This window comes from Strix uralensis, chromosome 1 (genome assembly GCF_047716275.1).
Source record: "Strix uralensis isolate ZFMK-TIS-50842 chromosome 1, bStrUra1, whole genome shotgun sequence".
NCBI classification, from domain to species: Eukaryota; Metazoa; Chordata; class Aves; order Strigiformes; family Strigidae; genus Strix; species Strix uralensis.
The window spans coordinates 174,384,437-174,452,083 of record NC_133972.1 but is presented as its reverse complement, the minus strand read 5'-3'; the positions used below and the strand labels follow the sequence as shown (position 1 = coordinate 174,452,083).

Below are 67,647 nucleotides of genomic sequence, written 5' to 3'. Positions count from 1 at the left end.
TGAGGCTGGGGGCAGAGCGTGCTGGGAGGGACGGGGCAGGTGGGTGAGGAGAAGGAGGGGAAGTGGGTTCAGGCTGACCTTGTTGAGTGCGGAGCAGAAGGCGTCAGGAGAAGTGTGTGAGGGAGAGAGGCGCTGGGCCGGCTTTTATGCTGGTCCCCAAGGGGCGGGACAGCCTTTGCGCATGACGGCATTTTTCAGTAAGCAGTTTTTTTTGCGTGCCACAGCCTGGCCAGTAATGAGGTGGGGTGTGTTTTCCTTCCCATTATGTTCTCTTATTTGATGTCCTTGTGTTGCCAACCAGTCCATCTGACCCTGGCGGCAGCTTTTAAGGGAGAGTAGGTATTTGGGGCGATTTACATGGAAGGTGAGTGTCAGAGCGTTTAGCAGAGGTGGCCAAATCATAGGAGCGGTGGGTTGTCATCAGTGACGTCATCCCGTGGCACTCGCGTGGTGTGGTTTGCGGGTGCGCTGTGAAGAGGAGACCCCATTCATTTTCAGGCCTTGCAGGCTGGTCTGGGCTTTGGATGTGTTGTGGGTGTGAGAGGCTGCCCCTTCCATCACGTTTGGTCCCTCCCTGCCTTGATGCCAGCTCACTAAGCCTGCCTGTAGGCCTGGCTTTGCTCTTGGTTATTCTCTGTGGGTATCTGGGGTTCCCTCTGTCTTGTAATATTGTAGCTGTGTAGACTGGATTTTGGTGGCAAGTTTTTTGCTATGGAGAGGGTAGTAGGGGTCGCGTCTGTGAGAAGGTGTGTCATGTTGTAAGCCCAGGGGGCAACTGAGCACCTTGCAATGGCCTGCTCACTCCTTTGCCCTGAGGGATGGAGAGGAGAAAAAACAAAAGGCTTGGAGGTCAAGACAAGGAGAGAGAGGGATGTGTCACCCGTTTTGGTCACAGGCAAAAGACCGTCCCCGTTGAGGAAGAACATCAATGTAATTTGAACACCACCACCACTAATTTCCCAATCCAATCCAAGTGGGGCAGTGAGAAATACAACCGCATCTTAAAAGCACCTTTCCCCACCCTTCCTTCTTCATGGAGTCGGGTTTGCTCCCGATTTCTCTACCTCTTCCCTCCCGGGGGCCCTGGGGGCAGGGGATGGGAGTTGCGTGCTGTCATCGGCCCTTGTTTCTGCTGCTTCTTTAATAGTTGTATTTATTTCTCCTTCTCCTACCCTGGGTTTTGCCTGATAGGAAGTTCAATTAATTTGCCTGAGTCAAGTCAGTTTTGCCCATGACAGCAACTGGTGAGTGATCTCGCTGTGCTTATGTCAACCCAGGAGCCTTTCATGCTCTTTTTCTGCCCCTGTGCAGTTGAGGAGAGGGAGTGCGAGAGCGTCTTGGTGGGCACTTGGTGTCTGTCCAGGCAAGGTGAAGCCAGCACAGAGCCCCATCTTCTGAGCAGAGCAGGGTCCTGGCAGGTTGGTGCCCCTGGTCCTCAGTGCCCCATGCTGTGCCTCAGGGACCCGACAGTGAGGGGGATGGTGACCTCAGAGCGGGGGCTTGCTGTGTGCCCTCAGAGCAGAGGGATGGTGGCTTGGGGTCCCGTGCCCAGGTGGTGCAGGGACCCCACAGCAGGGAGGATGGTGGTGCCGAGACCCTCTGCATGGGTCGCCGTGGGCCCTGCAGGGAAGAGGAGCTGGTGGCCTGGGGACATCCCCCAAATGATCAGTTGTGGACCACTTTTTGTTGCCGGTGGTGGTGAACAAGTTGACTACAAGACCCCAATGCAACCTTGCGGCAAAAGAGGCCAAGTGTCCCCAGGGTGGTGTTGGGAAGAGCTTTGCCAGCAGGCTGGGGGAGGTGATCGTGCTCTCTTCTCAGCGCTGGGGAGGCCTCGTGTGGAGTCCTGTGTCCAGCTGAGGGCTCCCGCATGGAAGAAGGACATGGACTTAGTGGAATGAGTCGAGTGCAGGGAAGTGAACATGCTGAAGGGACTGGAGCATCCTTGCTGTGAGGAGAAGCTGAGCGAGCTGGGAGGTTTTTCAGACAGGAGGCAAGGCCACAGAGGGAAGAATTCATCAGTGTGTCTAAATCGCGGATGGGAGGGCATGAAGACAGGGAAAGGAGATTCTTGTCATGGGTGTCCACTGCCAGGGCAAGGGAGAATGGAGAAACCTGAAAAGACGTGCCATTTCCTGAGGAAAGAATAGCAAGCCTTTTTTACTGTGAGGGTGGTCAAACAGCGGAAGCGGTTGTGCAGAGATGCGTTGGAGTCTGCATCCTTGGAGATAGTGAAAATGTCACTGGAAATGGTCGTGGAGAGCCTGCTTGCGCTGACCCCACTTGAGTAGGTTGGGTTGAACTAGAGGATCTGCAGAGGTTCCTTGTGCACTCAATGATTCTGTTTGCTGTAATTCTCTTGCTGTGATGGGCAGAGAGTCTCACTGAGGAAGGGTTGGTCAACAGGGAGCGATATGAAGCCCTCATAACCCAAGAGACGTGGTTAGTGATCCGCTACGCCACTGAGACACAGAAAAGTGCCTAATGGGGTCAAATGGGATCCACCCAAGGGTATTGAGGGAGCTGCAGAAGTGCTCACCAAGCTCCTTTCAAGAGTTTCTCAGCACTCCTGGCTAACCGGGGAGGTCCCAGTTGACTGGAGATTAACCAGTGCGATGCACATCGACAAGGAAGGCTGGAAGAAGGATGTGGGAGCTAGAGGTGTGTCAGTCTGACCTCGGTGGAGGGGAAGGTTATGGAGCAGATCATCTGGAGTGCCTTCCCTTGGCACGCACAGGACAAGCAGGTGATCAGGACCAGTCAACATGGGTTTGGGAAGGGCAGGTCCTGCTTGACTCTTGGGATCTTCTTCTGGGACAGGAGAGGCTTTGGATGTTTCTGACCTGGACTTGAGTAAAGCCTTTGATGCTGTTTCCCCCATCATTCTCCTGGAGAAACTGGCTGCTTAGTGCTTGCACTGGCATCGTGGTTTTTTGGTAAACAACTGTCTGGCTGTCCGGGCCCAGAGTGTTGTGGTGAATGGAGTCAAACGGAGTTGGTGGCCGGTCACAAGTGGTGTTCTCCAGGGCTGCGTATTGGGGCCAGTTCTGTTCAATATGTTTATCAACGATCTGGGCGAGGGGATCAAGCGCACCCCCAGTAAGTTTGCAGCTGACACCAAGTTGGGTGGGAGTGTTGATGTGCTAGAAGGCTCTACAGAGGGATCTAGAGAGGCTGGACTGATGGGCCGAGGCCGATTGTATGAGGTTCGACAAGGCTGAGTGCCAGGTCCTGCACTTGGGTCACACCAACCCCCTGCAATGCTCTGGGCTTGGGGCAGAGTGGCTGGAAAGCTGCCTGTGGGAAAAGGACGTGGGGGTGTTGGATGACGACCGTCTGAATATGAGTTGGCAGCGTGCCCAGGTGGCCAAGGCGGCCAGTGGCATCCTGGCTTGTAGCAGGAACAGTGTGGCCAGCAGGTGTAGGGCAGGGATTGTCTGCCTGTACTTGGTGATGGTGAGGCCGTACCTCGAATAGTGTGTTCGGTTTTGCGTGCCGCGGTGCCGGAAAACATTGAGGTGCTGGAGCGTATCCAGAGAAGGGCAATGAAGCTGGTGAAGGGTCTAGAGCACAAGTCCTGTGAAGAGCCGCTGAGGGAACTGGGGCTGTTGAGTGTGGAGAAAAGGAGGCTGAGGGCAACCTTATGGCTGTCTACAATGACCTGAAAGGAGGTTGTAGCAAGGTGGGTGTTGGTTTCTTCTCGCAAGTAACAAATGCTAGGATGAAAGGAAATGGCCTCCAGTTGTTCCAGGACAGGTTTAGATTGGATATTATGAAAAGTTTCTTCCACCGAAAGGGTTGTCGAGCATTGGAACAGGCTGCCCAGGGAAGTGGTTGAGTCACCATCCTGGGAGGTATTTAAAGGTTGTGCAGATGTGACGCTTAGGGACAGGGTTTAGTGGTGGCCTGGGCAGTGTTAGGTGAACGGTTGGAAGCAATGATCTTAAGGGCCTCTTCCAGCCTTAGTTTTTCCATGAATCGAAGTGTGTGATGCCACGGGGACGTTGCGTCAGAGGTGTTGGTAGAAGTGCATGAGTGTGTCCAACCCTTTGTTTGGGCAAGTGAAGGGCTTGTGTCACGGGCTGTGTTGTTGTTGCTGGGGACATCCTGCCTAAGAGAGGTCCTGGAGCCCCTTTTCCACCCACCTGAGTGGCCTGTTGAGCCCTGGCTTGTGGCGGGTGAAGTTGGAAGAGCCTTGGGAAAAGAAAGGAAGTGGAGGCGTCTAAGGATTGGATGCAGAGGAACTTTATTGAGGGGAAAAAAAATAGTGAAAAGGCAGGAGCGCCATCTGGAAGGGACCGTCTCTGAGGTGCAAGTAGAGCGACCATCAGCAGACCTCCCTTTGCGTGCAGGAGGTTTTGCCAGAGCACCGAGGTCTTCCTGCCCTGCAGTGGGAACAGCGCAGTGAAGGTCCCCGGTGGCGTTGGGCTTGTGAGAAGGTGTTTGCAGTGGAGAGTAGTGGCCATAGCAGAAGGGGTGATGCACGTAAGTAGGAGGTACCTGGGCCATATTTCCAGCAAGCCTGGGCTGTCCCTTTCCCTGCTTCCTTGCATAGTGCCTTGAGAGGAAGAGCCACTGATGGCAGGTCTAGGTGCCAGAAAGAGCGTGAGGTGCGTCCTTAATCCATGCCGTTTCTTCCACGGTGTGGGGGGCTGGTGTCAGGGGTGGTGGGGAGGGCCCTTAGCAGGGGTAGCAGCCTCTTCTGCCACCGAAGCAGCCCAGGCCTCCCAAGCCGTAGCCGTAGCCAAAGCCAAAGCCGCCGGAGGAGACGGGCACTCCCTGGGCGCTGAGGGCGCTGCCCACGGCAGCCGAGGAGGAGGATCCGACGGCGGTGCTCTGGGGGAAGGAGCTGAGGATGGGTCCTGGCAGGGTGACCACCACGGTGGAAGGCTGGATGACGACACGGGAGTCCTCGCACTGCCTGACACAGGGCTCGTTGCAGCTGTTAGCCAGCGGGGTGGGTCCGCAGGGGCGGCAGAGATCGTTGCAGGCCATGTGTGTGGTGTGGAGGGTCCCTGGAAGAGAGGGTGTTGAGCAAGCGGAGGGGCGTGGGGGTGCAAGGGGCGTTGCTGCGGGAGGGCGAGGGAGTGGGGAGGTCTGTTGTGGGTGTGTGGGGAGCGTGGCGGTGGGGAGGCGTCACGGGTGCTGAGGCTGGGGGCAGAGCGTGCTGGGAGGGACGGGGCAGGTGGGTGAGGAGAAGGAGGGGAAGTGGGTTCAGGCTGACCTTGTTGAGTGCGGAGCAGAAGGCGTCAGGAGAAGTGTGTGAGGGAGAGAGGCGCTGGGCCGGCTTTTATGCTGGTCCCCAAGGGGCGGGACAGCCTTTGAGCATGACGGCATTTTTCAGTAAGCAGTTTTTTTTGCGTGCCACAGCCTGGCCAGTAATGAGGTGGGGTGTGTTTTCCTTCCCATTATGTTCTCTTATTTGATGTCCTTGTGTTGCCAACCAGTCCATCTGACCCTGGTGGCAGCTTTTAAGGGAGAGTAGGTATTTGGGGCGATTTACATGGAAGGTGAGTGTCAGAGCGTTTAGCAGAGGTGGCCAAATCATAGGAGCAGTGGGTTGTCATCAGTGACGTCATCCCGTGGCACTCGCGTGGTGTGGTTTGCGGGTGCGCTGTGAAGAGGAGACCCCATTCATTGTCAGGCCTTGCAGGCTGGTCTGGGCTTTGGATGTGTTGTGGGTGTGAGAGGCTGCCCCTTCCATCACGTTTGGTCCCTCCGTGCCTTGATGCCAGCTCACTTAAGCCTGCCTGTAGGCCTGGCTTTGCTCTTGGTTGTTCTCTGTGGGTATCTGGGGTTCCCTCTGTCTTGTAATATTGTAGCTGTGTAGACTGGATTTTGGTGGCAAGTTTTTTGCTATGGAGAGGGTAGTAGGGGTCGCGTCTGTGAGAAGGTGTGTCATGTTGTAAGCCCAGGGGGCAACTGAGCACCTTGCAACGGCCTGCTCACTCCTTTGCCCTGAGGGATGGAGAGGAGAAAAAACAAAAGGCTTTGGAGGTCAAGACAAGGAGAGAGAGGGATGTGTCACCCGTTTTGGTCACAGGCAAAAGACCGTCCCCGTTGAGGAAGAACATCAATGTAATTTGAACACCACCACCACTAATTTCCCAATCCAATCCAAGTGGGGCAGTGAGAAATACAACCGCATCTTAAAAGCACCTTTCCCCACCCTTCCTTCTTCATGGAGTCGGGTTTGCTCCCGATTTCTCTACCTCTTCCCTCCCGGGGGCCCTGGGGGCAGGGGATGGGAGTTGCGTGCTGTCATCGGCCGTTGTTTCTGCTGCTTCTTTAATAGTTGTATTTATTTCTCCTTCTCCTACCCTGGGTTTTGCCTGATAGGAAGTTCAATTAATTTGCCTGAGTCAAGTCAGTTTTGCCCATGACAGCAACTGGTGAGTGATCTCGCTGTGCTTATGTCGACCCAGGAGCCTTTCATGCTCTTTTTCTGCCCCTGTGCAGTTGAGGAGAGGGAGTGCGAGAGCGTCTTGGTGGGCACTTGGTGTCTGTCCAGGCAAGGTGAAGCCAGCACAGAGCCCCATCTTCTGAGCAGAGCAGGGTCCTGGCAGGTTGGTGCCCCTGGTCCTCAGTGCCCCATGCTGTGCCTCAGGGACCCGACAGTGAGGGGGATGGTGACCTCAGAGCGGGGGCTTGCTGTGTGCCCTCAGAGCAGAGGGATGGTGGCTTGGGGTCCCGTGCCCAGGTGGTGCAGGGACCCCACAGCAGGGAGGATGGTGGTGCCGAGACCCTCTGCATGGGTCGCCGTGGGCCCTGCAGGGAAGAGGAGCTGGTGGCCTGGGGACATCCCCCAAATGATCAGTTGTGGACCACTTTTTGTTGCCGGTGGTGGTGAACAAGTTGACTACAAGACCCCAATGCAACCTTGCGGCAAAAGAGGCCAAGTGTCCCCAGGGTGGTGTTGGGAAGAGCTTTGCCAGCAGGCTGGGGGAGGTGATCGTGCTCTCTTCTCAGCGCTGGGGAGGCCTCGTGTGGAGTCCTGTGTCCAGCTGAGGGCTCCCGCATGGAAGAAGGACATGGACTTAGTGGAATGAGTTGAGTGCAGGGAAGTGAACATGCTGAAGGGACTGGAGCATCCTTGCTGTGAGGAGAAGCTGAGCGAGCTGGGAGGTTTTTCAGCCAGGAGGCAAGGCCACAGAGGGAAGAATTCATCAGTGTGTCTAAATCGCGGATGGGAGGGCATGAAGACAGGGAAAGGAGATTCTTGTCATGGGTGTCCACTGCCAGGGCAAGGGAGAATGGAGAAACCTGAAAAGACGTGCCATTTCCTGAGGAAAGAATAGCAAGCCTTTTTTACTGTGAGGGTGGTCAAACAGCGGAAGCGGTTGTGCAGAGATGCGTTGGAGTCTGCATCCTTGGAGATAGTGAAAATGTCACTGGAAATGGTCGTGGAGAGCCTGCTTGCGCTGACCCCACTTGAGTAGGTTGGGTTGAACTAGAGGATCTGCAGAGGTTCCTTGTGCACTCAATGATTCTGTTTGCTGTAATTCTCTTGCTGTGATGGGCAGAGAGTCTCACTGAGGAAGGGTTGGTCAACAGGGAGCGATATGAAGCCCTCATAATCCAAGAGACGTGGTTAGTGATCCGCTACGCCACTGAGACACAGAAAAGTGCCTAATGGGGTCAAATGGGATCCACCCAAGGGTATTGAGGGAGCTGCAGAAGTGCTCACCAAGCTCCTTTCAAGAGTTTCTCAGCACTCCTGGCTAACCGGGGAGGTCCCAGTTGACTGGAGATTAACCAGTGCGATGCACATCGACAAGGAAGGCTGGAAGAAGGATGTGGGAGCTAGAGGTGTGTCAGTCTGACCTCGGTGGAGGGGAAGGTTATGGAGCAGATCATCTGGAGTGCCTTCCCTTGGCACGCACAGGACAAGCAGGTGATCAGGACCAGTCAACATGGGTTTGGGAAGGGCAGGTCCTGCTTGACTCTTGGGATCTTCTTCTGGGACAGGAGAGGCTTTGGATGTTTCTGACCTGGACTTGAGTAAAGCCTTTGATGCTGTTTCCCCCATCATTCTCCTGGAGAAACTGGCTGCTTAGTGCTTGCACTGGCATCGTGTTTTTTTGGTAAACAACTGTCTGGCTGTCCGGGCCCAGAGTGTTGTGGTGAATGGAGTCAAACGGAGTTGGTGGCCGGTCACAAGTGGTGTTCTCCAGGGCTGCGTATTGGGGCCAGTTCTGTTCAATATGTTTATCAACGATCTGGGCGAGGGGATCAAGCGCACCCCCAGTAAGTTTGCAGCTGACACCAAGTTGGGTGGGAGTGTTGATGTGCTAGAAGGCTCTACAGAGGGATCTAGAGAGGCTGGACTGATGGGCCGAGGCCGATTGTATGAGGTTCGACAAGGCTGAGTGCCAGGTCCTGCACTTGGGTCACACCAACCCCCTGCAATGCTCTGGGCTTGGGGCAGAGTGGCTGGAAAGCTGCCTGTGGGAAAAGGACGTGGGGGTGTTGGATGACGACCGTCTGAATATGAGTTGGCAGCGTGCCCAGGTGGCCAAGGCGGCCAGTGGCATCCTGGCTTGTAGCAGGAACAGTGTGGCCAGCAGGTGTAGGGCAGGGATTGTCTGCCTGTACTTGGTGATGGTGAGGCCGTACCTCGAATAGTGTGTTCGGTTTTGCGTGCCGCGGTGCCGGAAAACATTGAGGTGCTGGAGCGTATCCAGAGAAGGGCAATGAAGCTGGTGAAGGGTCTAGAGCACAAGTCCTGTGAAGAGCCGCTGAGGGAACTGGGGCTGTTGAGTGTGGAGAAAAGGAGGCTGAGGGCAACCTTATGGCTGTCTACAATGACCTGAAAGGAGGTTGTAGCAAGGTGGGTGTTGGTTTCTTCTCGCAAGTAACAAATGCTAGGATGAAAGGAAATGGCCTCCAGTTGTTCCAGGACAGGTTTAGATTGGATATTATGAAAAGTTTCTTCCACCGAAAGGGTTGTCGAGCATTGGAACAGGCTGCCCAGGGAAGTGGTTGAGTCACCATCCTGGGAGGTATTTAAAGGTTGTGCAGATGTGACGCTTAGGGACAGGGTTTAGTGGTGGCCTGGGCAGTGTTAGGTGAACGGTTGGAAGCAATGATCTTAAGGGCCTCTTCCAGCCTTAGTTTTTCCATGAATCGAAGTGTGTGATGCCACGGGGACGTTGCGTCAGAGGTGTTGGTAGAAGTGCATGAGTGTGTCCAACCCTTTGTTTGGGCAAGTGAAGGGCTTGTGTCACGGGCTGTGTTGTTGTTGCTGGGGACATCCTGCCTAAGAGAGGTCCTGGAGCCCCTTTTCCACCCACCTGAGTGGCCTGTTGAGCCCTGGCTTGTGGCGGGTGAAGTTGGAAGAGCCTTGGGAAAAGAAAGGAAGTGGAGGCGTCTAAGGATTGGATGCAGAGGAACTTTATTGAGGGGAAAAAAAATAGTGAAAAGGCAGGAGCGCCATCTGGAAGGGACCGTCTCTGAGGTGCAAGTAGAGCGACCATCAGCAGACCTCCCTTTGCGTGCAGGAGGTTTTGCCAGAGCACCGAGGTCTTCCTGCCCTGCAGTGGGAACAGCGCAGTGAAGGTCCCCGGTGGCGTTGGGCTTGTGAGAAGGTGTTTGCAGTGGAGAGTAGTGGCCATAGCAGAAGGGGTGATGCACGTAAGTAGGAGGTACCTGGGCCATATTTCCAGCAAGCCTGGGCTGTCCCTTTCCCTGCTTCCTTGCATAGTGCCTTGAGAGGAAGAGCCACTGATGGCAGGTCTAGGTGCCAGAAAGAGCGTGAGGTGCGTCCTTAATCCATGCCGTTTCTTCCACGGTGTGGGGGGCTGGTGTCAGGGGTGGTGGGGAGGGCCCTTAGCAGGGGTAGCAGCCTCCTCTGCCACCGAAGCAGCCCAGGCCTCCCAAGCCGTAGCCGTAGCCGTAGCCAAAGCCAAAGCCGCCGGAGGAGACGGGCACTCCCTGGGCGCTGAGGGCGCTGCCCACGGCAGCCGAGGAGGAGGATCCGACGGCGGTGCTCTGGGGGAAGGAGCTGAGGATGGGTCCTGGCAGGGTGACCACCACGGTGGAAGGCTGGATGACGACACGGGAGTCCTCGCACTGCCTGACACAGGGCTCGTTGCAGCTGTTAGCCAGCGGGGTGGGTCCGCAGGGGCGGCAGAGATCGTTGCAGGCCATGTGTGTGGTGTGGAGGGTCCCTGGAAGAGAGGGTGTTGAGCAAGCGGAGGGGCGTGGGGGTGCAAGGGGCGTTGCTGCGGGAGGGCGAGGGAGTGGGGAGGCCTGTTGTGGGTGTGTGGGGAGCGTGGCGGTGGGGAGGCGTCACGGGTGCTGAGGCTGGGGGCAGAGCGTGCTGGGAGGGACGGGGCAGGTGGGTGAGGAGAAGGAGGGGAAGTGGGTTCAGGCTGACCTTGTTGAGTGCGGAGCAGAAGGCGTCAGGAGAAGTGTGTGAGGGAGAGAGGCGCTGGGCCGGCTTTTATGCTGGTCCCCAAGGGGCGGGACAGCCTTTGCGCATGACGGCATTTTTCAGTAAGCAGTTTTTTTTGCGTGCCACAGCCTGGCCAGTAATGAGGTGGGGTGTGTTTTCCTTCCCATTATGTTCTCTTATTTGATGTCCTTGTGTTGCCAACCAGTCCATCTGACCCTGGCGGCAGCTTTTAAGGGAGAGTAGGTATTTGGGGCGATTTACATGGAAGGTGAGTGTCAGAGCGTTTAGCAGAGGTGGCCAAATCATAGGAGCGGTGGGTTGTCATCAGTGACGTCATCCCGTGGCACTCGCGTGGTGTGGTTTGCGGGTGCGCTGTGAAGAGGAGACCCCATTCATTTTCAGGCCTTGCAGGCTGGTCTGGGCTTTGGATGTGTTGTGGGTGTGAGAGGCTGCCCCTTCCATCACGTTTGGTCCCTCCCTGCCTTGATGCCAGCTCACTAAGCCTGCCTGTAGGCCTGGCTTTGCTCTTGGTTGTTCTCTGTGGGTATCTGGGGTTCCCTCTGTCTTGTAATATTGTAGCTGTGTAGACTGGATTTTGGTGGCAAGTTTTTTGCTATGGAGAGGGTAGTAGGGGTCGCGTCTGTGAGAAGGTGTGTCATGTTGTAAGCCCAGGGGGCAACTGAGCACCTTGCAACGGCCTGCTCACTCCTTTGCCCTGAGGGATGGAGAGGAGAAAAAACAAAAGGCTTGGAGGTCAAGACAAGGAGAGAGAGGGATGTGTCACCCGTTTTGGTCACAGGCAAAAGACCGTCCCCGTTGAGGAAGAACATCAATGTAATTTGAACACCACCACCACTAATTTCCCAATCCAATCCAAGTGGGGCAGTGAGAAATACAACCGCATCTTAAAAGCACCTTTCCCCACCCTTCCTTCTTCATGGAGTCGGGTTTGCTCCCGATTTCTCTACCTCTTCCCTCCCGGGGGCCCTGGGGGCAGGGGATGGGAGTTGCGTGCTGTCATCGGCCGTTGTTTCTGCTGCTTCTTTAATAGTTGTATTTATTTCTCCTTCTCCTACCCTGGGTTTTGACTGATAGGAAGTTCAATTAATTTGCCTGAGTCAAGTCAGTTTTGCCCATGACAGCAACTGGTGAGTGATCTCGCTGTGCTTATGTCGACCCAGGATCCTTTCATGCTCTTTTTCTGCCCCTGTGCAGTTGAGGAGAGGGAGTGCGAGAGCGTCTTGGTGGGCACTTGGTGTCTGTCCAGGCAAGGTGAAGCCAGCACAGAGCCCCATCTTCTGAGCAGAGCAGGGTCCTGGCAGGTTGGTGCCCCTGGTCCTCAGTGCCCCATGCTGTGCCTCAGGGACCCGACAGTGAGGGGGATGGTGACCTCAGAGCGGGGGCTTGCTGTGTGCCCTCAGAGCAGAGGGATGGTGGCTTGGGGTCCCGTGCCCAGGTGGTGCAGGGACCCCACAGAAGGGAGGATGGTGGTGCCGAGACCCTCTGCATGGGTCGCCGTGGGCCCTGCAGGGAAGAGGAGCTGGTGGCCTGGGGACGTCCCCCAAGTGATCAGTTGTGCACCACTTTTTGTTGCCGGTGGTGGAGAACAAGTTGACTACAAGACCCCAATGCAACCTTGCGGCAAAAGAGGCCAAGTGTCCCCAGGGTGGTGTTGGGAAGAGCTTTGCCAGCAGGCTGGGGGAGGTGATCGTGCTCTCTTCTCAGCGCTGGGGAGGCCTCGTGTGGAGTCCTGTGTCCAGCTGAGGGCTCCCGCATGGAAGAAGGACATGGACTTAGTGGAATGAGTCGAGTGCAGGGAAGTGAACATGCTGAAGGGACTGGAGCATCCTTGCTGTGAGGAGAAGCTGAGCGAGCTGGGAGGTTTTTCAGCCAGGAGGCAAGGCCACAGAGGGAAGAATTCATCAGTGTGTCTAAATCGCGGATGGGAGGGCATGAAGACAGGGAAAGGAGATTCTTGTCATGGGTGTCCACTGCCAGGGCAAGGGAGAATGGAGAAACCTGAAAAGACGTGCCATTTCCTGAGGAAAGAATAGCAAGCCTTTTTTACTGTGAGGGTGGTCAAACAGCGGAAGCGGTTGTGCAGAGATGCGTTGGAGTCTGCATCCTTGGAGATAGTGAAAATGTCACTGGAAATGGTCGTGGAGAGCCTGCTCGCGCTGACCCCACTTGAGTAGGTTGGGTTGAACTAGAGGATCTGCAGAGGTTCCTTGTGCACTCAATGATTCTGTTTGCTGTAATTCTCTTGCTGTGATGGGCAGAGAGTCTCACTGAGGAAGGGTTGGTCAACAGGGAGCGATATGAAGCCCTCATAATCCAAGAGACGTGGTTAGTGATCCGCTACGCCACTGAGACACAGAAAAGTGCCTAATGGGGTCAAATGGGATCCACCCAAGGGTATTGAGGGAGCTGCAGAAGTGCTCACCAAGCTCCTTTCAAGAGTTTCTCAGCACTCCTGGCTAACCGGGGAGGTCCCAGTTGACTGGAGATTAACCAGTGCGATGCACATCGACAAGGAAGGCTGGAAGAAGGATGTGGGAGCTAGAGGTGTGTCAGTCTGACCTCGGTGGAGGGGAAGGTTATGGAGCAGATCATCTGGAGTGCCTTCCCTTGGCACGCACAGGACAAGCAGGTGATCAGGACCAGTCAACATGGGTTTGGGAAGGGCAGGTCCTGCTTGACTCTTGGGATCTTCTTCTGGGACAGGAGAGGCTTTGGATGTTTCTGACCTGGACTTGAGTAAAGCCTTTGATGCTGTTTCCCCCATCATTCTCCTGGAGAAACTGGCTGCTTAGTGCTTGCACTGGCATCGTGTTTTTTTGGTAAACAACTGTCTGGCTGTCCGGGCCCAGAGTGTTGTGGTGAATGGAGTCAAACGGAGTTGGTGGCCGGTCACAAGTGGTGTTCTCCAGGGCTGCGTATTGGGGCCAGTTCTGTTCAATATGTTTATCAACGATCTGGGCGAGGGGATCAAGCGCACCCCCAGTAAGTTTGCAGCTGACACCAAGTTGGGTGGGAGTGTTGATGTGCTAGAAGGCTCTACAGAGGGATCTAGAGAGGCTGGACTGATGGGCCGAGGCCGATTGTATGAGGTTCGACAAGGCTGAGTGCCAGGTCCTGCACTTGGGTCACACCAACCCCCTGCAATGCTCTGGGCTTGGGGCAGAGTGGCTGGAAAGCTGCCTGTGGGAAAAGGACGTGGGGGTGTTGGATGACGACCGTCTGAATATGAGTTGGCAGCGTGCCCAGGTGGCCAAGGCGGCCAGTGGCATCCTGGCTTGTAGCAGGAACAGTGTGGCCAGCAGGTGTAGGGCAGGGATTGTCTGCCTGTACTTGGTGATGGTGAGGCCGTACCTCGAATAGTGTGTTCGGTTTTGCGTGCCGCGGTGCCGGAAAACATTGAGGTGCTGGAGCGTATCCAGAGAAGGGCAATGAAGCTGGTGAAGGGTCTAGAGCACAAGTCCTGTGAAGAGCCGCTGAGGGAACTGGGGCTGTTGAGTGTGGAGAAAAGGAGGCTGAGGGCAACCTTATGGCTGTCTACAATGACCTGAAAGGAGGTTGTAGCAAGGTGGGTGTTGGTTTCTTCTCGCAAGTAACAAATGCTAGGATGAAAGGAAATGGCCTCCAGTTGTTCCAGGACAGGTTTAGATTGGATATTATGAAAAGTTTCTTCCACCGAAAGGGTTGTCGAGCATTGGAACAGGCTGCCCAGGGAAGTGGTTGAGTCACCATCCTGGGAGGTATTTAAAGGTTGTGCAGATGTGACGCTTAGGGACAGGGTTTAGTGGTGGCCTGGGCAGTGTTAGGTGAACGGTTGGAAGCAATGATCTTAAGGGCCTCTTCCAGCCTTAGTTTTTCCATGAATCGAAGTGTGTGATGCCACGGGGACGTTGCGTCAGAGGTGTTGGTAGAAGTGCATGAGTGTGTCCAACCCTTTGTTTGGGCAAGTGAAGGGCTTGTGTCACGGGCTGTGTTGTTGTTGCTGGGGACATCCTGCCTAAGAGAGGTCCTGGAGCCCCTTTTCCACCCACCTGAGTGGCCTGTTGAGCCCTGGCTTGTGGCGGGTGAAGTTGGAAGAGCCTTGGGAAAAGAAAGGAAGTGGAGGCGTCTAAGGATTGGATGCAGAGGAACTTTATTGAGGGGAAAAAAAATAGTGAAAAGGCAGGAGCGCCATCTGGAAGGGACCGTCTCTGAGGTGCAAGTAGAGCGACCATCAGCAGACCTCCCTTTGCGTGCAGGAGGTTTTGCCAGAGCACCGAGGTCTTCCTGCCCTGCAGTGGGAACAGCGCAGTGAAGGTCCCCGGTGGCGTTGGGCTTGTGAGAAGGTGTTTGCAGTGGAGAGTAGTGGCCATAGCAGAAGGGGTGATGCACGTAAGTAGGAGGTACCTGGGCCATATTTCCAGCAAGCCTGGGCTGTCCCTTTCCCTGCTTCCTTGCATAGTGCCTTGAGAGGAAGAGCCACTGATGGCAGGTCTAGGTGCCAGAAAGAGCGTGAGGTGCGTCCTTAATCCATGCCGTTTCTTCCACGGTGTGGGGGGCTGGTGTCAGGGGTGGTGGGGAGGGCCCTTAGCAGGGGTAGCAGCCTCTTCTGCCACCGAAGCAGCCCAGGCCTCCCAAGCCGTAGCCGTAGCCAAAGCCAAAGCCGCCGGAGGAGACGGGCACTCCCTGGGCGCTGAGGGCGCTGCCCACGGCAGCCGAGGAGGAGGATCCGACGGCGGTGCTCTGGGGGAAGGAGCTGAGGATGGGTCCTGGCAGGGTGACCACCACGGTGGAAGGCTGGATGACGACACGGGAGTCCTCGCACTGCCTGACACAGGGCTCGTTGCAGCTGTTAGCCAGCGGGGTGGGTCCGCAGGGGCGGCAGAGATCGTTGCAGGCCATGTGTGTGGTGTGGAGGGTCCCTGGAAGAGAGGGTGTTGAGCAAGCGGAGGGGCGTGGGGGTGCAAGGGGCGTTGCTGCGGGAGGGCGAGGGAGTGGGGAGGTCTGTTGTGGGTGTGTGGGGAGCGTGGCGGTGGGGAGGCGTCACGGGTGCTGAGGCTGGGGGCAGAGCGTGCTGGGAGGGACGGGGCAGGTGGGTGAGGAGAAGGAGGGGAAGTGGGTTCAGGCTGACCTTGTTGAGTGCGGAGCAGAAGGCGTCAGGAGAAGTGTGTGAGGGAGAGAGGCGCTGGGCCGGCTTTTATGCTGGTCCCCAAGGGGCGGGACAGCCTTTGCGCATGACGGCATTTTTCAGTAAGCAGTTTTTTTTGCGTGCCACAGCCTGGCCAGTAATGAGGTGGGGTGTGTTTTCCTTCCCATTATGTTCTCTTATTTGATGTCCTTGTGTTGCCAACCAGTCCATCTGACCCTGGCGGCAGCTTTTAAGGGAGAGTAGGTATTTGGGGCGATTTACATGGAAGGTGAGTGTCAGAGCGTTTAGCAGAGGTGGCCAAATCATAGGAGCGGTGGGTTGTCATCAGTGACGTCATCCCGTGGCACTCGCGTGGTGTGGTTTGCGGGTGCGCTGTGAAGAGGAGACCCCATTCATTTTCAGGCCTTGCAGGCTGGTCTGGGCTTTGGATGTGTTGTGGGTGTGAGAGGCTGCCCCTTCCATCACGTTTGGTCCCTCCCTGCCTTGATGCCAGCTCACTAAGCCTGCCTGTAGGCCTGGCTTTGCTCTTGGTTATTCTCTGTGGGTATCTGGGGTTCCCTCTGTCTTGTAATATTGTAGCTGTGTAGACTGGATTTTGGTGGCAAGTTTTTTGCTATGGAGAGGGTAGTAGGGGTCGCGTCTGTGAGAAGGTGTGTCATGTTGTAAGCCCAGGGGGCAACTGAGCACCTTGCAATGGCCTGCTCACTCCTTTGCCCTGAGGGATGGAGAGGAGAAAAAACAAAAGGCTTGGAGGTCAAGACAAGGAGAGAGAGGGATGTGTCACCCGTTTTGGTCACAGGCAAAAGACCGTCCCCGTTGAGGAAGAACATCAATGTAATTTGAACACCACCACCACTAATTTCCCAATCCAATCCAAGTGGGGCAGTGAGAAATACAACCGCATCTTAAAAGCACCTTTCCCCACCCTTCCTTCTTCATGGAGTCGGGTTTGCTCCCGATTTCTCTACCTCTTCCCTCCCGGGGGCCCTGGGGGCAGGGGATGGGAGTTGCGTGCTGTCATCGGCCCTTGTTTCTGCTGCTTCTTTAACAGTTGTATTTCTTTCTCCTTCTCCTACCCTGGGTTTTGCCTGATAGGAAGTTCAATTAATTTGCCTGAGTCAAGTCAGTTTTGCCCATGACAGCAACTGGTGAGTGATCTCGCTGTGCTTATGTCGACCCAGGAGCCTTTCATGCTCTTTTTCTGCCCCTGTGCAGTTGAGGAGAGGGAGTGCGAGAGCGTCTTGGTGGGCACTTGGTGTCTGTCCAGGCAAGGTGAAGCCAGCACAGAGCTCCATCTTCTGAGCAGAGCAGGGTCCTGGCAGGTTGGTGCCCCTGGTCCTCAGTGCCCCATGCTGTGCCTCAGGGACCTGACAGTGAGGGGGATGGTGACCTCAGAGCGGGGGCTTGCTGTGTGCCCTCAGAGCAGAGGGATGGTGGCTTGGGGTCCCGTGCCCAGGTGGTGCAGGGACCCCGCAGCAGGGAGGATGGTGGTGCCGAGACCCTCTGCATGGGTCGCCGTGGGCCCTGCAGGGAAGAGGAGCTGGTGGCCTGGGGACGTCCCCCAAGTGATCAGTTGTGCACCACTTTTTGTTGCCGGTGGTGGTGAACAAGTTGACTACAAGACCCCAATGCAACCTTGCGGCAAAAGAGGCCAAGTGTCCCCAGGGTGGTGTTGGGAAGAGCTTTGCCAGCAGGCTGGGGGAGGTGATCGTGCTCTCTTCTCAGCGCTGGGGAGGCCTCGTGTGGAGTCCTGTGTCCAGCTGAGGGCTCCCGCATGGAAGAAGGACATGGACTTAGTGGAATGAGTTGAGTGCAGGGAAGTGAACATGCTGAAGGGACTGGAGCATCCTTGCTGTGAGGAGAAGCTGAGCGAGCTGGGAGGTTTTTCAGCCAGGAGGCAAGGCCACAGAGGGAAGAATTCATCAGTGTGTCTAAATCGCGGATGGGAGGGCATGAAGACAGGGAAAGGAGATTCTTGTCATGGGTGTCCACTGCCAGGGCAAGGGAGAATGGAGAAACCTGAAAAGACGTGCCATTTCCTGAGGAAAGAATAGCAAGCCTTTTTTACTGTGAGGGTGGTCAAACAGCGGAAGCGGTTGTGCAGAGATGCGTTGGAGTCTGCATCCTTGGAGATAGTGAAAATGTCACTGGAAATGGTCGTGGAGAGCCTGCTTGCGCTGACCCCACTTGAGTAGGTTGGGTTGAACTAGAGGATCTGCAGAGGTTCCTTGTGCACTCAATGATTCTGTTTGCTGTAATTCTCTTGCTGTGATGGGCAGAGAGTCTCACTGAGGAAGGGTTGGTCAACAGGGAGCGATATGAAGCCCTCATAATCCAAGAGACATGGTTAGTGATCCGCTACGCCACTGAGACACAGAAAAGTGCCTAATGGGGTCAAATGGGATCCACCCAAGGGTATTGAGGGAGCTGCAGAAGTGCTCACCAAGCTCCTTTCAAGAGTTTCTCAGCACTCCTGGCTAACCGGGGAGGTCCCAGTTGACTGGAGATTAACCAGTGCGATGCACATCGACAAGGAAGGCTGGAAGAAGGATGTGGGAGCTAGAGGTGTGTCAGTCTGACCTCGGTGGAGGGGAAGGTTATGGAGCAGATCATCTGGAGTGCCTTCCCTTGGCACGCACAGGACAAGCAGGTGATCAGGACCAGTCAACATGGGTTTGGGAAGGGCAGGTCCTGCTTGACTCTTGGGATCTTCTTCTGGGACAGGAGAGGCTTTGGATGTTTCTGACCTGGACTTGAGTAAAGCCTTTGATGCTGTTTCCCCCATCATTCTCCTGGAGAAACTGGCTGCTTAGTGCTTGCACTGGCATCGTGGTTTTTTGGTAAACAACTGTCTGGCTGTCCGGGCCCAGAGTGTTGTGGTGAATGGAGTCAAACGGAGTTGGTGGCCGGTCACAAGTGGTGTTCTCCAGGGCTGCGTATTGGGGCCAGTTCTGTTCAATATGTTTATCAACGATCTGGGCGAGGGGATCAAGCGCACCCCCAGTAAGTTTGCAGCTGACACCAAGTTGGGTGGGAGTGTTGATGTGCTAGAAGGCTCTACAGAGGGATCTAGAGAGGCTGGACTGATGGGCCGAGGCCGATTGTATGAGGTTCGACAAGGCTGAGTGCCAGGTCCTGCACTTGGGTCACACCAACCCCCTGCAATGCTCTGGGCTTGGGGCAGAGTGGCTGGAAAGCTGCCTGTGGGAAAAGGACGTGGGGGTGTTGGATGACGACCGTCTGAATATGAGTTGGCAGCGTGCCCAGGTGGCCAAGGCGGCCAGTGGCATCCTGGCTTGTAGCAGGAACAGTGTGGCCAGCAGGTGTAGGGCAGGGATTGTCTGCCTGTACTTGGTGATGGTGAGGCCGTACCTCGAATAGTGTGTTCGGTTTTGCGTGCCGCGGTGCCGGAAAACATTGAGGTGCTGGAGCGTATCCAGAGAAGGGCAATGAAGCTGGTGAAGGGTCTAGAGCACAAGTCCTGTGAAGAGCCGCTGAGGGAACTGGGGCTGTTGAGTGTGGAGAAAAGGAGGCTGAGGGCAACCTTATGGCTGTCTACAATGACCTGAAAGGAGGTTGTAGCAAGGTGGGTGTTGGTTTCTTCTCGCAAGTAACAAATGCTAGGATGAAAGGAAATGGCCTCCAGTTGTTCCAGGACAGGTTTAGATTGGATATTATGAAAAGTTTCTTCCACCGAAAGGGTTGTCGAGCATTGGAACAGGCTGCCCAGGGAAGTGGTTGAGTCACCATCCTGGGAGGTATTTAAAGGTTGTGCAGATGTGACGCTTAGGGACAGGGTTTAGTGGTGGCCTGGGCAGTGTTAGGTGAACGGTTGGAAGCAATGATCTTAAGGGCCTCTTCCAGCCTTAGTTTTTCCATGAATCGAAGTGTGTGATGCCACGGGGACGTTGCGTCAGAGGTGTTGGTAGAAGTGCATGAGTGTGTCCAACCCTTTGTTTGGGCAAGTGAAGGGCTTGTGTCACGGGCTGTGTTGTTGTTGCTGGGGACATCCTGCCTAAGAGAGGTCCTGGAGCCCCTTTTCCACCCACCTGAGTGGCCTGTTGAGCCCTGGCTTGTGGCGGGTGAAGTTGGAAGAGCCTTGGGAAAAGAAAGGAAGTGGAGGCGTCTAAGGATTGGATGCAGAGGAACTTTATTGAGGGGAAAAAAAATAGTGAAAAGGCAGGAGCGCCATCTGGAAGGGACCGTCTCTGAGGTGCAAGTAGAGCGACCATCAGCAGACCTCCCTTTGCGTGCAGGAGGTTTTGCCAGAGCACCGAGGTCTTCCTGCCCTGCAGTGGGAACAGCGCAGTGAAGGTCCCCGGTGGCGTTGGGCTTGTGAGAAGGTGTTTGCAGTGGAGAGTAGTGGCCATAGCAGAAGGGGTGATGCACGTAAGTAGGAGGTACCTGGGCCATATTTCCAGCAAGCCTGGGCTGTCCCTTTCCCTGCTTCCTTGCATAGTGCCTTGAGAGGAAGAGCCACTGATGGCAGGTCTAGGTGCCAGAAAGAGCGTGAGGTGCGTCCTTAATCCATGCCGTTTCTTCCACGGTGTGGGGGGCTGGTGTCAGGGGTGGTGGGGAGGGCCCTTAGCAGGGGTAGCAGCCTCTTCTGCCACCGAAGCAGCCCAGGCCTCCCAAGCCGTAGCCGTAGCCAAAGCCAAAGCCGCCGGAGGAGACGGGCACTCCCTGGGCGCTGAGGGCGCTGCCCACGGCAGCCGAGGAGGAGGATCCGACGGCGGTGCTCTGGGGGAAGGAGCTGAGGATGGGTCCTGGCAGGGTGACCACCACGGTGGAAGGCTGGATGACGACACGGGAGTCCTCGCACTGCCTGACACAGGGCTCGTTGCAGCTGTTAGCCAGCGGGGTGGGTCCGCAGGGGCGGCAGAGATCGTTGCAGGCCATGTGTGTGGTGTGGAGGGTCCCTGGAAGAGAGGGTGTTGAGCAAGCGGAGGGGCGTGGGGGTGCAAGGGGCGTTGCTGCGGGAGGGCGAGGGAGTGGGGAGGTCTGTTGTGGGTGTGTGGGGAGCGTGGCGGTGGGGAGGCGTCACGGGTGCTGAGGCTGGGGGCAGAGCGTGCTGGGAGGGACGGGGCAGGTGGGTGAGGAGAAGGAGGGGAAGTGGGTTCAGGCTGACCTTGTTGAGTGCGGAGCAGAAGGCGTCAGGAGAAGTGTGTGAGGGAGAGAGGCGCTGGGCCGGCTTTTATGCTGGTCCCCAAGGGGCGGGACAGCCTTTGAGCATGACGGCATTTTTCAGTAAGCAGGTTTTTTTGCGTGCCACAGCCTGGCCAGTAATGAGGTGGGGTGTGTTTTCCTTCCCATTATGTTCTCTTATTTGATGTCCTTGTGTTGCCAACCAGTCCATCTGACCCTGGCGGCAGCTTTTAAGGGAGAGTAGGTATTTGGGGCGATTTACATGGAAGGTGAGTGTCAGAGCGTTTAGCAGAGGTGGCCAAATCATAGGAGCGGTGGGTTGTCATCAGTGACGTCATCCCGTGGCACTCGCGTGGTGTGGTTTGCGGGTGCGCTGTGAAGAGGAGACCCCATTCATTTTCAGGCCTTGCAGGCTGGTCTGGGCTTTGGATGTGTTGTGGGTGTGAGAGGCTGCCCCTTCCATCACGTTTGGTCCCTCCCTGCCTTGATGCCAGCTCACTAAGCCTGCCTGTAGGCCTGGCTTTGCTCTTGGTTGTTCTCTGTGGGTATCTGGGGTTCCCTCTGTCTTGTAATATTGTAGCTGTGTAGACTGGATTTTGGTGGCAAGTTTTTTGCTATGGAGAGGGTAGTAGGGGTCGCGTCTGTGAGAAGGTGTGTCATGTTGTAAGCCCAGGGGGCAACTGAGCACCTTGCAATGGCCTGCTCACTCCTTTGCCCTGAGGGATGGAGAGGAGAAAAAACAAAAGGCTTGGAGGTCAAGACAAGGAGAGAGAGGGATGTGTCACCCGTTTTGGTCACAGGCAAAAGACCGTCCCCGTTGAGGAAGAACATCAATGTAATTTGAACACCACCACCACTAATTTCCCAATCCAATCCAAGTGGGGCAGTGAGAAATACAACCGCATCTTAAAAGCACCTTTCCCCACCCTTCCTTCTTCATGGAGTCGGGTTTGCTCCCGATTTCTCTACCTCTTCCCTCCCGGGGGCCCTGGGGGCAGGGGATGGGAGTTGCGTGCTGTCATCGGCCCTTGTTTCTGCTGCTTCTTTAACAGTTGTATTTCTTTCTCCTTCTCCTACCCTGGGTTTTGACTGATAGGAAGTTCAATTAATTTGCCTGAGTCAAGTCAGTTTTGCCCATGACAGCAACTGGTGAGTGATCTCGCTGTGCTTATGTCGACCCAGGAGCCTTTCATGCTCTTTTTCTGCCCCTGTGCAGTTGAGGAGAGGGAGTGCGAGAGCGTCTTGGTGGGCACTTGGTGTCTGTCCAGGCAAGGTGAAGCCAGCACAGAGCTCCATCTTCTGAGCAGAGCAGGGTCCTGGCAGGTTGGTGCCCCTGGTCCTCAGTGCCCCATCTTGTGCCTCAGGGACCTGACAGTGAGGGGGATGGTGACCTCAGAGCGGGGGCTTGCTGTGTGCCCTCAGAGCAGAGGGATGGTGGCTTGGGGTCCCGTGCCCAGGTGGTGCAGGGACCCCGCAGCAGGGAGGATGGTGGTGCCGAGACCCTCTGCATGGGTCGCCGTGGGCCCTGCAGGGAAGAGGAGCTGGTGGCCTGGGGACGTCCCCCAAGTGATCAGTTGTGCACCACTTTTTGTTGCCGGTGGTGGTGAACAAGTTGACTACAAGACCCCAATGCAACCTTGCGGCAAAAGAGGCCAAGTGTCCCCAGGGTGGTGTTGGGAAGAGCTTTGCCAGCAGGCTGGGGGAGGTGATCGTGCTCTCTTCTCAGCGCTGGGGAGGCCTCGTGTGGAGTCCTGTGTCCAGCTGAGGGCTCCCGCATGGAAGAAGGACATGGACTTAGTGGAATGAGTTGAGTGCAGGGAAGTGAACATGCTGAAGGGACTGGAGCATCCTTGCTGTGAGGAGAAGCTGAGCGAGCTGGGAGGTTTTTCAGCCAGGAGGCAAGGCCACAGAGGGAAGAATTCATCAGTGTGTCTAAATCGCGGATGGGAGGGCATGAAGACAGGGAAAGGAGATTCTTGTCATGGGTGTCCACTGCCAGGGCAAGGGAGAATGGAGAAACCTGAAAAGACGTGCCATTTCCTGAGGAAAGAATAGCAAGCCTTTTTTACTGTGAGGGTGGTCAAACAGCGGAAGCGGTTGTGCAGAGATGCGTTGGAGTCTGCATCCTTGGAGATAGTGAAAATGTCACTGGAAATGGTCGTGGAGAGCCTGCTTGCGCTGACCCCACTTGAGTAGGTTGGGTTGAACTAGAGGATCTGCATAGGTTCCTTGTGCACTCAATGATTCTGTTTGCTGTAATTCTCTTGCTGTGATGGGCAGAGAGTCTCACTGAGGAAGGGTTGGTCAACAGGGAGCGATATGAAGCCCTCATAATCCAAGAGACATGGTTAGTGATCCGCTACGCCACTGAGACACAGAAAAGTGCCTAATGGGGTCAAATGGGATCCACCCAAGGGTATTGAGGGAGCTGCAGAAGTGCTCACCAAGCTCCTTTCAAGAGTTTCTCAGCACTCCTGGCTAACCGGGGAGGTCCCAGTTGACTGGAGATTAACCAGTGCGATGCACATCGACAAGGAAGGCTGGAAGAAGGATGTGGGAGCTAGAGGTGTGTCAGTCTGACCTCGGTGGAGGGGAAGGTTATGGAGCAGATCATCTGGAGTGCCTTCCCTTGGCACGCACAGGACAAGCAGGTGATCAGGACCAGTCAACATGGGTTTGGGAAGGGCAGGTCCTGCTTGACTCTTGGGATCTTCTTCTGGGACAGGAGAGGCTTTGGATGTTTCTGACCTGGACTTGAGTAAAGCCTTTGATGCTGTTTCCCCCATCATTCTCCTGGAGAAACTGGCTGCTTAGTGCTTGCACTGGCATCGTGGTTTTTTGGTAAACAACTGTCTGGCTGTCCGGGCCCAGAGTGTTGTGGTGAATGGAGTCAAACGGAGTTGGTGGCCGGTCACAAGTGGTGTTCTCCAGGGCTGCGTATTGGGGCCAGTTCTGTTCAATATGTTTATCAACGATCTGGGCGAGGGGATCAAGCGCACCCCCAGTAAGTTTGCAGCTGACACCAAGTTGGGTGGGAGTGTTGATGTGCTAGAAGGCTCTACAGAGGGATCTAGAGAGGCTGGACTGATGGGCCGAGGCCGATTGTATGAGGTTCGACAAGGCTGAGTGCCAGGTCCTGCACTTGGGTCACACCAACCCCCTGCAATGCTCTGGGCTTGGGGCAGAGTGGCTGGAAAGCTGCCTGTGGGAAAAGGACGTGGGGGTGTTGGATGACGACCGTCTGAATATGAGTTGGCAGCGTGCCCAGGTGGCCAAGGCGGCCAGTGGCATCCTGGCTTGTAGCAGGAACAGTGTGGCCAGCAGGTGTAGGGCAGGGATTGTCTGCCTGTACTTGGTGATGGTGAGGCCGTACCTCGAATAGTGTGTTCGGTTTTGCGTGCCGCGGTGCCGGAAAACATTGAGGTGCTGGAGCGTATCCAGAGAAGGGCAATGAAGCTGGTGAAGGGTCTAGAGCACAAGTCCTGTGAAGAGCCGCTGAGGGAACTGGGGCTGTTGAGTGTGGAGAAAAGGAGGCTGAGGGCAACCTTATGGCTGTCTACAATGACCTGAAAGGAGGTTGTAGCAAGGTGGGTGTTGGTTTCTTCTCGCAAGTAACAAATGCTAGGATGAAAGGAAATGGCCTCCAGTTGTTCCAGGACAGGTTTAGATTGGATATTATGAAAAGTTTCTTCCACCGAAAGGGTTGTCGAGCATTGGAACAGGCTGCCCAGGGAAGTGGTTGAGTCACCATCCTGGGAGGTATTTAAAGGTTGTGCAGATGTGACGCTTAGGGACAGGGTTTAGTGGTGGCCTGGGCAGTGTTAGGTGAACGGTTGGAAGCAATGATCTTAAGGGCCTCTTCCAGCCTTAGTTTTTCCATGAATCGAAGTGTGTGATGCCACGGGGACGTTGCGTCAGAGGTGTTGGTAGAAGTGCATGAGTGTGTCCAACCCTTTGTTTGGGCAAGTGAAGGGCTTGTGTCACGGGCTGTGTTGTTGTTGCTGGGGACATCCTGCCTAAGAGAGGTCCTGGAGCCCCTTTTCCACCCACCTGAGTGGCCTGTTGAGCCCTGGCTTGTGGCGGGTGAAGTTGGAAGAGCCTTGGGAAAAGAAAGGAAGTGGAGGCGTCTAAGGATTGGATGCAGAGGAACTTTATTGAGGGGAAAAAAATAGTGAAAAGGCAGGAGCGCCATCTGGAAGGGACCGTCTCTGAGGTGCAAGTAGAGCGACCATCAGCAGACCTCCCTTTGCGTGCAGGAGGTTTTGCCAGAGCACCGAGGTCTTCCTGCCCTGCAGTGGGAACAGCGCAGTGAAGGTCCCCGGTGGCGTTGGGCTTGTGAGAAGGTGTTTGCAGTGGAGAGTAGTGGCCATAGCAGAAGGGGTGATGCACGTAAGTAGGAGGTACCTGGGCCATATTTCCAGCAAGCCTGGGCTGTCCCTTTCCCTGCTTCCTTGCATAGTGCCTTGAGAGGAAGAGCCACTGATGGCAGGTCTAGGTGCCAGAAAGAGCGTGAGGTGCGTCCTTAATCCATGCCGTTTCTTCCACGGTGTGGGGGGCTGGTGTCAGGGGTGGTGGGGAGGGCCCTTAGCAGGGGTAGCAGCCTCTTCTGCCACCGAAGCAGCCCAGGCCTCCCAAGCCGTAGCCGTAGCCAAAGCCAAAGCCGCCGGAGGAGACGGGCACTCCCTGGGCGCTGAGGGCGCTGCCCACGGCAGCCGAGGAGGAGGATCCGACGGCGGTGCTCTGGGGGAAGGAGCTGAGGATGGGTCCTGGCAGGGTGACCACCACGGTGGAAGGCTGGATGACGACACGGGAGTCCTCGCACTGCCTGACACAGGGCTCGTTGCAGCTGTTAGCCAGCGGGGTGGGTCCGCAGGGGCGGCAGAGATCGTTGCAGGCCATGTGTGTGGTGTGGAGGGTCCCTGGAAGAGAGGGTGTTGAGCAAGCGGAGGGGCGTGGGGGTGCAAGGGGCGTTGCTGCGGGAGGGCGAGGGAGTGGGGAGGTCTGTTGTGGGTGTGTGGGGAGCGTGGCGGTGGGGAGGCGTCACGGGTGCTGAGGCTGGGGGCAGAGCGTGCTGGGAGGGACGGGGCAGGTGGGTGAGGAGAAGGAGGGGAAGTGGGTTCAGGCTGACCTTGTTGAGTGCGGAGCAGAAGGCGTCAGGAGAAGTGTGTGAGGGAGAGAGGCGCTGGGCCGGCTTTTATGCTGGTCCCCAAGGGGCGGGACAGCCTTTGAGCATGACGGCATTTTTCAGTAAGCAGGTTTTTTTGCGTGCCACAGCCTGGCCAGTAATGAGGTGGGGTGTGTTTTCCTTCCCATTATGTTCTCTTATTTGATGTCCTTGTGTTGCCAACCAGTCCATCTGACCCTGGCGGCAGCTTTTAAGGGAGAGTAGGTATTTGGGGCGATTTACATGGAAGGTGAGTGTCAGAGCGTTTAGCAGAGGTGGCCAAATCATAGGAGCGGTGGGTTGTCATCAGTGACGTCATCCCGTGGCACTCGCGTGGTGTGGTTTGCGGGTGCGCTGTGAAGAGGAGACCCCATTCATTTTCAGGCCTTGCAGGCTGGTCTGGGCTTTGGATGTGTTGTGGGTGTGAGAGGCTGCCCCTTCCATCACGTTTGGTCCCTCCCTGCCTTGATGCCAGCTCACTAAGCCTGCCTGTAGGCCTGGCTTTGCTCTTGGTTGTTCTCTGTGGGTATCTGGGGTTCCCTCTGTCTTGTAATATTGTAGCTGTGTAGACTGGATTTTGGTGGCAAGTTTTTTGCTATGGAGAGGGTAGTAGGGGTCGCGTCTGTGAGAAGGTGTGTCATGTTGTAAGCCCAGGGGGCAACTGAGCACCTTGCAATGGCCTGCTCACTCCTTTGCCCTGAGGGATGGAGAGGAGAAAAAACAAAAGGCTTGGAGGTCAAGACAAGGAGAGAGAGGGATGTGTCACCCGTTTTGGTCACAGGCAAAAGACCGTCCCCGTTGAGGAAGAACATCAATGTAATTTGAACACCACCACCACTAATTTCCCAATCCAATCCAAGTGGGGCAGTGAGAAATACAACCGCATCTTAAAAGCACCTTTCCCCACCCTTCCTTCTTCATGGAGTCGGGTTTGCTCCCGATTTCTCTACCTCTTCCCTCCCGGGGGCCCTGGGGGCAGGGGATGGGAGTTGCGTGCTGTCATCGGCCCTTGTTTCTGCTGCTTCTTTAACAGTTGTATTTCTTTCTCCTTCTCCTACCCTGGGTTTTGACTGATAGGAAGTTCAATTAATTTGCCTGAGTCAAGTCAGTTTTGCCCATGACAGCAACTGGTGAGTGATCTCGCTGTGCTTATGTCGACCCAGGAGCCTTTCATGCTCTTTTTCTGCCCCTGTGCAGTTGAGGAGAGGGAGTGCGAGAGCGTCTTGGTGGGCACTTGGTGTCTGTCCAGGCAAGGTGAAGCCAGCACAGAGCTCCATCTTCTGAGCAGAGCAGGGTCCTGGCAGGTTGGTGCCCCTGGTCCTCAGTGCCCCATCTTGTGCCTCAGGGACCTGACAGTGAGGGGGATGGTGACCTCAGAGCGGGGGCTTGCTGTGTGCCCTCAGAGCAGAGGGATGGTGGCTTGGGGTCCCGTGCCCAGGTGGTGCAGGGACCCCGCAGCAGGGAGGATGGTGGTGCCGAGACCCTCTGCATGGGTCGCCGTGGGCCCTGCAGGGAAGAGGAGCTGGTGGCCTGGGGACGTCCCCCAAGTGATCAGTTGTGCACCACTTTTTGTTGCCGGTGGTGGTGAACAAGTTGACTACAAGACCCCAATGCAACCTTGCGGCAAAAGAGGCCAAGTGTCCCCAGGGTGGTGTTGGGAAGAGCTTTGCCAGCAGGCTGGGGGAGGTGATCGTGCTCTCTTCTCAGCGCTGGGGAGGCCTCGTGTGGAGTCCTGTGTCCAGCTGAGGGCTCCCGCATGGAAGAAGGACATGGACTTAGTGGAATGAGTTGAGTGCAGGGAAGTGAACATGCTGAAGGGACTGGAGCATCCTTGCTGTGAGGAGAAGCTGAGCGAGCTGGGAGGTTTTTCAGCCAGGAGGCAAGGCCACAGAGGGAAGAATTCATCAGTGTGTCTAAATCGCGGATGGGAGGGCATGAAGACAGGGAAAGGAGATTCTTGTCATGGGTGTCCACTGCCAGGGCAAGGGAGAATGGAGAAACCTGAAAAGACGTGCCATTTCCTGAGGAAAGAATAGCAAGCCTTTTTTACTGTGAGGGTGGTCAAACAGCGGAAGCGGTTGTGCAGAGATGCGTTGGAGTCTGCATCCTTGGAGATAGTGAAAATGTCACTGGAAATGGTCGTGGAGAGCCTGCTTGCGCTGACCCCACTTGAGTAGGTTGGGTTGAACTAGAGGATCTGCATAGGTTCCTTGTGCACTCAATGATTCTGTTTGCTGTAATTCTCTTGCTGTGATGGGCAGAGAGTCTCACTGAGGAAGGGTTGGTCAACAGGGAGCGATATGAAGCCCTCATAATCCAAGAGACATGGTTAGTGATCCGCTACGCCACTGAGACACAGAAAAGTGCCTAATGGGGTCAAATGGGATCCACCCAAGGGTATTGAGGGAGCTGCAGAAGTGCTCACCAAGCTCCTTTCAAGAGTTTCTCAGCACTCCTGGCTAACCGGGGAGGTCCCAGTTGACTGGAGATTAACCAGTGCGATGCACATCGACAAGGAAGGCTGGAAGAAGGATGTGGGAGCTAGAGGTGTGTCAGTCTGACCTCGGTGGAGGGGAAGGTTATGGAGCAGATCATCTGGAGTGCCTTCCCTTGGCACGCACAGGACAAGCAGGTGATCAGGACCAGTCAACATGGGTTTGGGAAGGGCAGGTCCTGCTTGACTCTTGGGATCTTCTTCTGGGACAGGAGAGGCTTTGGATGTTTCTGACCTGGACTTGAGTAAAGCCTTTGATGCTGTTTCCCCCATCATTCTCCTGGAGAAACTGGCTGCTTAGTGCTTGCACTGGCATCGTGTTTTTTTGGTAAACAACTGTCTGGCTGTCCGGGCCCAGAGTGTTGTGGTGAATGGAGTCAAACGGAGTTGGTGGCCGGTCACAAGTGGTGTTCTCCAGGGCTGCGTATTGGGGCCAGTTCTGTTCAATATGTTTATCAACGATCTGGGCGAGGGGATCAAGCGCACCCCCAGTAAGTTTGCAGCTGACACTAAGTTGGGTGGGAGTGTTGATGTGCTAGAAGGCTCTACAGAGGGATCTAGAGAGGCTGGACTGATGGGCCGAGGCCGATTGTATGAGGTTCGACAAGGCTGAGTGCCAGGTCCTGCACTTGGGTCACACCAACCCCCTGCAATGCTCTGGGCTTGGGGCAGAGTGGCTGGAAAGCTGCCTGTGGGAAAAGGACGTGGGGGTGTTGGATGACGACCGTCTGAATATGAGTTGGCAGTGTGCCCAGGTGGCCAAGGCGGCCAGTGGCACCCTGGCTTGTAGCAGGAACAGTGTGGCCAGCAGGTGTAGGGCAGGGATTGTCTGCCTGTACTTGGTGATGGTGAGGCCGTACCTCGAATAGTGTGTTCGGTTTTGGGTGCCGCGGTGCCAGAAAACATTGAGGTGCTGGAGCGTATCCAGAGAAGGGCAATGAAGCTGGTGAAGGGTCTAGAGCACAAGTCCTGTGAAGAGCCGCTGAGGGAACTGGGGCTGTTGAGTGTGGAGAAAAGGAGGCTGAGGGCAACCTTATGGCTGTCTACAATGACCTGAAAGGAGGTTGTAGCAAGGTGGGTGTTGGTTTCTTCTCGCAAGTAACAAATGCTAGGATGAAAGGAAATGGCCTCCAGTTGTTCCAGGACAGGTTTAGATTGGATATTATGAAAAGTTTCTTCCACCGAAAGGGTTGTCGAGCATTGGAACAGGCTGCCCAGGGAAGTGGTTGAGTCACCATCCTGGGAGGTATTTAAAGGTTGTGCAGATGTGACGCTTAGGGACAGGGTTTAGTGGTGGCCTGGGCAGTGTTAGGTGAACGGTTGGAAGCAATGATCTTAAGGGCCTCTTCCAGCCTTAGTTTTTCCATGAATCGAAGTGTGTGATGCCACGGGGACGTTGCGTCAGAGGTGTTGGTAGAAGTGCATGAGTGTGTCCAACCCTTTGTTTGGGCAAGTGAAGGGCTTGTGTCACGGGCTGTGTTGTTGTTGCTGGGGACATCCTGCCTAAGAGAGGTCCTGGAGCCCCTTTTCCACCCACCTGAGTGGCCTGTTGAGCCCTGGCTTGTGGCGGGTGAAGTTGGAAGAGCCTTGGGAAAAGAAAGGAAGTGGAGGCGTCTAAGGATTGGATGCAGAGGAACTTTATTGAGGGGAAAAAAATAGTGAAAAGGCAGGAGCGCCATCTGGAAGGGACCGTCTCTGAGGGGCAAGTAGAGCGACCATCAGCAGACCTCCCTTTGCGTGCAGGAGGTTTTGCCAGAGCACCGAGGTCTTCCTGCCCTGCAGTGGGAACAGCGCAGTGAAGGTCCCTGGTGGCGTTGGGCTTGTGAGAAGGTGTTTGCAGTGGAGAGTAGTGGCCATAGCAGAAGGGGTGATGCACGTAAGTAGGAGGTACCTGGGCCATATTTCCAGCAAGCCTGGGCTGTCCCTTTCCCTGCTTCCTTGCATAGTGCCTTGAGAGGAAGAGCCACTGATGGCAGGTCTAGGTGCCAGAAAGAGCGTGAGGTGCGTCCTTAATCCATGCCGTTTCTTCCACGGTGTGGGGGGCTGGTGTCAGGGGTGGTGGGGAGGGCCCTTAGCAGGGGTAGCAGCCTCCTCTGCCACCGAAGCAGCCCAGGCCTCCCAAGCCGTAGCCGTAGCCGTAGCCAAAGCCAAAGCCGCCGGAGGAGACGGGCACTCCCTGGGCGCTGAGGGCGCTGCCCACGGCAGCTGAGGAGGAGGATCCGACGGCGGTGCTCTGGGGGAAGGAGCTGAGGATGGGTCCTGGCAGGGTGACCACCACGGTGGAAGGCTGGATGACGACACGGGAGTCCTCGCACTGCCTGACACAGGGCTCGTTGCAGCTGTTAGCCAGCGGGGTGGGTCCGCAGGGGCGGCAGAGATCGTTGCAGGCCATGTGTGTGGTGTGGAGGGTCCCTGGAAGAGAGGGTGTTGAGCAAGCGGAGGGGCGTGGGGGTGCAAGGGGCGTTGCTGCGGGAGGGCGAGGGAGTGGGGAGGCCTGTTGTGGGTGTGTGGGGAGCGTGGCGGTGGGGAGGCGTCACGGGTGCTGAGGCTGGGGGCAGAGCGTGCTGGGAGGGACGGGGCAGGTGGGTGAGGAGAAGGAGGGGAAGTGGGTTCAGGCTGACCTTGTTGAGTGCGGAGCAGAAGGCGTCAGGAGAAGTGTGTGAGGGAGAGAGGCGCTGGGCCGGCTTTTATGCTGGTCCCCAAGGGGCGGGACAGCCTTTGCGCATGACGGCATTTTTCAGTAAGCAGGTTTTTTTGCGTGCCACAGCCTGGCCAGTAATGAGGTGGGGTGTGTTTTCCTTCCCATTATGTTCTCTTATTTGATGTCCTTGTGTTGCCAACCAGTCCATCTGACCCTGGCGGCAGCTTTTAAGGGAGAGTAGGTATTTGGGGCGATTTACATGGAAGGTGAGTGTCAGAGCATTTAGCAGAGGTGGCCAAATCATAGGAGCGGTGGGTCATCCCGTGGCACTCGTGTGGTGTGGTTTGCGGGTGCGCTGTGAAGAGGAGACCCCATTCATTGTCAGGCCTTGCAGGCTGGTCTGGGCTTTGGATGTGTTGTGGGTGTGAGAGGCTGCCCCTTCCATCACATTTGGTCCCTCCCTTCCTTGATGCCAGCTCACTAAGCCTGCCTGTAGGCCTGGCTTTGCTCTTGGTTGTTCTCTGTGGGTATCTGGGGTTCCCTCTGTCTTGTAATATTGTAGCTGTGTAGACTGGATTTTGGTGGCAAGTTTTTTGCTATGGAGAGGGTAGTAGGGGTCGCGTCTGTGAGAAGGTGTGTCATGTTGTAAGCCCAGGGGGCAACTGAGCACCTTGCAATGGCCTGCTCACTCCTTTGCCCTGAGGGATGGAGAGGAGAAAAAACAAAAGGCTTGGAGGTCAAGACAAGGAGAGAGAGGGATGTGTCACCCGTTTTGGTCACACCCATTTTTCTCTAGCCTAGCCTAGTCTAGTCTATTCTGGTCTATCAAGGCTTTGGCATCACCTGGAGGTTCTCAGGTTCACCGCCCCGCACCGCACGCACGCCTCACATTTCCCGTCTGTTACATCCAATCCCTCTCTCCCCCCACATACACTGCGCAGAGGAATGGCCTCACCCCTCGGCACTCACTCCAAAGTCAGACCCCAAAGGCACTCACTCACTCACTCGCCTCCCCTGCCTGCTGCTCCCACTTCCTATTGGCCTCTCACCATCTCTCCCAGCGCTCACCAGCATCAGCCTTGCGGCTGCAGCTTTCCCTCACCACAGCCAGGCACTCCCTCAGCACCTTCAGCCAACAGCCAATCAGGGGGCAGATAATAAGTGCCAGCTGCTGCAGGAGCCCCTGGAAGATTCCAGAACATGCCTGCCAGGACCCGAGAATCAACACCTCCAGTATAATAAATAGATCACCTTCACCAAACAGCCGCCAAAAAAACTGCTGGAAGGGGTGGGGGGTGAACAAGGGAATGAGTGTGTAGAAAATCTGCCAAAAAACAAGCTAAGCACCTCTCGCGACAGTAGTTCAGAGATTCTGATGGGGAAAAGGACATGAACTTCCCCTAATTAAATAAGAGCCCCCCAAAAAAGCTGATATCAATAAATACATCAGCAGACCCTGCACTTCCTCCCTGTTCTGCCACATACAAGGGACACTCATGTGGGTCCACTGTCATCATCCCCCCTTGATGTGGTCCCCAGCTCGAGGGACTTAGCAGTCCCCAGGACACCATCTTCCCTCACAGACGGGACCCAGGGCCCTCCACATAGGGTACCGTGTCCTTAACCTCCATTGCTTTCAGACTCTGGGGAACTCATACAGGGTGCCCAGTTCACCACACTGCTGCTGTGGGGTCCACAGCTGAACCAAGTGTGGGTCCCTGTTGCACTCTCCACCTGGCTAATGGTCCCCATCCCACCTACGGGGGAGTGCCACGCCACAGTCTCACCTTGCTATCGGGTCCACAACTGATAACTTGGGGGACACTGAGTGGTGTATGGGTCACAAACCATCTCTGTTGGATTATGAGGGCTTCATTCCGCTCCCCGTTGACAAACATCCTTTCTCAGAGAGACACTCTGCCCATCACAGAAAGCAGAATCACAGCAAATGGAATAATTGATTGCACAAGGAACCAATGCAGATCACCTAGTTCAACCCAAACTGCTCAAGCACGGCCAGCTCGTGCAGGCCGTACATGACCATGTCCACTCAGGTTTTCAGTGTCTCCAAGGATGCAGACTCCCACGCCTCCGTGCACAAGCAGTTCCACTCTTTGACCACCCTCACACTGAGAAAGGGGTTGCCTTCTCTTCCAAGGAAATGGCACGTCTTCTCAGCTTTCTCCATTCTCCCACGTCTTGCTCGTGGACACCCATGAGAAGAGTCTCACTCCCTGTGTCCTCATGCCCTCCCATCCAGGATTTAGACACACTGATAAACTCTCCGCTGCGTGGCCTTGCCTCCTGCCTGAAAAACCTCCCAGCTCCCTCAAGCTTCTCCTCGCAGCAAGGATGATCATGTCCCTTCAGCATCTTCATTGCCCTGCACTCAACTCACTCCACTAAGTCCCAGTCCTTCTTCAATGGGGGAGCCCTCAGTTGGACACAGGTCCTCAGATAACCCAAGTGTGGGTCCCTGTTGCACTCTCCGCCTGGCTCATGGTCCCCATCCCACCTACAGGGGAGTCCCCACGCCACAGTCTCACCTTGCTATCGGGTCCACAACTGACGTCCCCAGGCCACCAGCTCCTCTTCCCTGCAGGGCCCACAGTGACCCATGCAGAGGGTCTCGGCACCACCATCCTCCCTGCTGCGGGGTCCCTGCACCACCTGAGCACGGGACCCCAAGCCACCATCCCTCTGCTCTGAGGGCACACAGCAAGCCCCCGCTCTGAGGTCACCATCCCCCTCACTGTCGGGTCCCTGAGGACCAGGGGCATGAACCTGCCGGGACCCTGCTCTGATCAGAAGATGGGGCTCTGTGCTGGCTTCACCTTGCCTGGACACCAAGTGCCTACCAAGACGCTCTCGCACTCCCTCTCCTCAACTGCACAGGGGCAGAAAAATACCATGAAAGGCTCCTGGGTCGACACAAGCACAGCGAGATCACTCACCAATTGCCATCATGGGCAAAACTGACTTGACTCAGGGAAATTAATTGAAGCCATCACCAATCAAAACCCAGGGTAGGAGAAGGAGAAATAAAAACAAATAATTAAAGAAGCAGCAGAAACAACGGCTGATGAACTGAACACAACTCCCATCCCCTGACCCCCTGGGCCGCTGGGAGGGAGGAAGTAGAGAAATCATGAGCAAAGCAGAGTCCGGGAAGAAGGGAGGGTGGGGGAAAGGTGCTTTTACAATGTGGTTGTGTTTATCACTGCCCCACTTGGATCTGACTGGTAGATTGGTGGCGCTGGTGTTCAAAATAAACTGATATTCTTTTATTCTTCCTCACCGGAATCTGTCTTTTGCCCGTGACCAAAATGGGTGAGACAGCCATCCCTGTTCTTCTCTCCACTTCCAAGCCTTGTTGTTTATTTTCTCCTCTCCATCCCTGAGGGCAAACCAGTGAGCAGGCAGTTGCAAGGTGCTCAGCTTCCCTCCGGGCTTCTACCATGACACACACTGCCCTGCATCAACCCCTCCTGCCCTATTGATACCAAAACCTGGCCACAAAACTCCAGTACACACACCTCCATCCTTACAAGACAAAAGGGCAGCAAAACACCCACAAAGCACACCCAATGGCAAAGGCCAAGCCTAAATAGAGGCTTAGTGAGCTGGCATCAAGGCAAGGAGGGACCAAACGCAATGGAGAGGCAGCCTCTCATGCCCATCACACATTCAAAGCCCAGACCAGCCTACCAGAGCTGCGAGGACATTGGGCCCACTCTTCACAATGTACCCGCAAACCACAGCACAGCAGGGCCACAGGATCACCTCACTGATGACAACCCACCGCTCATACGCTTTGGCTACATCTGCTAAATGCTCTGAAACACACCTTCAATGCAAATCCTCCCAAATACCTACTCTCCCTTAAAAAATGCCGACACGGTCAGATGGACACATCCTCAAGAGGACGACATAAAAAAAGAGAGCAGAGTGGGAACGAAAACACACTCTGCCTCATTACTCACCAGGCTGTGGCTTACCAAAAGCTCTTGGCTGCAAAATGCCGTCACGCGCAAAGGCTGTCCCGCCCCTTGGGGACCAGCATAAAAGCCGGCCCAGCGCCTCTCCCTCACACACTTCTCCTGACGCCTTCTCCTCCACGCTCAACAAGGTCAGCCTCAACGCCCTTCCCCTCCTTCTCCTCACCCACCTGCCCCGTCTCTCCCAGCATGCTCTGCCCACAGCCTCAGCACCCCTGATGTCTCCCCACCGCCACCCTCCCCACACACCCACAACAGGCCTCCCCACTCCCTCGCCCTCCTGCACCAATGCCCCTCGCACCCCCACACCCCTCCGCTTGCTCAACACCCTCTCTTCCAGGGACCCTCCACACCACACACATGGCCTGCTACGATCTCTGCCGCCCCTGCGGACCCACCCCGCTGGCTAACAGCTGCAACGAGCCCTGTGTCAGGCAGTGCGAGGACTCCCGTGTCGTCATCCAGCCTCCCGCCGTGCTGGTCACCCTGCCAGGACCCATCCTCAGCTCCTTCCCCCAGAGCACCGCCGTCGGATCCTCCTCCTCGGCTGCCGTGGGCAGCGCCCTCAGCGCCCAGGGAGTGCCCGTCTCCTCCGGCGGCTTTGGCTTTGGCTACGGCTACGGCTTGGGAGGCCTGGGCTGCTTCGGTGGCAGAAGAGGCTGCTACCCCTGCTAAGGGCCCTCCCCACCACCCCTGACACCAACTCTGGAAGCCACGACATGGATTGAGGATGCACTTCAGGCTCTTTCTAGCATGTAGACCTCCCATCCTCCGCACCATGAAAAGAACCAGGGAAGGGCCAGCCCAGCCTGCCTGGAAATGCGGCCCATGTACCTCCTCCTCTTCTCCCACTTCCTTCTCTGCATCACCCCTTCTCAGCTGATCCCGCTCCAGGGAAGGAAGGTCTCAGAACCCTGGCAAAACCTCCTGCACACAAAGGGAGGTCTGCTGATGGTCACCATACTTCCAACACAGACCGGCTCCCTTCCCATTGGTTCTCCTGCCTTTTTGCTGCTTTTTTTTCTTCAATAAAGTTCTCCTGCATCCCAGACTGAGACGCCTCCTCTTCGTTTCTTCTCCCAACACTCTTCCAACCTCACCTGCCACAAATCCAGGGCTCAACAGGTCATTGGGGTGGGTGGAAGAGGGACTACAATACCTCTCTTAGGCTGCATGTCCCCAGGAACAACAACAACACGGACCACCACAGGGGGACTGCAAGCCCGTGACACAAGGCCTTCACTTGCCCAAAAAAAGGACTGGACACATTCATACACTTCTACCCACACCTCTGACGCAAGCTCCCCGTGGCAGCACGCACTTACAATCGTGGATATATTTACGTTGGAAAAGGCCCTGAAGATCATTGACTCCAACCGTTCACCTAACGCTACCAAGGCCACCACTAAACCATGTCCCTAAGCACCACACCTACAGATCCTTTAAATACCTCACCAGATGGTCAGTCAACCACTTCCCTGGGCAGCCTGTTCCAGTGCTTGACAACGCTTTCAGTGAAGAAATTTTTCCTAATATCCAATCTAAACCTGCCATGGTGCAACCTGAGGCCATTTCCTTTCATCCTATCACTTGTTACTCGGGAAAGACCAACACCCACCTTGCTGCAACATCCTTTCAGGCAGTTATTGAGAGCAATAAGGTTCCCCGCACCCTCCTTTTCTCCACACTCAACAACCCCAGTTCCCTCCAGCAGTTCAACACTCCCACCCAACTTGGTGTCATCCGCAAACTTACCGAGGGCGCACTCAATCCCCTCGCCCAGATCATTTAGAAAGATATTGAACAGAACTGGCCCCAATACGCAGCCCTGGAGAACACCACTTGTGACCGGCCACCAACTCCATTTAACTCCATTCACCACAACTCTCTGCGCCCGGCCAGCCAGACAGCTTTTTACCGAGCAAACAGTATGCCAGAGCAAGAGACAAGCAGCTGGTTTCTCCAGGAGAATGATGGGGGAAACAGCATCAAAGGCTTTACTCAAGTCCAGGTCAGAAACATCCACAGCTTCTCCTGTCCCAGAAGATGATCCCGATAGTCAAGCACGACCTGCCCGTCACAAAGCCGTGCTGATCACCTGCTTGCCCTCTACGTGCCAAGGGAAGGCACTCCAGATGATCTGCTCCATAAACTTCCCCTCCACTGAGGACAGACTGGCACACCTCTAGTTCCCCAAATCCTTCTTCCAGCCTTCCTTGTACATGAGCATCACACTGGCTAACCTCCAGTCAACTGAACCTCCCCAGTTAGCCAGGAGTGCTGAGAAGTTCTTGAAGATGGCTTCGTGAGCACTTCTGCAGCTCCCTCAACACGCTTGGCTGGATCCCGTTCGGCCCCAGACGTTCGTGCGTGTCTGAGTGGTGTATGGGTCGCAAACCATCTCTGTTGGATTATGAGGGCTTCATTCCGCCCCCCGTTGACAAACATCCTTTCTCAGAGAGACACTCTGCCCATCACAGAAAGCAGAATCACAGCAAATGGAATAATTGATTGCACAAGGAACCAATGCAGATCACCTAGTTCAACCCAAACTGCTCAAGCACGGCCAGCTCGTGCAGGCCGTACATGACCATGTCCACTCAGGTTTCCAGTGTCTCCAAGGATGCAGACTCCCACGCCTCCGTGCACAAGCAGTTCCACTCTTTGACCACCCTCACACTGAGAAAGGGGTTGCCTTCTCTTCCAAGGAAATGGCACGTCTTCTCAGCTTTCTCCATTCTCCCACGTCTTGCTCGTGGACACCCATGAGAAGAGTCTCACTCCCTGTGTCCTCATGCCCTCCCATCCAGGATTTAGACACACTGATAAACTCTCCGCTGCGTGGCCTTGCCTCCTGCCTGAAAAACCTCCCAGCTCCCTCAAGCTTCTCCTCGCAGCAAGGATGATCATGTCCCTTCAGCATCTTCATTGCCCTGCACTCAACTCACTCCACTAAGTCCCAGTCCTTCTTCAATGGGGGAGCCCTCAGTTGGACACAGGTCCTCAGATAACCCAAGTGTGGGTCCCTGTTGCACTCTCCGCCTGGCTCATGGTCCCCATCCCACCTACGGGGGAGTCCCCACGCCACAGTCTCACCTTGCTATCGGGTCCACAACTGACGTCCCCAGGCCACCAGCTCCTCTTCCCTGCAGGGCCCACAGTGACCCATGCAGAGGGTCTCGGCACCACCATCCTCCCTGCTGCGGGGTCCCTGCACCACCTGAGCACGGGACCCCAAGCCACCATCCCTCTGCTCTGAGGGCACACAGCAAGCCCCCGCTCTGAGGTCACCATCCCCCTCACTGTCGGGTCCCTGAGGACCAGGGGCATGAACCTGCCGGGACCCTGCTCTGATCAGAAGATGGGGCTCTGTGCTGGCTTCACCTTGCCTGGACACCAAGTGCCTACCAAGACGCTCTCGCACTCCCTCTCCTCAACTGCACAGGGGCAGAAAAAGAGCATGAAAGGCTCCTGGGTTGACACAAGCACAGCGAGATCACTCACCAATTGCCATCATGGGCAAAACTGACTTGACTCAGGGAAATTAATTGAAGCCATCACCAATCAAAACCCAGGGTAGGAGAAGGAGAAATAAAAACAAATAATTAAAGAAGCAGCAGAAACAACGGCTGATGAACTGAACACAACTCCCATCCCCTGACCCCCTGGGCCGCTGGGAGGGAGGAAGTAGAGAAATCATGAGCAAAGCAGAGTCCGGGAAGAAGGGAGGGTGGGGGAAAGGTGCTTTTACAATGTGGTTGTGTTTATCACTGCCCCACTTGGATCTGACTGGTAGATTGGTGGCGCTGGTGTTCAAAATAAACTGATATTCTTTTATTCTTCCTCACCGGAATCTGTCTTTTGCCCGTGACCAAAATGGGTGAGACAGCCATCCCTGTTCTTCTCTCCACTTCCAAGCCTTGTTGTTTATTTTCTCCTCTCCATCCCTGAGGGCAAACCAGTGAGCAGGCAGTTGCAAGGTGCTCAGCTTCCCTCCGGGCTTCTACCATGACACACACTGCCCTGCATCAACCCCTCCTGCCCTATTGATACCAAAACCTGGCCACAAAACTCCAGTACACACACCTCCATCCTTACAAGACAAAAGGGCAGCAAAACACCCACAAAGCACACCCAATGGCAAAGGCCAAGCCTAAATAGAGGCTTAGTGAGCTGGCATCAAGGCAAGGAGGGACCAAACGCAATGGAGAGGCAGCCTCTCATGCCCATCACACATTCAAAGCCCAGACCAGCCTACCAGAGCTGCGAGGACATTGGGCCCACTCTTCACAATGTACCCGCAAACCACAGCACAGCAGGGCCACAGGATCACCTCACTGATGACAACCCACCGCTCATACGCTTTGGCTACATCTGCTAAATGCTCTGAAACACACCTTCAATGCAAATCCTCCCAAATACCTACTCTCCCTTAAAAAATGCCGACACGGTCAGATGGACACATCCTCAAGAGGACGACATAAAAAAAGAGAGCAGAGTGGGAACGAAAACACACTCTGCCTCATTACTCACCAGGCTGTGGCTTACCAAAAGCTCTTGGCTGCAAAATGCCGTCACGCGCAAAGGCTGTCCCGCCCCTTGGGGACCAGCATAAAAGCCGGCCCAGCGCCTCTCTCCCTCACACACTTCTCCTGACGCCTTCTCCTCCGCGCTCAACAAGGTCAGCCTCAACGCCCTTCCCCTCCTTCTCCTCACCCACCTGCCCCGTCTCTCCCAGCATGCTCTGCCCACAGCCTCAGCACCCCTGATGTCTCCCCACCGCCACCCTCCCCACACACCCACAACAGGCCTCCCCACTCCCTCGCCCTCCTGCACCAATGCCCCTCGCACCCCCACACCCCTCCGCTTGCTCAACACCCTCTCTTCCAGGGACCCTCCACACCACACACATGGCCTGCTACGATCTCTGCCGCCCCTGCGGACCCACCCCGCTGGCTAACAGCTGCAACGAGCCCTGTGTCACCCAATGTGAGGACTCCCGTGTTGTCATCCAGCCTCCCGCCGTGCTGGTCACCCTGCCAGGACCCATCCTCACCTCCTTCCCCCAGAGCACCGCCGTCGGATCCTCCTCCTCGGCTGCCGTGGGCAGCGCCCTCAGCGCCCAGGGAGTGCCCGTCTCCTCCGGTGGCTTTGGCTACGGCTACGGCTTGGGAGGCCTGGGCTGCTTCGGTGGCAGAAGAGGCTGCTACCCCTGCTAAGGGCCCTCCCCACCACCCCTGACACCAACTCTGGAAGCCACGACATGGATTGAGGATGCACTTCAGGCTCTTTCTAGCATGTAGACCTCCCATCCTCCGCACCATGAAAAGAACCAGGGAAGGGCCAGCCCAGCCTGCCTGGAAACGCGGCCCATGTACCTCCTCCTCTTCTCCCACTTCCTTCTCTGCATCACCCCTTCTCAGCTGATCCCGCTCCAGGGAAGGAAGGTCTCAGAACCCTGGCAAAACCTCCTGCACACAAAGGGAGGTCTGCTGATGGTCACCATACTTCCAACACAGACCGGCTCCCTTCCCATTGGTTCTCCTGCCTTTTTGCTGCTTTTTTTTCTTCAATAAAGTTCTCCTGCATCCCAGACTGAGACGCCTCCTCTTCGTTTCTTCTCCCAACACTCTTCCAACCTCACCTGCCACAAATCCAGGGCTCAACAGGTCATTGGGGTGGGTGGAAGAGGGACTACAATACCTCTCTTAGGCTGCATGTCCCCAGGAACAACAACAACACGGACCACCACAGGGGGACTGCAAGCCCGTGACACAAGGCCTTCACTTGCCCAAAAAAAGGACTGGACACATTCATACACTTCTACCCACACCTCTGACGCAAGCTCCCCGTGGCAGCACGCACTTACAATCGTGGATATATTTACGTTGGAAAAGGCCCTGAAGATCATTGACTCCAACCGTTCACCTAACGCTACCAAGGCCACCACTAAACCATGTCCCTAAGCACCACACCTACAGATCCTTTAAATACCTCACCAGATGGTCAGTCAACCACTTCCCTGGGCAGCCTGTTCCAGTGCTTGACAACGCTTTCAGTGAAGAAATTTTTCCTAATATCCAATCTAAACCTGCCATGGTGCAACCTGAGGCCATTTCCTTTCATCCTATCACTTGTTACTCGGGAAAGACCAACACCCACCTTGCTGCAACATCCTTTCAGGCAGTTATTGAGAGCAATAAGGTTCCCCGCACCCTCCTTTTCTCCACACTCAACAACCCCAGTTCCCTCCAGCAGTTCAACACTCCCACCCAACTTGGTGTCATCCGCAAACTTACCGAGGGCGCACTCAATCCCCTCGCCCAGATCATTCAGAAAGATATTGAACAGAACTGGCCCCAATACGCAGCCCTGGAGAACACCACTTGTGACCGGCCACCAACTCCATTTAACTCCATTCACCACAACTCTCTGCGCCCGGCCAGCCAGACAGCTTTTTACCGAGCAAACAGTATGCCAGAGCAAGAGACAAGCAGCTGGTTTCTCCAGGAGAATGATGGGGGAAACAGCATCAAAGGCTTTACTCAAGTCCAGGTCAGAAACATCCACAGCTTCTCCTGTCCCAGAAGATGATCCCGATAGTCAAGCACGACCTGCCCGTCACAAAGCCGTGCTGATCACCTGCTTGCCCTCTACGTGCCAAGGGAAGGCACTCCAGATGATCTGCTCCATAAACTTCCCCTCCACTGAGGACAGACTGGCACACCTCTAGTTCCCCAAATCCTTCTTCCAGCCTTCCTTGTACATGAGCATCACACTGGCTAACCTCCAGTCAACTGAACCTCCCCAGTTAGCCAGGAGTGCTGAGAAGTTCTTGAAGATGGCTTCGTGAGCACTTCTGCAGCTCCCTCAACACGCTTGGCTGGATCCCGTTCGGCCCCAGACGTTCGTGCGTGTCTGAGTGGTGTATGGGTCGCAAACCATCTCTGTTGGATTATGAGGGCTTCATTCCGCTCCCTGTTGACAAACATCCTTTCTCAGAGAGACACTCTGCCCATCACAGAAAGCAGAATCACAGCAAATGGAATAATTGATTGCACAAGGAACCAATGCAGATCACCTAGTTCAACCCAAACTGCTCAAGCACGGCCAGCTCGTGCAGGCCGTACATGACCATGTCCACTCAGGTTTCCAGTGTCTCCAAGGATGCAGACTCCCACGCCTCCGTGCACAAGCAGTTCCACTCTTTGACCACCCTCACACTGAGAAAGGGGTTGCCTTCTCTTCCAAGGAAATGGCACGTCTTCTCAGCTTTCTCCATTCTCCCACGTCTTGCTCGTGGACACCCATGAGAAGAGTCTCACTCCCTGTGTCCTCATGCCCTCCCATCCAGGATTTAGACACACTGATAAACTCTCCGCTGCGTGGCCTTGCCTCCTGCCTGAAAAACCTCCCAGCTCCCTCAAGCTTCTCCTCGCAGCAAGGATGATCATGTCCCTTCAGCATCTTCATTGCCCTGCACTCAACTCACTCCACTAAGTCCCAGTCCTTCTTCAATGGGGGAGCCCTCAGTTGGACACAGGTCCTCAGATAACCCAAGTGTGGGTCCCTGTTGCACTCTCCGCCTGGCTCATGGTCCCCATCCCACCTACGGGGGAGTCCCCACGCCACAGTCTCACCTTGCTATCGGGTCCACAACTGACGTCCCCAGGCCACCAGCTCCTCTTCCCTGCAGGGCCCACAGTGACCCATGCAGAGGGTCTCGGCACCACCATCCTCCCTGCTGCGGGGTCCCTGCACCACCTGAGCACGGGACCCCAAGCCACCATCCCTCTGCTCTGAGGGCACACAGCAAGCCCCCGCTCTGAGGTCACCATCCCCCTCACTGTCGGGTCCCTGAGGACCAGGGGCATGAACCTGCCGGGACCCTGCTCTGATCAGAAGATGGGGCTCTGTGCTGGCTTCACCTTGCCTGGACACCAAGTGCCTACCAAGACGCTCTCGCACTCCCTCTCCTCAACTGCACAGGGGCAGAAAAATACCATGAAAGGCTCCTGGGTCGACACAAGCACAGCGAGATCACTCACCAATTGCCATCATGGGCAAAACTGACTTGACTCAGGGAAATTAATTGAAGCCATCACCAATCAAAACCCAGGGTAGGAGAAGGAGAAATAAAAACAAATAATTAAAGAAGCAGCAGAAACAACGGCTGATGAACTGAACACAACTCCCATCCCCTGACCCCCTGGGCCGCTGGGAGGGAGGAAGTAGAGAAATCATGAGCAAAGCAGAGTCCGGGAAGAAGGGAGGGTGGGGGAAAGGTGCTTTTACAATGTGGTTGTGTTTATCACTGCCCCACTTGGATCTGACTGGTAGATTGGTGGCGCTGGTGTTCAAAATAAACTGATATTCTTTTATTCTTCCTCACCGGAATCTGTCTTTTGCCCGTGACCAAAATGGGTGAGACAGCCATCCCTGTTCTTCTCTCCACTTCCAAGCCTTGTTGTTTATTTTCTCCTCTCCATCCCTGAGGGCAAACCAGTGAGCAGGCAGTTGCAAGGTGCTCAGCTTCCCTCCGGGCTTCTACCATGACACACACTGCCCTGCATCAACCCCTCCTGCCCTATTGATACCAAAACCTGGCCACAAAACTCCAGTACACACACCTCCATCCTTACAAGACAAAAGGGCAGCAAAACACCCACAAAGCACACCCAATGGCAAAGGCCAAGCCTAAATAGAGGCTTAGTGAGCTGGCATCAAGGCAAGGAGGGACCAAACGCAATGGAGAGGCAGCCTCTCATGCCCATCACACATTCAAAGCCCAGACCAGCCTACCAGAGCTGCGAGGACATTGGGCCCACTCTTCACAATGTACCCGCAAACCACAGCACAGCAGGGCCACAGGATGACCTCACTGATGACAACCCACCGCTCATACGCTTTGGCTACATCTGCTAAATGCTCTGAAACACACCTTCAATGCAAATCCTCCCAAATACCTACTCTCCCTTAAAAAATGCCGACACGGTCAGATGGACACATCCTCAAGAGGACGACATAAAAAAAGAGAGCAGAGTGGGAACGAAAACACACTCTGCCTCATTACTCACCAGGCTGTGGCTTACCAAAAGCTCTTGGCTGCAAAATGCCGTCACGCGCAAAGGCTGTCCCGCCCCTTGGGGACCAGCATAAAAGCCGGCCCAGCGCCTCTCTCCCTCACACACTTCTCCTGACGCCTTCTCCTCCGCGCTCAACAAGGTCAGCCTCAACGCCCTTCCCCTCCTTCTCCTCACCCACCTGCCCCGTCTCTCCCAGCATGCTCTGCCCACAGCCTCAGCACCCCTGATGTCTCCCCACCGCCACCCTCCCCACACACCCACAACAGGCCTCCCCACTCCCTCGCCCTCCTGCACCAATGCCCCTCGCACCCCCACACCCCTCCGCTTGCTCAACACCCTCTCTTCCAGGGACCCTCCACACCACACACATGGCCTGCTACGATCTCTGCCGCCCCTGCGGACCCACCCCGCTGGCTAACAGCTGCAACGAGCCCTGTGTCACCCAATGTGAGGACTCCCGTGTTGTCATCCAGCCTCCCGCCGTGCTGGTCACCCTGCCAGGACCCATCCTCACCTCCTTCCCCCAGAGCACCGCCGTCGGATCCTCCTCCTCGGCTGCCGTGGGCAGCGCCCTCAGCGCCCAGGGAGTGCCCGTCTCCTCCGGTGGCTTTGGCTACGGCTACGGCTTGGGAGGCCTGGGCTGCTTCGGTGGCAGAAGAGGCTGCTACCCCTGCTAAGGGCCCTCCCCACCACCCCTGACACCAACTCTGGAAGCCACGACATGGATTGAGGATGCACTTCAGGCTCTTTCTAGCATGTAGACCTCCCATCCTCCGCACCATGAAAAGAACCAGGGAAGGGCCAGCCCAGCCTGCCTGGAAACGCGGCCCATGTACCTCCTCCTCTTCTCCCACTTCCTTCTCTGCATCACCCCTTCTCAGCTGATCCCGCTCCAGGGAAGGAAGGTCTCAGAACCCTGGCAAAACCTCCTGCACACAAAGGGAGGTCTGCTGATGGTCACCATACTTCCAACACAGACCGGCTCCCTTCCCATTGGTTCTCCTGCCTTTTTGCTGCTTTTTTTTCTTCAATAAAGTTCTCCTGCATCCCAGACTGAGACGCCTCCTCTTCGTTTCTTCTCCCAACACTCTTCCAACCTCACCTGCCACAAATCCAGGGCTCAACAGGTCATTGGGGTGGGTGGAAGAGGGACTACAATACCTCTCTTAGGCTGCATGTCCCCAGGAACAACAACAACACGGACCACCACAGGGGGACTGCAAGCCCGTGACACAAGGCCTTCACTTGCCCAAAAAAAGGACTGGACACATTCATACACTTCTACCCACACCTCTGACGCAAGCTCCCCGTGGCAGCACGCACTTACAATCGTGGATATATTTACGTTGGAAAAGGCCCTGAAGATCATTGACTCCAACCGTTCACCTAACGCTACCAAGGCCACCACTAAACCATGTCCCTAAGCACCACACCTACAGATCCTTTAAATACCTCACCAGATGGTCAGTCAACCACTTCCCTGGGCAGCCTGTTCCAGTGCTTGACAACGCTTTCAGTGAAGAAATTTTTCCTAATATCCAATCTAAACCTGCCATGGTGCAACCTGAGGCCATTTCCTTTCATCCTATCACTTGTTACTCGGGAAAGACCAACACCCACCTTGCTGCAACATCCTTTCAGGCAGTTATTGAGAGCAATAAGGTTCCCCGCACCCTCCTTTTCTCCACACTCAACAACCCCAGTTCCCTCCAGCAGTTCAACACTCCCACCCAACTTGGTGTCATCCGCAAACTTACCGAGGGCGCACTCAATCCCCTCGCCCAGATCATTCAGAAAGATATTGAACAGAACTGGCCCCAATACGCAGCCCTGGAGAACACCACTTGTGACCGGCCACCAACTCCATTTAACTCCATTCACCACAACTCTCTGCGCCCGGCCAGCCAGACAGCTTTTTACCGAGCAAACAGTATGCCAGAGCAAGAGACAAGCAGCTGGTTTCTCCAGGAGAATGATGGGGGAAACAGCATCAAAGGCTTTACTCAAGTCCAGGTCAGAAACATCCACAGCTTCTCCTGTCCCAGAAGATGATCCCGATAGTCAAGCACGACCTGCCCGTCACAAAGCCGTGCTGATCACCTGCTTGCCCTCTACGTGCCAAGGGAAGGCACTCCAGATGATCTGCTCCATAAACTTCCCCTCCACTGAGGACAGACTGGCACACCTCTAGTTCCCCAAATCCTTCTTCCAGCCTTCCTTGTACATGAGCATCACACTGGCTAACCTCCAGTCAACTGAACCTCCCCAGTTAGCCAGGAGTGCTGAGAAGTTCTTGAAGATGGCTTCGTGAGCACTTCTGCAGCTCCCTCAACACGCTTGGCTGGATCCCGTTCGGCCCCAGACGTTCGTGCGTGTCTGAGTGGTGTATGGGTCGCAAACCATCTCTGTTGGATTATGAGGGCTTCATTCCGCTCCCCGTTGACAAACATCCTTTCTCAGAGAGACACTCTGCCCATCACAGAAAGCAGAATCACAGCAAATGGAATAATTGATTGCACAAGGAACCAATGCAGATCACCTAGTTCAACCCAAACTGCTCAAGCACGGCCAGCTCGTGCAGGCCGTACATGACCATGTCCACTCAGGTTTTCAGTGTCTCCAAGGATGCAGACTCCCACGCCTCCGTGCACAAGCAGTTCCACTCTTTGACCACCCTCACACTGAGAAAGGGGTTGCCTTCTCTTCCAAGGAAATGGCACGTCTTCTCAGCTTTCTCCATTCTCCCACGTCTTGCTCGTGGACACCCATGAGAAGAGTCTCACTCCCTGTGTCCTCATGCCCTCCCATCCAGGATTTAGACACACTGATAAACTCTCCGCTGCGTGGCCTTGCCTCCTGCCTGAAAAACCTCCCAGCTCCCTCAAGCTTCTCCTCGCAGCAAGGATGATCATGTCCCTTCAGCATCTTCATTGCCCTGCACTCAACTCACTCCACTAAGTCCCAGTCCTTCTTCAATGGGGGAGCCCTCAGTTGGACACAGGTCCTCAGATAACCCAAGTGTGGGTCCCTGTTGCACTCTCCGCCTGGCTCATGGTCCCCATCCCACCTACGGGGGAGTCCCCACGCCACAGTCTCACCTTGCTATCGGGTCCACAACTGACGTCCCCAGGCCACCAGCTCCTCTTCCCTGCAGGGCCCACAGTGACCCATGCAGAGGGTCTCGGCACCACCATCCTCCCTGCTGCGGGGTCCCTGCACCACCTGAGCACGGGACCCCAAGCCACCATCCCTCTGCTCTGAGGGCACACAGCAAGCCCCCGCTCTGAGGTCACCATCCCCCTCACTGTCGGGTCCCTGAGGACCAGGGGCATGAACCTGCCGGGACCCTGCTCTGATCAGAAGATGGGGCTCTGTGCTGGCTTCACCTTGCCTGGACACCAAGTGCCTACCAAGACGCTCTCGCACTCCCTCTCCTCAACTGCACAGGGGCAGAAAAAGAGCATGAAAGGCTCCTGGGTTGACACAAGCACAGCGAGATCACTCACCAATTGCCATCATGGGCAAAACTGACTTGACTCAGGGAAATTAATTGAAGCCATCACCAATCAAAACCCAGGGTAGGAGAAGGAGAAATAAAAACAAATAATTAAAGAAGCAGCAGAAACAACGGCTGATGAACTGAACACAACTCCCATCCCCTGACCCCCTGGGCCGCTGGGAGGGAGGAAGTAGAGAAATCATGAGCAAAGCAGAGTCCGGGAAGAAGGGAGGGTGGGGGAAAGGTGCTTTTACAATGTGGTTGTGTTTATCACTGCCCCACTTGGATCTGACTGGTAGATTGGTGGCGCTGGTGTTCAAAATAAACTGATATTCTTTTATTCTTCCTCACCGGAATCTGTCTTTTGCCCGTGACCAAAATGGGTGAGACAGCCATCCCTGTTCTTCTCTCCACTTCCAAGCCTTGTTGTTTATTTTCTCCTCTCCATCCCTGAGGGCAAACCAGTGAGCAGGCAGTTGCAAGGTGCTCAGCTTCCCTCCGGGCTTCTACCATGACACACACTGCCCTGCATCAACCCCTCCTGCCCTATTGATACCAAAACCTGGCCACAAAACTCCAGTACACACACCTCCATCCTTACAAGACAAAAGGGCAGCAAAACACCCACAAAGCACACCCAATGGCAAAGGCCAAGCCTAAATAGAGGCTTAGTGAGCTGGCATCAAGGCAAGGAGGGACCAAACGCAATGGAGAGGCAGCCTCTCATGCCCATCACACATTCAAAGCCCAGACCAGCCTACCAGAGCTGCGAGGACATTGGGCCCACTCTTCACAATGTACCCGCAAACCACAGCACAGCAGGGCCACAGGATGACCTCACTGATGACAACCCACCGCTCATACGCTTTGGCTACATCTGCTAAATGCTCTGAAACACACCTTCAATGCAAATCCTCCCAAATACCTACTCTCCCTTAAAAAATGCCGACACGGTCAGATGGACACATCCTCAAGAGGACGACATAAAAAAAGAGAGCAGAGTGGGAACGAAAACACACTCTGCCTCATTACTCACCAGGCTGTGGCTTACCAAAAGCTCTTGGCTGCAAAATGCCGTCACGCGCAAAGGCTGTCCCGCCCCTTGGGGACCAGCATAAAAGCCGGCCCAGCGCCTCTCTCCCTCACACACTTCTCCTGACGCCTTCTCCTCCACGCTCAACAAGGTCAGCCTCAACGCCCTTCCCCTCCTTCTCCTCACCCACCTGCCCCGTCTCTCCCAGCATGCTCTGCCCACAGCCTCAGCACCCCTGATGTCTCCCCACCGCCACCCTCCCCACACACCCACAACAGGCCTCCCCACTCCCTCGCCCTCCTGCACCAATGCCCCTCGCACCCCCACACCCCTCCGCTTGCTCAACACCCTCTCTTCCAGGGACCCTCCACACCACACACATGGCCTGCTACGATCTCTGCCGCCCCTGCGGACCCACCCCGCTGGCTAACAGCTGCAACGAGCCCTGTGTCACCCAATGTGAGGACTCCCGTGTTGTCATCCAGCCTCCCGCCGTGCTGGTCACCCTGCCAGGACCCATCCTCAGCTCCTTCCCCCAGAGCACCGCCGTCGGATCCTCCTCCTCGGCTGCCGTGGGCAGCGCCCTCAGCGCCCAGGGAGTGCCCGTCTCCTCCGGTGGCTTTGGCTACGGCTACGGCTTGGGAGGCCTGGGCTGCTTCGGTGGCAGAAGAGGCTGCTACCCCTGCTAAGGGCCCTCCCCACCACCCCTGACACCAACTCTGGAAGCCACGACATGGATTGAGGATGCACTTCAGGCTCTTTCTAGCATGTAGACCTCCCATCCTCCGCACCATGAAAAGAACCAGGGAAGGGCCAGCCCAGCCTGCCTGGAAACGCGGCCCATGTACCTCCTCCTCTTCTCCCACTTCCTTCTCTGCATCACCCCTTCTCAGCTGATCCCGCTCCAGGGAAGGAAGGTCTCAGAACCCTGGCAAAACCTCCTGCACACAAAGGGAGGTCTGCTGATGGTCACCATACTTCCAACACAGACCGGCTCCCTTCCCATTGGTTCTCCTGCCTTTTTGCTGCTTTTTTTTCTTCAATAAAGTTCTCCTGCATCCCAGACTGAGACGCCTCCTCTTCGTTTCTTCTCCCAACACTCTTCCAACCTCACCTGCCACAAATCCAGGGCTCAACAGGTCATTGGGGTGGGTGGAAGAGGGACTACAATACCTCTCTTAGGCTGCATGTCCCCAGGAACAACAACAACACGGACCACCACAGGGGGACTGCAAGCCCGTGACACAAGGCCTTCACTTGCCCAAAAAAAGGACTGGACACATTCATACACTTCTACCCACACCTCTGACGCAAGCTCCCCGTGGCAGCACGCACTTACAATCGTGGATATATTTACGTTGGAAAAGGCCCTGAAGATCATTGACTCCAACCGTTCACCTAACGCTACCAAGGCCACCACTAAACCATGTCCCTAAGCACCACACCTACAGATCCTTTAAATACCTCACCAGATGGTCAGTCAACCACTTCCCTGGGCAGCCTGTTCCAGTGCTTGACAACGCTTTCAGTGAAGAAATTTTTCCTAATATCCAATCTAAACCTGCCATGGTGCAACCTGAGGCCATTTCCTTTCATCCTATCACTTGTTACTCGGGAAAGACCAACACCCACCTTGCTGCAACATCCTTTCAGGCAGTTATTGAGAGCAATAAGGTTCCCCGCACCCTCCTTTTCTCCACACTCAACAACCCCAGTTCCCTCCAGCAGTTCAACACTCCCACCCAACTTGGTGTCATCCGCAAACTTACCGAGGGCGCACTCAATCCCCTCGCCCAGATCATTCAGAAAGATATTGAACAGAACTGGCCCCAATACGCAGCCCTGGAGAACACCACTTGTGACCGGCCACCAACTCCATTTAACTCCATTCACCACAACTCTCTGCGCCCGGCCAGCCAGACAGCTTTTTACCGAGCAAACAGTATGCCAGAGCAAGAGACAAGCAGCTGGTTTCTCCAGGAGAATGATGGGGGAAACAGCATCAAAGGCTTTACTCAAGTCCAGGTCAGAAACATCCACAGCTTCTCCTGTCCCAGAAGATGATCCCGATAGTCAAGCACGACCTGCCCGTCACAAAGCCGTGCTGATCACCTGCTTGCCCTCTACGTGCCAAGGGAAGGCACTCCAGATGATCTGCTCCATAAACTTCCCCTCCACTGAGGACAGACTGACACACCTCTAGTTCCCCAAATCCTTCTTCCAGCCTTCCTTGTACATGAGCATCACACTGGCTAACCTCCAGTCAACTGAACCTCCCCAGTTAGCCAGGAGTGCTGAGAAGTTCTTGAAGATGGCTTCGTGAGCACTTCTGCAGCTCCCTCAACACGCTTGGCTGGATCCCGTTCGGCCCCAGACGTTCGTGCGTGTCTGAGTGGTGTATGGGTCGCAAACCATCTCTGTTGGATTATGAGGGCTTCATTCCGCTCCCCGTTGACAAACATCCTTTCTCAGAGAGACACTCTGCCCATCACAGAAAGCAGAATCACAGCAAATGGAATAATTGATTGCACAAGGAACCAATGCAGATCACCTAGTTCAACCCAAACTGCTCAAGCACGGCCAGCTCGTGCAGGCCGTACATGACCATGTCCACTCAGGTTTTCAGTGTCTCCAAGGATGCAGACTCCCACGCCTCCGTGCACAAGCAGTTCCACTCTTTGACCACCCTCACACTGAGAAAGGGGTTGCCTTCTCTTCCAAGGAAATGGCACGTCTTCTCAGCTTTCTCCATTCTCCCACGTCTTGCTCGTGGACACCCATGAGAAGAGTCTCACTCCCTGTGTCCTCATGCCCTCCCATCCAGGATTTAGACACACTGATAAACTCTCCGCTGCGTGGCCTTGCCTCCTGCCTGAAAAACCTCCCAGCTCCCTCAAGCTTCTCCTCGCAGCAAGGATGATCATGTCCCTTCAGCATCTTCATTGCCCTGCACTCAACTCACTCCACTAAGTCCCAGTCCTTCTTCAATGGGGGAGCCCTCAGTTGGACACAGGTCCTCAGATAACCCAAGTGTGGGTCCCTGTTGCACTCTCCGCCTGGCTCATGGTCCCCATCCCACCTACGGGGGAGTCCCCACGCCACAGTCTCACCTTGCTATCGGGTCCACAACTGACGTCCCCAGGCCACCAGCTCCTCTTCCCTGCAGGGCCCACAGTGACCCATGCAGAGGGTCTCGGCACCACCATCCTCCCTGCTGCGGGGTCCCTGCACCACCTGAGCACGGGACCCCAAGCCACCATCCCTCTGCTCTGAGGGCACACAGCAAGCCCCCGCTCTGAGGTCACCATCCCCCTCACTGTCGGGTCCCTGAGGACCAGGGGCATGAACCTGCCGGGACCCTGCTCTGATCAGAAGATGGGGCTCTGTGCTGGCTTCACCTTGCCTGGACACCAAGTGCCTACCAAGACGCTCTCGCACTCCCTCTCCTCAACTGCACAGGGGCAGAAAAATACCATGAAAGGCTCCTGGGTCGACACAAGCACAGCGAGATCACTCACCAATTGCCATCATGGGCAAAACTGACTTGACTCAGGGAAATTAATTGAAGCCATCACCAATCAAAACCCAGGGTAGGAGAAGGAGAAATAAAAACAAATAATTAAAGAAGCAGCAGAAACAACGGCTGATGAACTGAACACAACTCCCATCCCCTGACCCCCTGGGCCGCTGGGAGGGAGGAAGTAGAGAAATCATGAGCAAAGCAGAGTCCGGGAAGAAGGGAGGGTGGGGGAAAGGTGCTTTTACAATGTGGTTGTGTTTATCACTGCCCCACTTGGATCTGACTGGTAGATTGGTGGCGCTGGTGTTCAAAATAAACTGATATTCTTTTATTCTTCCTCACCGGAATCTGTCTTTTGCCCGTGACCAAAATGGGTGAGACAGCCATCCCTGTTCTTCTCTCCACTTCCAAGCCTTGTTGTTTATTTTCTCCTCTCCATCCCTGAGGGCAAACCAGTGAGCAGGCAGTTGCAAGGTGCTCAGCTTCCCTCCAGGCTTCTACCATGACACACACTGCCCTGCATCAACCCCTCCTGCCCTATTGATACCAAAACCTGGCCACAAAACTCCAGTACACACACCTCCATCCTTACAAGACAAAAGGGCAGCAAAACACCCACAAAGCACACCCAATGGCAAAGGCCAAGCCTAAATAGAGGCTTAGTGAGCTGGCATCAAGGCAAGGAGGGACCAAACGCAATGGAGAGGCAGCCTCTCATGCCCATCACACATTCAAAGCCCAGACCAGCCTACCAGAGCTGCGAGGACATTGGGCCCACTCTTCACAATGTACCCGCAAACCACAGCACAGCAGGGCCACAGGATGACCTCACTGATGACAACCCACCGCTCATACGCTTTGGCTACATCTGCTAAATGCTCTGAAACACACCTTCAATGCAAATCCTCCCAAATACCTACTCTCCCTTAAAAAATGCCGACACGGTCAGATGGACACATCCTCAAGAGGACGACATAAAAAAAGAGAGCAGAGTGGGAACGAAAACACACTCTGCCTCATTACTCACCAGGCTGTGGCTTACCAAAAGCTCTTGGCTGCAAAATGCCGTCACGCGCAAAGGCTGTCCCGCCCCTTGGGGACCAGCATAAAAGCCGGCCCAGCGCCTCTCTCCCTCACACACTTCTCCTGACGCCTTCTCCTCCACGCTCAACAAGGTCAGCCTCAACGCCCTTCCCCTCCTTCTCCTCACCCACCTGCCCCGTCTCTCCCAGCATGCTCTGCCCACAGCCTCAGCACCCCTGATGTCTCCCCACCGCCACCCTCCCCACACACCCACAACAGGCCTCCCCACTCCCTCGCCCTCCTGCACCAATGCCCCTCGCACCCCCACACCCCTCCGCTTGCTCAACACCCTCTCTTCCAGGGACCCTCCACACCACACACATGGCCTGCTACGATCTCTGCCGCCCCTGCGGACCCACCCCGCTGGCTAACAGCTGCAACGAGCCCTGTGTCACCCAATGTGAGGACTCCCGTGTTGTCATCCAGCCTCCCGCCGTGCTGGTCACCCTGCCAGGACCCATCCTCACCTCCTTCCCCCAGAGCACCGCCGTCGGATCCTCCTCCTCGGCTGCCGTGGGCAGCGCCCTCAGCGCCCAGGGAGTGCCCGTCTCCTCCGGTGGCTTTGGCTACGGCTACGGCTTGGGAGGCCTGGGCTGCTTCGGTGGCAGAAGAGGCTGCTACCCCTGCTAAGGGCCCTCCCCACCACCCCTGACACCAACTCTGGAAGCCACGACATGGATTGAGGATGCACTTCAGGCTCTTTCTAGCATGTAGACCTCCCATCCTCCGCACCATGAAAAGAACCAGGGAAGGGCCAGCCCAGCCTGCCTGGAAACGCGGCCCATGTACCTCCTCCTCTTCTCCCACTTCCTTCTCTGCATCACCCCTTCTCAGCTGATCCCGCTCCAGGGAAGGAAGGTCTCAGAACCCTGGCAAAACCTCCTGCACACAAAGGGAGGTCTGCTGATGGTCACCATACTTCCAACACAGACCGGCTCCCTTCCCATTGGTTCTCCTGCCTTTTTGCTGCTTTTTTTTCTTCAATAAAGTTCTCCTGCATCCCAGACTGAGACGCCTCCTCTTCGTTTCTTCTCCCAACACTCTTCCAACCTCACCTGCCACAAATCCAGGGCTCAACAGGTCATTGGGGTGGGTGGAAGAGGGACTACAATACCTCTCTTAGGCTGCATGTCCCCAGGAACAACAACAACACGGACCACCACAGGGGGACTGCAAGCCCGTGACACAAGGCCTTCACTTGCCCAAAAAAAGGACTGGACACATTCATACACTTCTACCCACACCTCTGACGCAAGCTCCCCGTGGCAGCACGCACTTACAATCGTGGATATATTTACGTTGGAAAAGGCCCTGAAGATCATTGACTCCAACCGTTCACCTAACGCTACCAAGGCCACCACTAAACCATGTCCCTAAGCACCACACCTACAGATCCTTTAAATACCTCACCAGATGGTCAGTCAACCACTTCCCTGGGCAGCCTGTTCCAGTGCTTGACAACGCTTTCAGTGAAGAAATTTTTCCTAATATCCAATCTAAACCTGCCATGGTGCAACCTGAGGCCATTTCCTTTCATCCTATCACTTGTTACTCGGGAAAGACCAACACCCACCTTGCTGCAACATCCTTTCAGGCAGTTATTGAGAGCAATAAGGTTCCCCGCACCCTCCTTTTCTCCACACTCAACAACCCCAGTTCCCTCCAGCAGTTCAACACTCCCACCCAACTTGGTGTCATCCGCAAACTTACCGAGGGCGCACTCAATCCCCTCGCCCAGATCATTCAGAAAGATATTGAACAGAACTGGCCCCAATACGCAGCCCTGGAGAACACCACTTGTGACCGGCCACCAACTCCATTTAACTCCATTCACCACAACTCTCTGCGCCCGGCCAGCCAGACAGCTTTTTACCGAGCAAACAGTATGCCAGAGCAAGAGACAAGCAGCTGGTTTCTCCAGGAGAATGATGGGGGAAACAGCATCAAAGGCTTTACTCAAGTCCAGGTCAGAAACATCCACAGCTTCTCCTGTCCCAGAAGATGATCCCGATAGTCAAGCACGACCTGCCCGTCACAAAGCCGTGCTGATCACCTGCTTGCCCTCTGCGTGCCAAGGGAAGGCACTCCAGATGATCTGCTCCATAAACTTCCCCTCCACTGAGGACAGACTGACACACCTCTAGTTCCCCAAATCCTTCTTCCAGCCTTCCTTGTACATGAGCATCACACTGGCTAACCTCCAGTCAACTGAACCTCCCCAGTTAGCCAGGAGTGCTGAGAAGTTCTTGAAGATGGCTTCGTGAGCACTTCTGCAGCTCCCTCAACACGCTTGGCTGGATCCCGTTCGGCCCCAGACGTTCGTGCGTGTCTGAGTGGTGTATGGGTCGCAAACCATCTCTGTTGGATTATGAGGGCTTCATTCCGCTCCCCGTTGACAAACATCCTTTCTCAGAGAGACACTCTGCCCATCACAGAAAGCAGAATCACAGCAAATGGAATAATTGATTGCACAAGGAACCAATGCAGATCACCTAGTTCAACCCAAACTGCTCAAGCACGGCCAGCTCGTGCAGGCCGTACATGACCATGTCCACTCAGGTTTTCAGTGTCTCCAAGGATGCAGACTCCCACGCCTCCGTGCACAAGCAGTTCCACTCTTTGACCACCCTCACACTGAGAAAGGGGTTGCCTTCTCTTCCAAGGAAATGGCACGTCTTCTCAGCTTTCTCCATTCTCCCACGTCTTGCTCGTGGACACCCATGAGAAGAGTCTCACTCCCTGTGTCCTCATGCCCTCCCATCCAGGATTTAGACACACTGATAAACTCTCCGCTGCGTGGCCTTGCCTCCTGCCTGAAAAACCTCCCAGCTCCCTCAAGCTTCTCCTCGCAGCAAGGATGATCATGTCCCTTCAGCATCTTCATTGCCCTGCACTCAACTCACTCCACTAAGTCCCAGTCCTTCTTCAATGGGGGAGCCCTCAGTTGGACACAGGTCCTCAGATAACCCAAGTGTGGGTCCCTGTTGCACTCTCCGCCTGGCTCATGGTCCCCATCCCACCTACGGGGGAGTCCCCACGCCACAGTCTCACCTTGCTATCGGGTCCACAACTGACGTCCCCAGGCCACCAGCTCCTCTTCCCTGCAGGGCCCACAGTGACCCATGCAGAGGGTCTCGGCACCACCATCCTCCCTGCTGCGGGGTCCCTGCACCACCTGAGCACGGGACCCCAAGCCACCATCCCTCTGCTCTGAGGGCACACAGCAAGCCCCCGCTCTGAGGTCACCATCCCCCTCACTGTCGGGTCCCTGAGGACCAGGGGCATGAACCTGCCGGGACCCTGCTCTGATCAGAAGATGGGGCTCTGTGCTGGCTTCACCTTGCCTGGACACCAAGTGCCTACCAAGACGCTCTCGCACTCCCTCTCCTCAACTGCACAGGGGCAGAAAAATACCATGAAAGGCTCCTGGGTCGACACAAGCACAGCGAGATCACTCACCAATTGCCATCATGGGCAAAACTGACTTGACTCAGGGAAATTAATTGAAGCCATCACCAATCAAAACCCAGGGTAGGAGAAGGAGAAATAAAAACAAATAATTAAAGAAGCAGCAGAAACAACGGCTGATGAACTGAACACAACTCCCATCCCCTGACCCCCTGGGCCGCTGGGAGGGAGGAAGTAGAGAAATCATGAGCAAAGCAGAGTCCGGGAAGAAGGGAGGGTGGGGGAAAGGTGCTTTTACAATGTGGTTGTGTTTATCACTGCCCCACTTGGATCTGACTGGTAGATTGGTGGCGCTGGTGTTCAAAATAAACTGATATTCTTTTATTCTTCCTCACCGGAATCTGTCTTTTGCCCGTGACCAAAATGGGTGAGACAGCCATCCCTGTTCTTCTCTCCACTTCCAAGCCTTGTTGTTTATTTTCTCCTCTCCATCCCTGAGGGCAAACCAGTGAGCAGGCAGTTGCAAGGTGCTCAGCTTCCCTCCGGGCTTCTACCATGACACACACTGCCCTGCATCAACCCCTCCTGCCCTATTGATACCAAAACCTGGCCACAAAACTCCAGTACACACACCTCCATCCTTACAAGACAAAAGGGCAGCAAAACACCCACAAAGCACACCCAATGGCAAAGGCCAAGCCTAAATAGAGGCTTAGTGAGCTGGCATCAAGGCAAGGAGGGACCAAACGCAATGGAGAGGCAGCCTCTCATGCCCATCACACATTCAAAGCCCAGACCAGCCTACCAGAGCTGCGAGGACATTGGGCCCACTCTTCACAATGTACCCGCAAACCACAGCACAGCAGGGCCACAGGATGACCTCACTGATGACAACCCACCGCTCATACGCTTTGGCTACATCTGCTAAATGCTCTGAAACACACCTTCAATGCAAATCCTCCCAAATACCTACTCTCCCTTAAAAAATGCCGACACGGTCAGATGGACACATCCTCAAGAGGACGACATAAAAAAAGAGAGCAGAGTGGGAACGAAAACACACTCTGCCTCATTACTCACCAGGCTGTGGCTTACCAAAAGCTCTTGGCTGCAAAATGCCGTCACGCGCAAAGGCTGTCCCGCCCCTTGGGGACCAGCATAAAAGCCGGCCCAGCGCCTCTCTCCCTCACACACTTCTCCTGACGCCTTCTCCTCCGCGCTCAACAAGGTCAGCCTCAACGCCCTTCCCCTCCTTCTCCTCACCCACCTGCCCCGTCTCTCCCAGCATGCTCTGCCCGCAGCCTCAGCACCCCTGATGTCTCCCCACCGCCACCCTCCCCACACACCCACAACAGGCCTCCCCACTCCCTCGCCCTCCTGCACCAATGCCCCTCGCACCCCCACACCCCTCCGCTTGCTCAACACCCTCTCTTCCAGGGACCCTCCACACCACACACATGGCCTGCTACGATCTCTGCCGCCCCTGCGGACCCACCCCGCTGGCTAACAGCTGCAACGAGCCCTGTGTCACCCAATGTGAGGACTCCCATGTTGTCATCCAGCCTCCCGCCGTGCTGGTCACCCTGCCAGGACCCATCCTCAGCTCCTTCCCCCAGAGCACCGCCGTCGGATCCTCCTCCTCGGCTGCCGTGGGCAGCGCCCTCAGCGCCCAGGGAGTGCCCGTCTCCTCCGGTGGCTTTGGCTACGGCTACGGCTTGGGAGGCCTGGGCTGCTTCGGTGGCAGAAGAGGCTGCTACCCCTGCTAAGGGCCCTCCCCACCACCCCTGACACCAACTCTGGAAGCCACGACATGGATTGAGGATGCACTTCAGGCTCTTTCTAGCATGTAGACCTCCCATCCTCCGCACCATGAAAAGAACCAGGGAAGGGCCAGCCCAGCCTGCCTGGAAACGCGGCCCATGTACCTCCTCCTCTTCTCCCACTTCCTTCTCTGCATCACCCCTTCTCAGCTGATCCCGCTCCAGGGAAGGAAGGTCTCAGAACCCTGGCAAAACCTCCTGCACACAAAGGGAGGTCTGCTGATGGTCACCATACTTCCAACACAGACCGGCTCCCTTCCCATTGGTTCTCCTGCCTTTTTGCTGCTTTTTTTTCTTCAATAAAGTTCTCCTGCATCCCAGACTGAGACGCCTCCTCTTCGTTTCTTCTCCCAACACTCTTCCAACCTCACCTGCCACAAATCCAGGGCTCAACAGGTCATTGGGGTGGGTGGAAGAGGGACTACAATACCTCTCTTAGGCTGCATGTCCCCAGGAACAACAACAACACGGACCACCACAGGGGGACTGCAAGCCCGTGACACAAGGCCTTCACTTGCCCAAAAAAAGGACTGGACACATTCATACACTTCTACCCACACCTCTGACGCAAGCTCCCCGTGGCAGCACGCACTTACAATCGTGGATATATTTACGTTGGAAAAGGCCCTGAAGATCATTGACTCCAACCGTTCACCTAACGCTACCAAGGCCACCACTAAACCATGTCCCTAAGCACCACACCTACAGATCCTTTAAATACCTCACCAGATGGTCAGTCAACCACTTCCCTGGGCAGCCTGTTCCAGTGCTTGACAACGCTTTCAGTGAAGAAATTTTTCCTAATATCCAATCTAAACCTGCCATGGTGCAACCTGAGGCCATTTCCTTTCATCCTATCACTTGTTACTCGGGAAAGACCAACACCCACCTTGCTGCAACATCCTTTCAGGCAGTTATTGAGAGCAATAAGGTTCCCCGCACCCTCCTTTTCTCCACACTCAACAACCCCAGTTCCCTCCAGCAGTTCAACACTCCCACCCAACTTGGTGTCATCCGCAAACTTACCGAGGGCGCACTCAATCCCCTCGCCCAGATCATTCAGAAAGATATTGAACAGAACTGGCCCCAATACGCAGCCCTGGAGAACACCACTTGTGACCGGCCACCAACTCCATTTAACTCCATTCACCACAACTCTCTGCGCCCGGCCAGCCAGACAGCTTTTTACCGAGCAAACAGTATGCCAGAGCAAGAGACAAGCAGCTGGTTTCTCCAGGAGAATGATGGGGGAAACAGCATCAAAGGCTTTACTCAAGTCCAGGTCAGAAACATCCACAGCTTCTCCTGTCCCAGAAGATGATCCCGATAGTCAAGCACGACCTGCCCGTCACAAAGCCGTGCTGATCACCTGCTTGCCCTCTACGTGCCAAGGGAAGGCACTCCAGATGATCTGCTCCATAAACTTCCCCTCCACTGAGGACAGACTGGCACACCTCTAGTTCCCCAAATCCTTCTTCCAGCCTTCCTTGTACATGAGCATCACACTGGCTAACCTCCAGTCAACTGAACCTCCCCAGTTAGCCAGGAGTGCTGAGAAGTTCTTGAAGATGGCTTCGTGAGCACTTCTGCAGCTCCCTCAACACGCTTGGCTGGATCCCGTTCGGCCCCAGACGTTCGTGCGTGTCTGAGTGGTGTATGGGTCGCAAACCATCTCTGTTGGATTATGAGGGCTTCATTCCGCTCCCCGTTGACAAACATCCTTTCTCAGAGAGACACTCTGCCCATCACAGAAAGCAGAATCACAGCAAATGGAATAATTGATTGCACAAGGAACCAATGCAGATCACCTAGTTCAACCCAAACTGCTCAAGCACGGCCAGCTCGTGCAGGCCGTACATGACCATGTCCACTCAGGTTTTCAGTGTCTCCAAGGATGCAGACTCCCACGCCTCCGTGCACAAGCAGTTCCACTCTTTGACCACCCTCACACTGAGAAAGGGGTTGCCTTCTCTTCCAAGGAAATGGCACGTCTTCTCAGCTTTCTCCATTCTCCCACGTCTTGCTCGTGGACACCCATGAGAAGAGTCTCACTCCCTGTGTCCTCATGCCCTCCCATCCAGGATTTAGACACACTGATAAACTCTCCGCTGCGTGGCCTTGCCTCCTGCCTGAAAAACCTCCCAGCTCCCTCAAGCTTCTCCTCGCAGCAAGGATGATCATGTCCCTTCAGCATCTTCATTGCCCTGCACTCAACTCACTCCACTAAGTCCCAGTCCTTCTTCAATGGGGGAGCCCTCAGTTGGACACAGGTCCTCAGATAACCCAAGTGTGGGTCCCTGTTGCACTCTCCGCCTGGCTCATGGTCCCCATCCCACCTACAGGGGAGTCCCCATGCCACAGTCTCACCTTGCTATCGGGTCCACAACTGACGTCCCCAGGCCACCAGCTCCTCTTCCCTGCAGGGCCCACAGTGACCCATGCAGAGGGTCTCGGCACCACCATCCTCCCTGCTGCGGGGTCCCTGCACCACCTGAGCACGGGACCCCAAGCCACCATCCCTCTGCTCTGAGGGCACACAGCAAGCCCCCGCTCTGAGGTCACCATCCCCCTCACTGTCGGGTCCCTGAGGACCAGGGGCATGAACCTGCCGGGACCCTGCTCTGATCAGAAGATGGGGCTCTGTGCTGGCTTCACCTTGCCTGGACACCAAGTGCCTACCAAGACGCTCTCGCACTCCCTCTCCTCAACTGCACAGGGGCAGAAAAATACCATGAAAGGCTCCTGGGTCGACACAAGCACAGCGAGATCACTCACCAATTGCCATCATGGGCAAAACTGACTTGACTCAGGGAAATTAATTGAAGCCATCACCAATCAAAACCCAGGGTAGGAGAAGGAGAAATAAAAACAAATAATTAAAGAAGCAGCAGAAACAACGGCTGATGAACTGAACACAACTCCCATCCCCTGACCCCCTGGGCCGCTGGGAGGGAGGAAGTAGAGAAATCATGAGCAAAGCAGAGTCCGGGAAGAAGGGAGGGTGGGGGAAAGGTGCTTTTACAATGTGGTTGTGTTTATCACTGCCCCACTTGGATCTGACTGGTAGATTGGTGGCGCTGGTGTTCAAAATAAACTGATATTCTTTTATTCTTCCTCACCGGAATCTGTCTTTTGCCCGTGACCAAAATGGGTGAGACAGCCATCCCTGTTCTTCTCTCCACTTCCAAGCCTTGTTGTTTATTTTCTCCTCTCCATCCCTGAGGGCAAACCAGTGAGCAGGCAGTTGCAAGGTGCTCAGCTTCCCTCCGGGCTTCTACCATGACACACACTGCCCTGCATCAACCCCTCCTGCCCTATTGATACCAAAACCTGGCCACAAAACTCCAGTACACACACCTCCATCCTTACAAGACAAAAGGGCAGCAAAACACCCACAAAGCACACCCAATGGCAAAGGCCAAGCCTAAATAGAGGCTTAGTGAGCTGGCATCAAGGCAAGGAGGGACCAAACGCAATGGAGAGGCAGCCTCTCATGCCCATCACACATTCAAAGCCCAGACCAGCCTACCAGAGCTGCGAGGACATTGGGCCCACTCTTCACAATGTACCCGCAAACCACAGCACAGCAGGGCCACAGGATGACCTCACTGATGACAACCCACCGCTCATACGCTTTGGCTACATCTGCTAAATGCTCTGAAACACAGCTTCAATGCAAATCCTCCCAAATACCTACTCTCCCTTAAAAAATGCCGACACGGTCAGATGGACACATCCTCAAGAGGACGACATAAAAAAAGAGAGCAGAGTGGGAACGAAAACACACTCTGCCTCATTACTCACCAGGCTGTGGCTTACCAAAAGCTCTTGGCTGGAAAATGCCGTCACACGCAAAGGCTGTCCCGCCCCTTGGGGACCAGCATAAAAGCCGGCCCAGCGCCTCTCTCCCTCACACACTTCTCCTGACGCCTTCTCCTCCACGCTCAACAAGGTCAGCCTCAACGCCCTTCCCCTCCTTCTCCTCACCCACCTGCCCCGTCTCTCCCAGCATGCTCTGCCCACAGCCTCAGCACCCCTGATGTCTCCCCACCGCCACCCTCCCCACACACCCACAACAGGCCTCCCCACTCCCTCGCCCTCCTGCACCAATGCCCCTCGCACCCCCACACCCCTCCGCTTGCTCAACACCCTCTCTTCCAGGGACCCTCCACACCACACACATGGCCTGCTACGATCTCTGCCGCCCCTGCGGACCCACCCCGCTGGCTAACAGCTGCAACGAGCCCTGTGTCACCCAATGTGAGGACTCCCGTGTTGTCATCCAGCCTCCCGCCGTGCTGGTCACCCTGCCAGGACCCATCCTCACCTCCTTCCCCCAGAGCACCGCCGTCGGATCCTCCTCCTCGGCTGCCGTGGGCAGCGCCCTCAGCGCCCAGGGAGTGCCCGTCTCCTCCGGTGGCTTTGGCTACGGCTACGGCTTGGGAGGCCTGGGCTGCTTCGGTGGCAGAAGAGGCTGCTACCCCTGCTAAGGGCCCTCCCCACCACCCCTGACACCAACTCTGGAAGCCACGACATGGATTGAGGATGCACTTCAGGCTCTTTCTAGCATGTAGACCTCCCATCCTCCGCACCATGAAAAGAACCAGGGAAGGGCCAGCCCAGCCTGCCTGGAAACGCGGCCCATGTACCTCCTCCTCTTCTCCCACTTCCTTCTCTGCATCACCCCTTCTCAGCTGATCCCGCTCCAGGGAAGGAAGGTCTCAGAACCCTGGCAAAACCTCCTGCACACAAAGGGAGGTCTGCTGATGGTCACCATACTTCCAACACAGACCGGCTCCCTTCCCATTGGTTCTCCTGCCTTTTTGCTGCTTTTTTTTCTTCAATAAAGTTCTCCTGCATCCCAGACTGAGACGCCTCCTCTTCGTTTCTTCTCCCAACACTCTTCCAACCTCACCTGCCACAAATCCAGGGCTCAACAGGTCATTGGGGTGGGTGGAAGAGGGACTACAATACCTCTCTTAGGCTGCATGTCCCCAGGAACAACAACAACACGGACCACCACAGGGGGACTGCAAGCCCGTGACACAAGGCCTTCACTTGCCCAAAAAAAGGACTGGACACATTCATACACTTCTACCCACACCTCTGACGCAAGCTCCCCGTGGCAGCACGCACTTACAATCGTGGATATATTTACGTTGGAAAAGGCCCTGAAGATCATTGACTCCAACCGTTCACCTAACGCTACCAAGGCCACCACTAAACCATGTCCCTAAGCACCACACCTACAGATCCTTTAAATACCTCACCAGATGGTCAGTCAACCACTTCCCTGGGCAGCCTGTTCCAGTGCTTGACAACGCTTTCAGTGAAGAAATTTTTCCTAATATCCAATCTAAACCTGCCATGGTGCAACCTGAGGCCATTTCCTTTCATCCTATCACTTGTTACTCGGGAAAGACCAACACCCACCTTGCTGCAACATCCTTTCAGGCAGTTATTGAGAGCAATAAGGTTCCCCGCACCCTCCTTTTCTCCACACTCAACAACCCCAGTTCCCTCCAGCAGTTCAACACTCCCACCCAACTTGGTGTCATCCGCAAACTTACCGAGGGCGCACTCAATCCCCTCGCCCAGATCATTCAGAAAGATATTGAACAGAACTGGCCCCAATACGCAGCCCTGGAGAACACCACTTGTGACCGGCCACCAACTCCATTTAACTCCATTCACCACAACTCTCTGCGCCCGGCCAGCCAGACAGCTTTTTACCGAGCAAACAGTATGCCAGAGCAAGAGACAAGCAGCTGGTTTCTCCAGGAGAATGATGGGGGAAACAGCATCAAAGGCTTTACTCAAGTCCAGGTCAGAAACATCCACAGCTTCTCCTGTCCCAGAAGATGATCCCGATAGTCAAGCACGACCTGCCCGTCACAAAGCCGTGCTGATCACCTGCTTGCCCTCTACGTGCCAAGGGAAGGCACTCCAGATGATCTGCTCCATAAACTTCCCCTCCACTGAGGACAGACTGACACACCTCTAGTTCCCCAAATCCTTCTTCCAGCCTTCCTTGTACATGAGCATCACACTGGCTAACCTCCAGTCAACTGAACCTCCCCAGTTAGCCAGGAGTGCTGAGAAGTTCTTGAAGATGGCTTCGTGAGCACTTCTGCAGCTCCCTCAACACGCTTGGCTGGATCCCGTTCGGCCCCAGACGTTCGTGCGTGTCTGAGTGGTGTATGGGTCGCAAACCATCTCTGTTGGATTATGAGGGCTTCATTCCGCTCCCCGTTGACAAACATCCTTTCTCAGAGAGACACTCTGCCCATCACAGAAAGCAGAATCACAGCAAATGGAATAATTGATTGCACAAGGAACCAATGCAGATCACCTAGTTCAACCCAAACTGCTCAAGCACGGCCAGCTCGTGCAGGCCGTACATGACCATGTCCACTCAGGTTTTCAGTGTCTCCAAGGATGCAGACTCCCACGCCTCCGTGCACAAGCAGTTCCACTCTTTGACCACCCTCACACTGAGAAAGGGGTTGCCTTCTCTTCCAAGGAAATGGCACGTCTTCTCAGCTTTCTCCATTCTCCCACGTCTTGCTCGTGGACACCCATGAGAAGAGTCTCACTCCCTGTGTCCTCATGCCCTCCCATCCAGGATTTAGACACACTGATAAACTCTCCGCTGCGTGGCCTTGCCTCCTGCCTGAAAAACCTCCCAGCTCCCTCAAGCTTCTCCTCGCAGCAAGGATGATCATGTCCCTTCAGCATCTTCATTGCCCTGCACTCAACTCACTCCACTAAGTCCCAGTCCTTCTTCAATGGGGGAGCCCTCAGTTGGACACAGGTCCTCAGATAACCCAAGTGTGGGTCCCTGTTGCACTCTCCGCCTGGCTCATGGTCCCCATCCCACCTACGGGGGAGTCCCCACGCCACAGTCTCACCTTGCTATCGGGTCCACAACTGACGTCCCCAGGCCACCAGCTCCTCTTCCCTGCAGGGCCCACAGTGACCCATGCAGAGGGTCTCGGCACCACCATCCTCCCTGCTGCGGGGTCCCTGCACCACCTGAGCACGGGACCCCAAGCCACCATCCCTCTGCTCTGAGGGCACACAGCAAGCCCCCGCTCTGAGGTCACCATCCCCCTCACTGTCGGGTCCCTGAGGACCAGGGGCATGAACCTGCCGGGACCCTGCTCTGATCAGAAGATGGGGCTCTGTGCTGGCTTCACCTTGCCTGGACACCAAGTGCCTACCAAGACGCTCTCGCACTCCCTCTCCTCAACTGCACAGGGGCAGAAAAATACCATGAAAGGCTCCTGGGTCGACACAAGCACAGCGAGATCACTCACCAATTGCCATCATGGGCAAAACTGACTTGACTCAGGGAAATTAATTGAAGCCATCACCAATCAAAACCCAGGGTAGGAGAAGGAGAAATAAAAACAAATAATTAAAGAAGCAGCAGAAACAACGGCTGATGAACTGAACACAACTCCCATCCCCTGACCCCCTGGGCCGCTGGGAGGGAGGAAGTAGAGAAATCATGAGCAAAGCAGAGTCCGGGAAGAAGGGAGGGTGGGGGAAAGGTGCTTTTACAATGTGGTTGTGTTTATCACTGCCCCACTTGGATCTGACTGGTAGATTGGTGGCGCTGGTGTTCAAAATAAACTGATATTCTTTTATTCTTCCTCACCGGAATCTGTCTTTTGCCCGTGACCAAAATGGGTGAGACAGCCATCCCTGTTCTTCTCTCCACTTCCAAGCCTTGTTGTTTATTTTCTCCTCTCCATCCCTGAGGGCAAACCAGTGAGCAGGCAGTTGCAAGGTGCTCAGCTTCCCTCCGGGCTTCTACCATGACACACACTGCCCTGCATCAACCCCTCCTGCCCTATTGATACCAAAACCTGGCCACAAAACTCCAGTACACACACCTCCATCCTTACAAGACAAAAGGGCAGCAAAACACCCACAAAGCACACCCAATGGCAAAGGCCAAGCCTAAATAGAGGCTTAGTGAGCTGGCATCAAGGCAAGGAGGGACCAAACGCAATGGAGAGGCAGCCTCTCATGCCCATCACACATTCAAAGCCCAGACCAGCCTACCAGAGCTGCGAGGACATTGGGCCCACTCTTCACAATGTACCCGCAAACCACAGCACAGCAGGGCCACAGGATGACCTCACTGATGACAACCCACCGCTCATACGCTTTGGCTACATCTGCTAAATGCTCTGAAACACACCTTCAATGCAAATCCTCCCAAATACCTACTCTCCCTTAAAAAATGCCGACACGGTCAGATGGACACATCCTCAAGAGGACGACATAAAAAAAGAGAGCAGAGTGGGAACGAAAACACACTCTGCCTCATTACTCACCAGGCTGTGGCTTACCAAAAGCTCTTGGCTGCAAAATGCCGTCACGCGCAAAGGCTGTCCCGCCCCTTGGGGACCAGCATAAAAGCCGGCCCAGCGCCTCTCTCCCTCACACACTTCTCCTGACGCCTTCTCCTCCGCGCTCAACAAGGTCAGCCTCAACGCCCTTCCCCTCCTTCTCCTCACCCACCTGCCCCGTCTCTCCCAGCATGCTCTGCCCACAGCCTCAGCACCCCTGATGTCTCCCCACCGCCACCCTCCCCACACACCCACAACAGGCCTCCCCACTCCCTCGCCCTCCTGCACCAATGCCCCTCGCACCCCCACACCCCTCCGCTTGCTCAACACCCTCTCTTCCAGGGACCCTCCACACCACACACATGGCCTGCTACGATCTCTGCCGCCCCTGCGGACCCACCCCGCTGGCTAACAGCTGCAACGAGCCCTGTGTCACCCAATGTGAGGACTCCCGTGTTGTCATCCAGCCTCCCGCCGTGCTGGTCACCCTGCCAGGACCCATCCTCAGCTCCTTCCCCCAGAGCACCGCCGTCGGATCCTCCTCCTCGGCTGCCGTGGGCAGCGCCCTCAGCGCCCAGGGAGTGCCCGTCTCCTCCGGTGGCTTTGGCTACGGCTACGGCTTGGGAGGCCTGGGCTGCTTCGGTGGCAGAAGAGGCTGCTACCCCTGCTAAGGGCCCTCCCCACCACCCCTGACACCAACTCTGGAAGCCACGACATGGATTGAGGATGCACTTCAGGCTCTTTCTAGCATGTAGACCTCCCATCCTCCGCACCATGAAAAGAACCAGGGAAGGGCCAGCCCAGCCTGCCTGGAAACGCGGCCCATGTACCTCCTCCTCTTCTCCCACTTC

At 55.5% G+C, this 67,647-nt stretch overlaps 10 protein-coding genes across 10 annotated transcripts; 8 read left to right on the top strand and 2 right to left on the bottom strand.

The window, feature by feature from the left end:
* Window positions 1-9,828: 9,828 nt before the first annotated feature.
* On the bottom strand, window positions 9,829-29,251 carry LOC141940038 (feather keratin-like). The gene is made up of 2 exons (XM_074860845.1): window positions 29,206-29,251; window positions 9,829-10,169 (listed from the first exon to the last, which is right to left on the bottom strand). The coding sequence occupies exons 1-2, from the start codon at window positions 29,249-29,251 to the stop codon at window positions 9,829-9,831; spliced, it is 387 nt and encodes a 128-aa protein (XP_074716946.1).
* A 1,165-nt stretch (window positions 29,252-30,416) lies between these two features.
* On the bottom strand, window positions 30,417-33,030 carry LOC141939969 (uncharacterized). The gene is made up of 4 exons (XM_074860752.1): window positions 32,990-33,030; window positions 32,774-32,885; window positions 32,055-32,190; window positions 30,417-30,757 (listed from the first exon to the last, which is right to left on the bottom strand). The coding sequence occupies exons 1-4, from the start codon at window positions 33,028-33,030 to the stop codon at window positions 30,417-30,419; spliced, it is 630 nt and encodes a 209-aa protein (XP_074716853.1).
* Window positions 33,031-35,344: 2,314 nt separating this feature from the next.
* On the top strand, window positions 35,345-35,659 carry LOC141935103 (feather keratin 1-like). Its single transcript, XM_074851061.1, has one exon. It carries the CDS (start codon window positions 35,345-35,347, stop codon window positions 35,657-35,659), a length of 315 nt encoding a protein of 104 aa, XP_074707162.1.
* Window positions 35,660-39,894: 4,235 nt separating this feature from the next.
* LOC141935092 (feather keratin 1-like) lies at window positions 39,895-40,203 on the top strand. The gene has a single exon (XM_074851049.1). The coding sequence runs from the start codon at window positions 39,895-39,897 to the stop codon at window positions 40,201-40,203; it is 309 nt and encodes a 102-aa protein (XP_074707150.1).
* Window positions 40,204-44,438: 4,235 nt separating this feature from the next.
* Window positions 44,439-44,747, top strand: LOC141935081 (feather keratin 1-like). Its single transcript, XM_074851040.1, has one exon. The coding sequence runs from the start codon at window positions 44,439-44,441 to the stop codon at window positions 44,745-44,747; it is 309 nt and encodes a 102-aa protein (XP_074707141.1).
* A 4,235-nt stretch (window positions 44,748-48,982) lies between these two features.
* LOC141935074 (feather keratin 1-like) lies at window positions 48,983-49,291 on the top strand. The gene has a single exon (XM_074851029.1). The coding sequence runs from the start codon at window positions 48,983-48,985 to the stop codon at window positions 49,289-49,291; it is 309 nt and encodes a 102-aa protein (XP_074707130.1).
* Window positions 49,292-53,526: 4,235 nt separating this feature from the next.
* LOC141935068 (feather keratin 1-like) lies at window positions 53,527-53,835 on the top strand. Its single transcript, XM_074851017.1, has one exon. It carries the CDS (start codon window positions 53,527-53,529, stop codon window positions 53,833-53,835), a length of 309 nt encoding a protein of 102 aa, XP_074707118.1.
* A 4,235-nt stretch (window positions 53,836-58,070) lies between these two features.
* Window positions 58,071-58,379, top strand: LOC141935059 (feather keratin 1-like). The gene has a single exon (XM_074851003.1). The coding sequence runs from the start codon at window positions 58,071-58,073 to the stop codon at window positions 58,377-58,379; it is 309 nt and encodes a 102-aa protein (XP_074707104.1).
* A 4,235-nt stretch (window positions 58,380-62,614) lies between these two features.
* Window positions 62,615-62,923, top strand: LOC141935052 (feather keratin 1-like). The gene has a single exon (XM_074850991.1). The coding sequence runs from the start codon at window positions 62,615-62,617 to the stop codon at window positions 62,921-62,923; it is 309 nt and encodes a 102-aa protein (XP_074707092.1).
* A 4,235-nt stretch (window positions 62,924-67,158) lies between these two features.
* Window positions 67,159-67,467, top strand: LOC141935047 (feather keratin 1-like). Its single transcript, XM_074850978.1, has one exon. It carries the CDS (start codon window positions 67,159-67,161, stop codon window positions 67,465-67,467), a length of 309 nt encoding a protein of 102 aa, XP_074707079.1.
* The last annotated feature ends 180 nt before the right edge of the window (window positions 67,468-67,647 follow it).

What these genes read in the sequence shown, in the direction of transcription:
- LOC141935052 (XM_074850991.1), top strand. Translation starts at nt 62,615, where the DNA reads ATGGCCTGCTACGATCTCTGCCGCCCCTGCGGACCCACCCCGCTGGCT.
- LOC141939969 (XM_074860752.1), bottom strand. Translation starts at nt 33,030, where the DNA reads ATGGTCATGTACGGCCTGCACGAGCTGGCCGTGCTTGAGCA. An exon ending in GAGCTGGCCGTGCTTGAGCA is followed by an intron (nt 32,886 to 32,989) that starts GTTTGGGTTGAA and finishes TCTCTGAGAAAG; the next exon opens with GATGTTTGTCAACGGGGAGC. An exon ending in GTTGTGGACCCGATAGCAAG is followed by an intron (nt 32,191 to 32,773) that starts GTGAGACTGTGG and finishes GGGTCCTGGCAG; the next exon opens with GCATGTTCTGGAATCTTCCA.
- LOC141935081 (XM_074851040.1), top strand. Translation starts at nt 44,439, where the DNA reads ATGGCCTGCTACGATCTCTGCCGCCCCTGCGGACCCACCCCGCTGGCT.
- LOC141935074 (XM_074851029.1), top strand. Translation starts at nt 48,983, where the DNA reads ATGGCCTGCTACGATCTCTGCCGCCCCTGCGGACCCACCCCGCTGGCT.
- LOC141935059 (XM_074851003.1), top strand. Translation starts at nt 58,071, where the DNA reads ATGGCCTGCTACGATCTCTGCCGCCCCTGCGGACCCACCCCGCTGGCT.
- LOC141940038 (XM_074860845.1), bottom strand. Translation starts at nt 29,251, where the DNA reads ATGTTTTCTGGCACCGCGGCACCCAAAACCGAACACACTATTCGAG. An exon ending in AACCGAACACACTATTCGAG is followed by an intron (nt 10,170 to 29,205) that starts GTACGGCCTCAC and finishes CCTCTCTTCCAG; the next exon opens with GGACCCTCCACACCACACAC.
- LOC141935068 (XM_074851017.1), top strand. Translation starts at nt 53,527, where the DNA reads ATGGCCTGCTACGATCTCTGCCGCCCCTGCGGACCCACCCCGCTGGCT.
- LOC141935103 (XM_074851061.1), top strand. Translation starts at nt 35,345, where the DNA reads ATGGCCTGCTACGATCTCTGCCGCCCCTGCGGACCCACCCCGCTGGCT.
- LOC141935047 (XM_074850978.1), top strand. Translation starts at nt 67,159, where the DNA reads ATGGCCTGCTACGATCTCTGCCGCCCCTGCGGACCCACCCCGCTGGCT.
- LOC141935092 (XM_074851049.1), top strand. Translation starts at nt 39,895, where the DNA reads ATGGCCTGCTACGATCTCTGCCGCCCCTGCGGACCCACCCCGCTGGCT.